This window comes from Python bivittatus, unplaced genomic scaffold, assembly GCF_059951505.1.
Source record: "Python bivittatus isolate LINGU-HERP-01145 unplaced genomic scaffold, Pbiv_v1 ctg000400_np1212, whole genome shotgun sequence".
Taxonomy (NCBI): Eukaryota; Metazoa; Chordata; class Lepidosauria; order Squamata; family Pythonidae; genus Python; species Python bivittatus.
This window is the reverse complement of record NW_028277073.1, coordinates 2,159,525-2,231,613: the sequence shown is the minus strand read 5'-3', so window position 1 is coordinate 2,231,613 and position 72,089 is coordinate 2,159,525. Positions and strand designations below refer to the sequence as shown.

General features: G+C 40.4%; 1 long non-coding RNA gene across 1 annotated transcript; it reads right to left on the bottom strand.

Moving 5' to 3' along the window:
• Positions 1 to 38,056: 38,056 nt before the first annotated feature.
• On the bottom strand, positions 38,057 to 71,469 carry LOC148215171 (uncharacterized). Its single transcript, XR_015796705.1, has 3 exons — positions 71,273 to 71,469; positions 40,117 to 40,262; positions 38,057 to 39,661 (listed from the first exon to the last, which is right to left on the bottom strand). It is a non-coding gene; the product is annotated as an uncharacterized LOC148215171 (long non-coding RNA).
• Positions 71,470 to 72,089: the final 620 nt, after the last annotated feature.

Below are 72,089 nucleotides of genomic sequence, written 5' to 3'. Positions count from 1 at the left end.
AATGCCAAGTGCTTAAAGCAGCTACTGAGGCATACACAGCTGCAAGAAACTTGGATGCACAGGCTGGCCACCCACTGGGTTTCTGACTAGCCGCCCAGTTATGAGGCTAACCCCAACACCCCAGATAGAGCACTAGTTTTGGAAAGGGTTAGAACTGCTTTCCTTCAGGGACTGCGATTGGGTGTGCTAAAGACAGTGAATTTTCATTGTGTCCATCAAATTGTTCAGGAATCTAAAGAATCCCCTATGGAATTCCTGACATGCCTTAAAGATGGCCACCACCGCTTCACTGATCTTGACCCAGAGGCCCCTGCCAATGAAGTTATGATCAAAGCTGCTTTTGTTGGCCAAAGTGCTCCAGATATTAGGAAAAAGCTCCAGAAGTTACCTGCCCCATCAACCCAAAATTTTGAAACTCCTATCTAGATGGCTTTCACTGTTTATTCTCAGAGAGAGCTCGAAGAAAAAGAAAAAAGATGAAAATAAAAGATAAGAGAATGCATAAACAAGCATCTCTTCTTGCACTGGCCATTTGCCCACAAAGCAAAGGGAGGCAGGAATCCTCCCCCTCAGAGACTCATATAGAAAGATCAATGTGTGCAAAATGTGGACAAATTGGCCACTGAAAAATGAATGTTTGTGGAATGCCAAGCCTGATGCCCAACTTTTAAGGGCCGATAGAGGGCGAAGAGGACCAACACTGCAAGGCCAAGAGCCACAAAGAGGCCGACCTCAAAACTCCCAGCAGAGGTCTGAACCCCTCTTGCCTCTTTTAAGTGCTCAAGCCTCTGAATTTTACCCTGAGGACAATTCATATTGAAGGGGCCCCAGAGGACTTTTGTTTTCCCCTGATCCTCTGGCTGAGTTAAATGCCAACCCTATCATTTTCTCATTGATATGGGTGCAACTTATAGTGTTTTAAATGACAAAAATATTCCTTGCCTGACCATTTCCTCTGCTCCTGTAATTGGTGCAACAGGAGTTATGGAAATGGCACCAATCAGCTAACTTTTTTCAGTTGTTGCTCCTAGGGACCTCTACTGGATCATTCTTTTTTGTTTATGCCACATTGTCCCATCAATCTTCTTGGTTGGGACCTTTTAGGAAAATTAAGAGCTACCATTTAATTTAATGATCAAGGCTTGAGTCTTCACATTCCCCCAGAACAGGCTTATCTTTGTTTTTATCCAAGCCAACTGAAGCCAGCCCACTTGATAACACCCAGATTGACCCACAGGTGTGGTATCAAGGGAAACTAGGGCTTGCTCGGTTTGTCAACCCCCACATGGCTCAGTTGTTCCCTGAAGCACAACCCATCTCAATTAAGCAATGTCCTATCGGATGGGAAGCATGCCTGGGAATTAAAATATTAATTGATCACCTTGTCTAGTGACTAAGTATGATATACAGTTATTGAAAAACAAGGATGCATATTAAGAGTCCTTACCCAGAAATTAAGACCTGAAAAGGATTCCTATTGCTTACCTATCCAAAGTCATGGATGCTGTGGTAAAAGGCTGCCTTCGTTCAATTGCAGCTACCGTTCTTTTAATTCAAAAGATGTCTGCACCCCCCACTCTGTTCAAACATTGCTAGAACAAAAACTTCCTGCATGGGCTACTTCAGCCCGATTGACTTAATATGCCAGCTTAATTTTGGAAAACGATTTAGTTAAACTGTTTCACTGTGAACAGCTCAACCCAGCCACCCTCCTGCTTCGACCATCAGAGAAGGCTAGCTCATCAGAAGGCCCCCATGACTGCCATCAGGTTTTAGAGACTATTGGCTGGTGTGGGTCTTCCGGGCTGTGTGGCCGTGGTCTTGAAGTCTTGTTTCCTAACGCTTCGCCAGCACCTGTGACCGGCATCTTCAGAGTGCAGGAGCACAGACAGAACTGCTCCTGTCTGTGCTCCTGCACTCTGAAGATGCCGGTCACAGGTGCTGGCGAAACGTTAGGAAACAAGACTTCAAGACCACGGCCACACAGCCCGGAAGACCCACACCAGCCATCGTATGCCGGCCGTGAAAGCCTTCGACAATACATTTTAGAGACTATTGTTGGAATTCGCCCTGACCTCCAAGTTGAACCCTTTAACTTGGCAGAATGTCAGTTTTGGACTGATGGTTCTTCTTTTGTTGAAAATGGGGTCCGCCTGACAGGTTTGGCTGTGGTCACCACTGATGGACCTATTTTACTACGTAAGTTGCCCTCTCACTGGTCAGCCCAAGCAGCTGGACTGTTAGCCCTCATAGAAGCCTGTCATCTTGCCAAAGGGCAGACAGCCAACATTTTTACTGACAGCCGCTCACACACGTGCTGCTTTTTGGAAGGCCCGAGGATATGTGGAATGGAAAAGCCGTGAAAATGAAATCTCTTTTTGAATCCAAAGAGTGATAAACTTACCCCTCCAGGCCACCTCCGTACTGCTCAATACCCAGGAGAAGCCTGGCAAGTGGACTTTACTGAACTTCCCAAAAAGGGACCCAAAAATCATCTTTTAATCTTTGTGGATTTGTTCTCCGGATGGCCTGAAGCCTTCCCTGCTTCATTTCAGCTTGCGGGGAAAAATGGTTAGGGCCTAGTGGAGCACATCATTCCAAGATTTTCGGTCTCTAAAAGGTTAAATCAGATAACAGCCAGCACTTCACCTTTGAAGTCATTCAGCAAGTCAGTAAATTCCTGGACATTCCTTGGTATTCACATTCTAATTACAAGCCTCAGGTTTCAGCCAGGTCTGAAGACATGAAAGGGGGCTGAAGATCGTACTTTAAAAGCTCAGCTTGCAAAGTCACTCAGTTGCCGTGGCCCAAAAATACTGCCCCTTGCTTTAACACATATCAGGGCTATGCCCAGAGGGCCACTATTGCTTTCCCCCTTCAAAATGCTTTAGGGGAGACCGGTTGTATCTCATGAAGTGCAAATTGTATGGACAGGAAGTTGGCACACGTTCCATATTTCCCTGCAGGTCCGAGATGCCTTGCCAGTCGCTCCTGACGTACCACCCATCGCCCAGCCAGGCTAGTGGGTCAGAGTGAAGGAGCTGTTCCCATCTTGCACTGATCCAAAGTGATCCGAGCCGAAACAAGTACTCCTGAACATGCCAACTGCTGTAAAGATCGAGGGCATCAAAGCTCGGGTGCACGGATCCAGGATTGAGCAGGTGAAGGAACCCCCAGACATTTGGCAAGTTTCCTCGGTCGATAGACTCAAATTAAAATTGCAGTGCTCTCTAGCTTCTCCAACAGATCTTTTCAAAGACTGATTAGGTCCACCGGTAGCGACCTAATTCAAGAACAACCAGAAGATTTGGCATCATAGATTCTACCAGCCACATGACCCCTAGACGTGCTGGCTTTGTCACAAACTAAGTTGTGAAACTGATATTGTTTTTATTGTGTTGATTGTTTGTTCTGAAATACTTTTCCTTTGTTGTTGGTTTCCCCATGTTTTGGGGAAGAGAATTACTATTTTCTGGAGGGAAGATGTCTTAATGCCCTGGATGCCCACCCAGGGACAGATCAAAAAGTGTGTGTCTGAAAATTTGATCATAAGCCTATTGATAATTGAAGTGTTCCTTTTGGTTGACAATACTGATGCTTATATCCAAAGGTATGGAGTTTGGAAACCACCCCGCCTGCACTGACTTATAAGGTAATACGTAGAAAAGATAAAGAGGAGTTTGTGTCCCGTTTATGGCTTAATAAGACATATAATGCATACTGTGATTTTGTCCCAAACTCTGCTGCAGGATTGCAACCCCAAAATAGTAAAGGATTGTTGGATATGTTTACCTATAGCCCCAGGGGTTCACTAAGCCCTTCCTGTCCCAGCAGAATGATGGTACAAAATCAGGACTAAGTTGGTTTTCACTGGGAAAAAGATCCCAGAGTGGAATTGCTCAAGCTTATTTTGATACATGTAAGAGGATGATATTGGGAATGGGACTGAAACAGCCCCCCCCCCCCCCCCCCCGTAGATGGGCCTGTTGTTCTTGGAGTAGAAATGTTGGATAAAACCACCAATATGTGTTCAGCGACATGATCCTCATGAACTTAAGAAAGGAGTAGAAGTGGGAAGAATTTATGTGAATGCTTGTTCTATGGTGATTTCAATGGTTTGTAATCACACCCTCACGATGATGAAAGCTATGTAGGCACCTACAAAACAGATCAAAAATGTGTATTTAACCAAAGGATCCAGAATAACTATTCTGCAAGGAAAAGTGAGAGAGAACTGGTGCCTGGATAAACCTCCCTGCGCCCAGTTTGATCTCCCCCCTTGGCTCTTAAAGAGCAAGAAGGGACAATGGGAAGACTCCTCATATTCTGTGGACCCTTCCCTGCCAGGGGTGGTAGTAAACAAATCAATGGAAGCCCCTGTAAAACCACAAGAAGGGGTGCAACCATTGGTTGGAATGTATGTGACTGAGACTTTCACTGTGAGGCTCGGTGACAGTTCACAGGAAAAAGATTTTGAATTCACTTTGAGACCATGCCTGGAAGAGGGAGAAGTTTTCTTTCTCTGTGGAGACAAGACATTCCGATGCCTGTCCCTTGACTGGGAAGGAATATGTACTTTAGCCTTCCTGTCTCCTGATATTGGGGTTATTGTAAATAAGCAAGATCCGCCAATCCCTTTGATAGGACGTATTCGGAGGAAGAGAGTCCCACTTCTTCTTCCCTTGTTAATAGCCACAGGAACTGGGATTGCCTGAATAACACACTCTGCTATCACATTTCAACAACTGTCAAAAGATTTCCAAAGTAGCCTGGATCAAATTGCGCAAGGAGTACTTGGACTCCAGAACCAACTGGATTCATTAGCAGCTGTGGTTCTCCAAAACAGACGAGGTCTGGATCTTCTCACAGCTGAGAAAGGAGGCCTCTGTCTCTTTTTGGAAGAAGAGTGCTGTTTTATACTAACAAATCAGGAGTAGTTCGACAGGTCGTTAAAGACCTGCAAGAAAAAGCTTCTGAAATAAGACAAAGACTTACAAATGGAGATCAATGGTTATCCTGGCTACCTGGAGTGCCTGGATAAGACAAGTATTATTTTTGCTTTTATGTTCATTTGCTGGATTAATATTCATTCCATGTATAGTTCCTTTAGTAAGAAAATTAGCACTAGAAAAGCACAGTAGAAAGTACACTGTGTGAATGCAACCACACAAGTGGTTCACCTGAAAGCAAAAAGATGACTGGCTGAATGAAGGGCAATCTCTTCATTCCTTTCAAAGGAAAGGAAAGGAAAGGAAGGGAAAGGGAAAGGGAAAGGGAAAGGGAAAGGGAAAGGGAAAGGGAAAGGGAAAGGAAAGGAAAGGAAAGGAAAGGAAAGGAAAGGAAAGGAAAGGAAAGGAAAGGAAAGGAAAGGAAAGGAAAGGAAAGAAAAGGATGTTGTTTCCACAATTGATGGTTTAACTGTAATTGCAGCCCCCAGAAATCAAGCCCAAACATTTGCCAAACTTATGATCCTTCGCTTCCTTCCAAAAACATATAAGTGGAATCACATACATAAGAAGCATCTTATGTTCAAAAGCAAAGGGAGGAAATGAAGGGCATTATTTTAGTACACAATTTTATATTCTATATATATTTTATAGAGATATAGATATGTTTCACATAATGTATAACTATACCTGTAAGAGTCCACTCTATTCTAAAGGGTTAACTTACTTTATAAAGAGCACACCATTCTCCTACCCCATCTCCCTTAAAAGCAATTAACCAGAGGCCTGTAGCCATAAATTAATTACGTACCAGGCTGGTGTTAGGCCGATGTCCAGAGAGAAAGGTTTGGGATTCCAAAGGATAGATAAGAAGGAAAAAAAGTTAAACTTAGATTCAACTTTCAGGGACCACCTCAACCCCTCCTTAGACCATCCCCAAAACCCCATGTATGGATATAGGGGAATGTATCACCTGCATACATTAATGGATGTCTATAAAACTCTGATGTTTGCTTTGTGAGGTGTGATTCCTTCAACATTCCTTTCTAATGGGTGTTGATTGGATTCACCCAGCTGTGTCTTGATCAATATACATCTGTTATCTTAAAGAAGCCTCGTCTCAAGTCTCTATTTGGCTTTATTGGAACTCGGGAAATAAAAGGTGCCATACAGTTCTTTCTAAGCTATCATTATTTCTTAACAAGTCTGTTTTGCAATTTGTTTAACAATTTTATTCAGTAGATTTGAACCTTCAAGTTTCTGATCCAAATGTTTTCATCATTCTGCCTTTCATCCTGACTGTGTTTAGTGAATCACAAACAAGCCAACATACATTTCAAGCTTATCTATTATTGTATGAGTCAATGCAATAAGTAGTGTCAGAAAACGACAGACACAGGTTCGGTTGTCCAGTAGACAGAAGTTTTTTATTGGGCATGTTTGCAAAGGTGGGTCCCTCCTGCAGCAATGGAGGAACCCCGAAACAAGGTCTGACAGGTTTTTTATACCCCCTATCTGTCCTCCCCCTCCTAAGAGGGCTTGGCTCACAATCTCACCTTTTTTTACCGCCCTGGAGCGCCGCTAATTAACCACAAAACCGCAGACATTCCACTTTCCTAATCCAGTCAGCGCAATACACATTGCAATACCCACTTGACCCAACAGCCGCCCCCTGCCGTTTCTCTTCACTCTGGTGCGAACGTGCCTTTTGCCTGCAGTCTTTCCTCCCTCCTGCCGTCCCCCCCAAGGCTGCCCCATGGTGCACAGCGCTCTCCCCTAGCAAACATGGTTCGTTTGAGGCCCTCACTTCTCCCTGCCTTCTCACAGTAGTCAGCTTAAGGTTCAATATCTCATGAAAATAATATTTGGAATTTGGGTCCAGTGGATACTTTATGTGAGACATTTGAAGAGACAAGGATATTATCACAAGTGAAAAAAGCTAAGTTAGTTGTACACCCACAACTTGCAAAAAGAATGGCAACATTTCTAACAACTGACCCCAGAGTTCATCCCAGAATTTTTAAAGAACCATCAGAGAATATGCTTGCTGCATGGAACCTTCTCAACAAAAACACATAGAAATTGTGTTACCTATTTTCTAATTCTCCTATTTCTAATTTGTGAAATTGATTTTTTGAATAAATGCCTATTCTATCAATTTTAAATGTATTTTGTATTTTATGGAAATATTTGTTCTTAACTTACAACATTTTGCAAGGTACAGTCCCTTGTTAACATATTGCAGCACACCCTTATGGAGTCCAAGATCTAATATTATGATAGTAAGACAAACAGATACTGGGCTGGTAGAGAACATGATTTTCATGGAAGTTAACCTTCTATTCTTTGCTTTTCATGTTATACACCCACAAGCAAGTTCTGCTTTCCTCTAATTCTTCCACTTGATATCCTCTTTCTTCTGTTTTTGCCAGAACCTGCATCACCCCACTGTTGTTGTTTTCCATTCCACTGTTGTTGCATTCACTGCGAGTTGGATTGATTTGTTTCTGCCACTTGTAAATAAGGAGGGGGGGTGGCTGTTAGTGGTTGTAAGGGGAGTTGGGAAGCAGCTTAACCATATATGGGCAATTTAGACTGGCTTGATGGCCGGCTAGGCAGCTGGGGCCCAAAGAACCAGGAAGAAGCTCTGGGAGGAAGGAGAGAGGTCAACAACAGGAGAAAAGGAGTCAGGACGCCAGGCAATAAGGGGAGGGGGGATAAATAGAGGGAGGTTTACCCAAGGCGTTAGTTTTAGCAATGTTCTGTTTACAAGCTACATGTACCTCTTAATAAAGAAGTATTTATCTGACCCAAGCCTGGTTGTGTGAGAATGCTTCAGAACTGAGAGTTGGACATCGTGGACTTGACAGTTTTGTTCAGCAGTTTCAGCAGCAAATTACTTTGAAATTTGCCTTTGCAAGTATCTTTATTCTGATCAAGTCCTATTTATGTTTTTCTTTTCTTTTCATGCAGCAACTCAGTTAAAACTTTGAAAACAGAAATGTACACAGCAGGTAGCACCAGATACTGAAAACCATTTATTCGAGAAAAATAGCTTCAAAAATTAACATATTATATGAAAATGAACGAGTATGCACAAGTATACACAGCTAGATGTAGATACAGAATGGAATGAATTTTGTTTGAAAAATTTTCACAGATTATAGAAAACAGCATGGGTGGCTACCATGATAAACTACTACTCATTTCTCTATGTCTCTAAAGGCTCTTTCTAACATACTTCAATAATCTGTGTTGGTAAACAACTTATGACAAGCCTCTCCATTCTGATGTAGTTCAACTATACCTCCATGAGCAACTATGGGGCCCTGTACTTATTCTGTAATTCAGAATAGATTAGATCTTATTTTTTTCTTCATCAAAGCTGGAGCATAATACACAATGCCTTGCTCAGGCAGAACTGGCCAGGTTGTTTTTTAGCACTGAGCTGTAGGATCATTCAGAAGTTGGACTCAGCTGATTTACAATTGTTCTGGTAATAATAATCATGATGGTAGATAATAAAGTTTATAAAGAAAGAAAGAATAAGTAATTTTCATTAGCCCCTTAACTCTGAACTAGAAGATACTGTATTACTGGATGAAGCAAAACAATCTGCTCTGAAAGGGTACGATTTACTACTCTCATATTCCTCTAAAATGTGATACCTGTGCTCTCAAATTTTAACATATCAATAGATTGGTAAGATCTTCTCTGCAGTGAAGTATGCCTATTGTTCTAAAACGTAAAAAGCCCATTCAAACAAGTAACACACAATTAGTTCAGCTAGGATGATGTTATTAATTTTATTTGCAATTCCATTTTATGATTCCTTCCATTCATTGGTAGGATTTTCATAAGGGTTTGGTGTTTCTAGGTTTTGAGTTAGAAAATCCCTTACAAACAGACTGAAAGTTTGGACCCTGAGTAGAAGAGCTTCAAACCTTTCAACTGGGCAGACTAGGTATGTCACAGCGGTTTTTATTTGATTGGTTATAAATCTCTGGAGGAAAACCATTGAAAAAAAGTCCCAAACCTTTCTCAGCTTGATAACATCACCAAGCTAAGAATTAGGCTGGACCTCTATTAAAATGAAGTGACTAGTTTTGCAGCTGTTGTTGTCGTTATTATCATTATCATTATTGCTCAGTTCCATTTATTCACACACACACATACGGATTCTTTATGTAGTCCATAAAACATGTTGTATACATAAAAGTAATACTGATTGATTAGTTAATTAAGTAAGCATATCAATCAAACTGCTGCACATCTTACACGACAAAAGCAGGCCACCCTTAAAGAAATAGAATTATCTGAGTCTGAAAGCAAGAGTTGTAAATAAAGCTGATTAGAATGACCAGGGAATTTGGTTAAATGTGGGGTTAGCAATTCATGATGAGTGCCCACATAAAATTAACAGTAGAATAAAGCATGTGTCTTATTTCAGTGGTTCCTTCACTGCATGGACATAGTCTGGATTTGAATGGAATGCCCCCATATCTCTGCTTTAAAACGACTGATGGAGTGCACTGAACCATGCCAAAGTTAAGGCCCTCCTTAGTTTGGGGTTTGTAATCTGACTTTCAATATCTATGGGTTTGAAGTGGGTATGAGAGCTAGTTAAAAATACATCTTTAGGAAGGGAGATCAGGTCTGATTGGGTATCGGTGTCCTTAAGGTACCACTTGAGTGCCTCTATGGCAGTGTTGTCCAAACTTGGCCACTTTAAGATGAGTGGACTTCAACTCCCAGAATTCCCCAGCCAGCATGGGGAAGTTTGGACAACACTGCTCTATGGCATGCTTATGCCCCAGCACGTGCACCTGAATGTTTTTCAGACACAAACTGGTTGGGTGCTGGGCATCCCAGGCCACACATAATCCCCAAATCTCTTCTTTTTGGGCCCAGAGCCCTCCTGACTGCAACTCCAGAAAATCAGCAGCATGAGTTCCTGCTATTGTGAGAAGGGGAAACATGCAAACTGTTAGGAGGACTGCAAAAAGTAGAATTAGCACTCTTTGATTTTGGTTTGTTTAATAAAAATCCTGCTCCCATAGACCCGTGTAATGTAGACTCTCAGTTGTGACCTTGCCCAGCTCCATGTAGTATTACCTGCTACCAAAGAAAAGATTAAATACAGCACTTTATTATTAAAAGGATGCCATTTCAGTGACAAGAGCCAGCTTTGATGGGGGGTGGGGGGAGCATCATCTCTGACTATGTTAAATACATACTTGTGATTATAGACATCAGGTCTTCAAAGGGGCTGATAAATGATACTATTTTTTTCACATCAGCTGGGTCAAGTCAGGTAACAAATGATTTCCATTAGCCTAAGCAAAATTGAAACAAAAGAGATCAATGAAAAAGATCTGCAGTGAGTTGAGATCATCCATTTCACTTGCCTACTGTTATCACTAGAAAATGGAAACATTTTCCCAATTATGTGTAGGAAAAGATTCATTATTTATCTGATCATTCCTAAATAGCATCTAACATTTCAGTCAAAGCAGTTTCAGAAGGGTTTTTTTTGTCCCCTTTAATGTCAGGTAACAATATTATTCTGGAAAGATAGCAACTGCCAGCAGAGCAAAGATCCTAACCCTGTAGAAAGTATGTTTATTTTGAAAATAGATACATTTTCTGTTATTTTATATTCCACATTAAATAATATCTGCTTTGCTAGATCAGACCATAAGTAAACATACTTTTAACAAAAGTGCCTAGAAGGGTCTGTTGCTCTCCCATTACGGAAATGAAGGCAGTTTTGCTTCCCTCTTTAGAGACAGCAAGGCAGACGGGGTTTCAGCAGAGCATCCTGTTATATTTGCTGCTCTTAAGGAAGATCTGAAGACAGACATGCCTTTGAAGCACACACAGATTTATCTTGGTGGCTTGACTGCTGGTTAAATCTGTGGCGGGGGGCGGAAGACCCCACAGCTATTGCTTTCCTGAGTCTGGCCACGGAACATACACAACAGAGAGAGAGAGAGAGAGAGAGAGAGAATGGCTCCCTATATATGAGGAGCAGAATGAATCACCACTCCCACTTTCTTTTTCTGGAACAGAAAGCAATTAGCAAGTTATTTGGAAAAGGAGCAGGTTGGAATTTGGGGTACATCTCCTGCTTGGCTATGGAGATTGTGTTTTCATCTGCTTCTTATGGTTCAGAACTGCCGAGGGGTCATTCACGCAAAATTGGGTCTCAATTGACAAATAGCGCATGTGTCCAAGGTGATAATTTAGCACGGCCTGCTGGCACCTGGAAACTAATGGGTAGCTGGCCTGTCAGCAAGCTCAAAGGGTCTTGAGGAGGAGATAATCCCTTGATCATAGAAGCTTCAGCTCATCAAATACTGACAACAATGACTAATGGAGCATCATTTCTTTTATGTTGGTAGGATGACAGTGAAAGGCACAGATCTGCCAGTTTTTGAGTTGTAACTTACTGGTGGATTCTGAAGTCTTTCCTGACACTCACACTGGGGTTTTGGAACCTGCACAAGATGTACGTTGTTATCCTGATATCTATAAAGCCATGATTTTTAACTGAAAAACCTCTCTCATGTCTTCCTTCTGGTGGGGGAACTCATAAACCAAGCCTCAAGACAAGTGCTGACATGTTTTCTCTCTCCTGTGGCCATGATACTATGATAGCAGATCCACGTTGTAGATGTGGAACCCCCCCCCTTACTAATATTTCACTCATATCCCATGAGAAGGGGGATAGGGAGGGGCTTTAACTCAGTGGTGAAGCATATATTTTCCAAGCAAAAGGTCCCAGTTTCAGTTTCTGAATCTCCAGGTCAGGCCTGGAAATATTCCTGATCAAAACCTGGAGAATCAATGTAGACACTACTAGATACCATAAGTGAGAAAATCACAAAACCCTTAGGTGCTATAATAGAAAGAAATAGGGTCCATATAAAGATACTTTATAAGGTGCCTCTTTCTTGTGCTTATTATGATAATTTCTAATGGACTGAAACAAATCCTTCAGTTAGCAACTATTGTAGACACTTTGTAGAATATGCCAATCAGAAGACTCACAAATTAATTCTAATACATTTCTTGCCAGTTCCCCAATCTAGGATTTTTCCCATCAGTTTCCAGGTTTTGGCCCTTTAACAGTGAGGTTGGGGCATCTGTTTCATTTTTGCTTCCTATTGTGAAAAAGATGCATAGTGCATACTGTCCCTGCAACAGAATATATGTCTCTTCCCAAGCAGTTTTGTGCAGTCTTTCTTTCCCAGTTTTCATCAGCAGCTTAGTAAACTAAGATTCATGAGCACATGACTTATGGATATATTAATACAAGAAAACTGACTAACATGATCTTAAATATTGTGTATAGGCCATAGGATCCTACTGAGTCAACCCACTCAAACTATCCTAACATTTCAGATGTGCTAAAGAGGATAATGTAGGAGGCTGCTTGCTCCATAGTTAACATTCCAAAAAATTCTTGCTGGCACTTCCAGTGAAGTTTTGCTGATCTATGAATCCTAAAACATGTTCACATTGTGTATCAAATTGACCTGCACCTAGAGGTATTACAGAAAAACCTTAGGCCACACTATCTTACAGACCATGCTGGCTTTACAGGAAATCTAGTAATACGATCTGCTACTAAGGAAGAAAAAAGAGGATAATAAATATAAATATCAAATCCTTTAAGACTAATGAAACTAATCCTAATTTACACTTGACCAGCAACATAAAGGATGTAGAAGATTCTCTGTAGCCTGAGAGAGGGTTTGGTCCAGAAAGTTCTGCTTTCTGGAAATCTTTGGCACCCAGGATCCCTCCCCATGTATATAAAATATAAAGGTAAATCAAGCCTTGGTGACTATGAGAACATGTCTATGAAAAGTTCTATGAAAAAGTATTTGATCAGTTCTGGATTTTTAAAAAAGTTTTGCACATCCTTCCCACTGAATATCAGAGCTTCCTGTAGGTCCTAGTGATATAAAAAAGGACTCTAACTGAATAAATAATACCAAATGTTTTTTGTGAAACAAATAAATTACAGAAATCATCTGTCATGTGATGTGCCAGTGGAAAAAAGTAACTGGCTGTGGTACCTTTAAAACGTTCAGTATCTGGTTGCACCACTGTTAACTACAATAATTGCAACCAAACTTTTTCTGTATTTGAAGATCAGTCTTTCAGATCCCTATATAGGAATTTTGGCCCATTCTTCTGTGGCAAACTGCTTCAGCTCAATAACATTTAAGGGTTTTCTAGCATCAACTGCTCATTCCAGATTCTGCCACAAATGTCTATGGAGTTTAGACTTGGCCATTCCAAAGATGGAATTGTTCTTCCTCATCAGTTCTCTTGTAGACTTGGGATCACTGCCTTGGTGTATCAATTTCAGCTGTCAGACAGATGACCTGATCTTTTCCTATAGAATTCTCTGTTATAAAGCTGAATTCATTCTTCAGTGATAGCAAGAAGAACAGGTCCTGAAGCAATAAAGTATCTCCCAACAATGACATTGTCACTGCCATCTTTGAAATTGGTATGATGTTCCTGTTGCTGAAGTCATTGATTTCCACCACACATAACAACATCTATATAGCCTCAAAATTCCACTTTTGACTCAACTGTCCAAGAAACATTCATCTAGATGTTTGAAGAGCTTTTTTTCCAGACTTAGGCATCAGGGCCTTTTTTACAGTCTTCATTTGAGTGCAGCATGCTGTGTCTCCAGAATCTATGTACTGGAGTGATGAGGGGAACCAACGTTTGTGAGATTTATGAAGGACAGAGCAGGCCCAAATCAACTCTGTTTAATGAAGGAATTTTTTTTTTTAATCTGTTCAATAGTGTCCAATTCTCAGAGACTGCCTGGACAAATCTCTGCAGTTTTCATGGCAAGGTTTTTCAGAAGTGTTTGCCCTTGCCTGCTTCTTCCTACGGCTGAGAGAGAGGGACTGGCCAAGGTCACCCAGCTGGCTTTGTGCTCATGGCAGGACTAGAACTCACTGTCTCCCAGTTTCTAGCCTGATGCCTTAACCACCACACCAAACTGGCTCTCAGTGAAGGACTAGAGAAACTTATTTTCATGAATGGCACTAGAGATCCCTTGAACTGCAAGAGCTAGGGGAGGGATTATTTTTTTTTACAATGGCTTACCACAAGTTAAATAAAATAAATGGAACAAGCACCAAACTTTGCTGTAACAATGTCATTCAACCCCCCCACTTTATATAAGAGTAGGACTCATACGAATGCAAAAGCTGAGGGAGAAAAACAAACAAATTTGGGGGGGGGACAAATACTTTTTTTAGCGAGTACTTTATTGACCTCAGTGGAAAAGTGCCCTCTTTTGTGGAGATTTTTTCAACTCCCCGGGCTTCTATCATGCTGGGATTTCCAGTTGGCCTCCCATCCAAATACTAACCAGATCCAGTCCTGTTTATCGTTTGGGGAAACAGCCGAGGTCTTTTAAGTCTATGTATCTGAACTTCGCTAAACCCAGTCTTTCCTTTCAAACAATCAAGAAGCTTACCGTAAAGATACATTGTAAGTATATATTTATAGTTGCATTTTTATGCACCTGTGTTTTATGTGTAAGTCTCCACATGGTTTAATAAAATCATTTGTGTTATTTTAGTTTGTGATTCCACCTCTCTATGCAAAGGATAATGTGACACATGGACTAAAATTCAATATATTATAACCAGTGGGATTTACGTTGTAGAATGCTCTCTTAAATAGGTAAAACTAGGGCATTTCTTTCTCTAAATTCTTCTTCTATACTGGTCAGAAAGATGGGTATTTGAGATTTTTGGATACCTTCTCCATTTCCAGACAAGGCTCTTGTTCCTTTTTTGCCTCCCACTCATGTCCAAAAAGTTTTTACTGACAGCAGATAAATTCACACCAGCAGGTTCTGCGAACTTTTATTGATCAGCAACTCAGGTACATGAATACTGCACAGATATATCATGTAGAATGCATCTAAAGATATCCCCATAAACAGCCAAACTCAGTGGCAGACAAAAAAAGCTTTTTTTTAAATTAAAAAACGGTGGGCAAAAAAGGAACAAAAGCCCTAAACCAGTGTTACTCAACCTTGGCAACTTTAAGATGGGTGGACTTCAACTGCCAGAATTCCCCAGCCAGCCATGCTGGCTGGGGAATTCTGGGAGTTGAAGTCCACCCATCTTAAAGTTGTCAAGGATGAGAAACACTGCCCTAAACAGTTAATGCCTGGGCCACACAAGTGTTGATGATGGTCATAACCTTCTCTCTGGTATTATGTGATTTGTCTCCATCGAGGCACAGCTCAGGCAGAGGTGTTGTCAACATGCTGCTTTGTGACTAGTAGGTGTTGGTAGTGTTGCCATGGAAATTAATCCCACTTTGTTCAAAAGGCTGGCCACCTAATAAGCATATGCAGGATTCACCACAGTCATTGTATTCACTCAGGTAGACAGAGAATCCAGCAGCCCCACCTTTAGCGGTTCAAGTCTGTAATAGAGTGCCTTCTTAGTGGGATGGCTTAAGAGGCTTTCTTATTTTCACAGAGCAAAAAAACGTAATCAGGCTTGTTTTGAAAAATCACAATAATTCACTAGAAGAGCAAACTGCTCTACATCTACTGCTTCTTCTACTTGCCTTTACCTAGAATAAGAGAAATACACAATAGCTACAAACTCCATTCAGCCAAATTATTTACAGCCAGAGAATCAGCCCACTACATGCAAGTTTTAGTACTACAAATATTCAAATACATATTTTTATATTTATTTTTTCATATTTCAAATTTGTCAAATTTGTATTTAAAGGAACACCCTACAATAATGGTGAGCACACATAATCCCATAATTAATATAAAACAAATGCTAACTTGAAAACTACACCTTTTAAAGACCACTGAACTTGTACCAAAGTGAAGGGAAGGAAGGAGCTGATTCCAGATTGCAAGGTGAAGTCCCTGAAAGCCTGCAGCCCTCAACCCTGGTGGTGGGAAAGAAGACCAGGCTCAGTGGAACGTAAGGAAGAGCAGGGTTGTAGGAAAAACTAAAAGCAGAGTAATACTGGGGTGGCGGGTGACCAGAGGGCTCTCAACATAAGCACCAATACAATATTTCTTCCTGGTTCTGCCTTGAATGGAGGATGCAGCCCAGGGCCCCAGTCTCTTTTCACAGAGGTGCTCTATTTTGAGCTGTATTACTGAGGAATAGCTGAAAGCAATTAGCTCTTTTCCATGCTTAAAAAAAATGTGGTTGCAGGAGGCCTTGCAAGTGTGTGACTGTTGTGGATAGAAATGTTTCTCTTCTCTCTTCTCACAGTGGAGTGAAGAAACTCAGGGAAGCTGATGCACTGCAGGTGTGAGACAAAAGTCCACCTGCCATGTGTCTTCCCTAACTTGGAATAAGGAGACCAATGGATGGCAGAGAGACCTGTCCATGGAACAAGTCCGGAACCTGTCTGATATTGCAAGGTTCTACCTCAGCTCTACTCCTCTGTCCTCCTTGGGATCCAAGATCTCTGTGTCCCTGTGTTTCCTAGAGCCCTAGATTCAGGGGTCTCCCTTTCCAAGTGACTGTAATCTCTGTCTAATCCTCACAACAGGAGGACCCCAAAAGAAGGCTGCAAAGCAAGCAGGACCCCATCAACTTCCTTGCACAAATGTCAGGTAAGATTTGACTCCAGGGATCCAACTGAAGACCTCTGCACAGAAGGTCTTTTTCCTGTCGCCTCCAATTCAGCCCTCCACCAGATAAATCATCCTTTCACTGTACTCACTCTTTACCTCTTTTTTCTCTCTCTTTTATCTGCAGAGACTGCTGGAAAAAAATTGCCACCTGGCCTCTATTCACTCCCTTGGAGTGAGCCAGGTTGTCCTGTCTCTGCAAGCCATGGCCGGGAACAACCTGGAACTGGTCCCGGACCATCTCTTAGAGCTCCTGTGGAGGTAAAGGCAGGTGCAGGTTTTGAGTTCCAGGGAGGTCAGCCTCAGTCCCACCCTTCCATCTTTCTCCCTGTGGACCTGCCATGGCCAGAAAGGTCCAGCTTAGTCTCCTCCCTGTTTTCTTTCCAGTACCTGTGGTGACTTGCTCTGGGCTGTCATCACTTCTCCATACTGCAGTGGGGATGCAGTGCTGTCCCTGCTCCTGTCCAAGGTGAAGGACTCCTTGGCTACCTCAAGGAGGAGAGGAACAGCCCAGATACCCTCTTGCTGCAGATAGGGTAAGGGCAGAGCAATAAAGGGAGTTGTCCTTTTGCACATCTAAGCTTGCCTCTCTCCTTTTGCCCATGTTGCCTGAGTCTCTGAACTTTTCCTGAATCCTGTGGACCCGGGCTTGGGGAAGAGGGATGTTTGGCTGACAAGGGTTGGCAGAGAAAGGGATGCCACCAAGAAGTGGGTGAGCAGCCCCAGGAGCTGACTTTCCTTCAGAGTCCTGCTGCTTAGATGGGCTCTCCTTGTCTCCTCAAGCTAAATTGAAGAGGCTCATCAAGAGGATGGTCCAGTCTGAGGAGTGCTCCATGGTGCTGGAGGCGTGCTTCCTGGAAGTTCTGTTCATCCACAAAGCCATCAGGCTTCAGATTAGAACAATACCTGCAGGGGACCAGGAGTGCAGCAATCTGCCTGGAGTATGGTTTGTTCACCAGATCGGTCCCTAAGCTTTAAGGAAAAGAACAGCAAAGAATCTGTAGGGTTCCTGAGGTTTCTGGGATGCTGAAGGGCAGGGCAGTGAGAGGGAGAACCCAAACTCACCAAGACACAAGAAATCCCATTCAGTGGAGGACGGTTGCATGAAAGAAGATAGGTCTCTCCATATGCTCTTCTCCTGGTGTTCCAGGAAAAGGAGGGATAGAACATGCAAATGGAAGCTTCCCAGGGGGGCAAAGTGCTAAGGCTTTTCTTTTGCTCCCTAGGGCACAGTATCCTATCTTAGTAATTCTGGTCTTGTTTCCTCTACAGAGAGCACATCCTCCAGGTGCTGCTGGTGAGGGTGGCCCACCTCCCCCTTGAGGACACCTGCAGGGAGCTGTTTTGCCTTCCCAGCTGCTGCCTCCAGGGAGTGGCCACGTTGGTGACGTATGTCAGAGGGCAAAGGGCAGTTTTTCTCCCCCAATATTTAAGCCCAGCCTGGCCTTTCTATCACTTGCCTTTTTCTCACCAGCTCTTGGTGTATCGCAGGGCCCTTTTCCAGACCTCCTCCATGGCCACGTGCAACCTCTAGAGACATCTGAGCTCCATCCTGGAGAAGGAAGAGGCAAAGGAGCATTTGGATGCAGCAGTAGCCATTTTTATCGAGATGGGGAAATCCCCATCTTAGTCTGTGGGCTTCCAGACTAGGGAGGCTGGGATCAGGCTGGCAATAGTGCTGGGCAGGAACCAATGGAGTCCACCACTGCTCCTTGATGTCCCATTCAGAGGGATCAACTGGCAAAGGCATTCTCCCTTGCTTTCCACACTCCCCATTCAAACCAACACTGAAGGCTGTGCACCAGAGGCCTTTGGGACACCTTTGCACCATTTTCCCTATGGAACCTCACTCCTTGTCTTTCCTCCTCCAGCCACTGAGGTGCTGTCCCTTCATTCCTTCATCCCTTCTCTTTCAGCTGCTGGTTGAAGAGCCAGGCCAGCCTGGAGAAGACCTGGAAGTTCCTCATGGATTGGCTGGAACATCCCAGCCAGACCATTTGCCAGCTGAGTAGGAAGGGCCTCCTCCATCTCTGTGGAAACTACAAGGTGATAACTGGTCCTTGCTGCTCTCCTATTCCATCTTCACTTGATTCTTGTTCAGAGTTTGGAGGAGGTCCCTGGATGCTGGTCAGATTAACCAACCTTGCATGATCAGAAAATGGCAGTGTGTCTTCTTCTGGGTTTCATAAGAGGAGGATTTTTGAGATCTACCTTGGATCCCCAGATCATGAGACCCGAGGAGTTATGCCATGCAATCCTCAGTGGGCTATGCAGTTCCAGCTATTCTATCACCTTGGAGTCCCTGGGCTTGGCACAGCAGCACCAGAGGAAGCTTGAACACCACTGAATGCCTCCTTGGCTGCCCAGTACCACTCTCTCTTCCACCACTTGAGTCCCTACGGTCTTTCTCCCCGGAAGAGGAGGAGAAGGTCAATGAAAGCCTTGACTGCCAGGCTACCTTTTTCATTCATCCTTGCTTTCTCTCCTCTTCTTTTGAAAGCACCAAAAGATACCCTGTGGCACCTGGCAGAGGCTGTGCACTGGCATCTGGGGGACACCCTCCTGGCAAGAGGGCACACATCCTGAAGGAGCTACTTGATCAGATCACCAAGCGCTTGGTAAGAGCCCTTCTTTGGCTTCCATTCACCTCTGGATGGGAGAGGACCACGAGGAGCAAGGGGATTGGTTCATGGAGCACCACTCTTACCCTTTCTCCCTTCCACACCAGTCCTCTGGGGAGCCAGGAAAGGAATGAAAGGGAAATCCTCACCCCATCCTGGCTCTGGCCAAACATAGAAAGGAAACTAAATAAAACTTTGGGAGTTGTTGCTCAGCCAAGCTGAGGTGGGTGCTAGGATGTTCAGCATTGAAACAAAAAATAAAGTTTATTGAAGGTTCCAACAGAAAATAAGTTTCCACACCCACAACACACAGTTTAAACACAAAAAACACTAATAGAATTTCTTCTATTCTAAGTATATACTAGAATAGAATATACTTCTAAGAACAGCTAAATAACTTTCAACCTTGCCTGAGATAACTCACCTCACAGGGTTGTTATGAGGAAAATAGGAGTATTAGATATTGTTATATGCTCCCCTGGACACTTTCCTTCGTGCCAGGGCGGAAACTTCTCCTGAGACAAACTTTCTGGACGTAAGGTGAGGGTTTTTTTATTGTTTACTGCAATAAATGGGGAGAATCTGCACAATCAGATGTGATCTCCAAAGACCCAGGTCCCACCCCCTCACTTTTATATCCAGCTAACATGCCCACCATTCTGTCCTTGTTTCCCCATTGGCTGAGGTACCCAGGGGTTACATTCTTCACGACCACCTCCGTGACGTTTCCTGGCTCCTCCTATTACATACATCGCAAGTTCATTATAATTAGCTCATTATTTAAATGGGGTGTGTTAGTTACTATTCATTAGTCTATTATTCATGCGCATTTTGGTCTTTAAGTTCATGGATTCATCTATTTGCGGTTACACTGTTAAAATAAAATTTAAAAAATGCTCCAGGCTTGTCCTTGCCTCCAGTTAGTTTGGATACATCATCCCACTCACTTCTCTCAGGTATGTTTGCTGCCTTGAGTTCACCAAAATATATAAAAGGGGCATAAAAATATAATAACCACCTCCACAACAATAATAGTAATAATAATGTATTTGTGGTTAGGCTTCAAGACGAAGCTGGTCAGAGCAGCTATAGCTAGGTGAAGCAGTGGTGTGACATTTAGCAGGTTCGATATAGCAACTCAGCTCTATTTTAAACTTTGTTAATTTGATTCCTTTCCTTGGGGGTCTTTTCCATGGGAAGTTACTGAACAGGCCCATCTGTGCTTGACCTGCAAACCCATAATACATGTGAGAGACTAAAGTCCTCTGGTGTCCTGCTTGAGCAGACAAAACAAACCTCATCTGGAGAAGGGAGAGAAAATTTGTAAGTCCAGAAGTTCAAAAGTTGGCAGTTGGGCATCTGCATTCCGGGCTGGGGTGTTTCCCTGGTTGCCGAGGGAACAGGGTTCTGAGCCCACCTATAAAGCTGGCAGCCAGCACCAGACTGCTCACTCCCTTTCTGGAGCCATCCATTGGCAGATGCTTCTCCAGGCCTCTCCCAGCAGGGGCTTCTCTTGGTGACCCCACCATCCATCTCTCTACCAGGGACTCCAAGGTGATAGAATAGCTGGAACTGCATAGCCCACTGAGGATTGCATGGCATAACTCCTCAGGTCTCATGATCTGGGGATCCAAGGTAGGAAGTCTGTTGAGCGTGAGTGTGGCCAGGGCTGCCTCTGGGTGTGCCGCCTGGTCTCCAGCTCTCCCTGTGGCTCTCTTGCCCACCCCTCTGACCCAGGTCTCTTCCTCTGCTCCCCTCTCTCACAGAAGGCCTTGAACAGGTTTGAACAGAATTCTGGGAGCTGAAGTCCACACGTCTTAAAGTTGCCAAATCTGAAAAACACTGTTCTACATAGCACAGTGCAATCAGGAGTCTTTACCTTTGACTTTAGTAGCTGTGTTGATGGTAAGCAGTGCCAGAAATGGACCAGGCCAATGAGGTACAAAAGAGTTTTTATATTGCAACTGATTGAAAAAAACCAAATTATCAACCTGAACGCTGTGAACTGACTTATCTAGAGGTCCTAAGTATGCATCTCTATGTCTGGGAAAAATCAAAGATTCTTGCAAGATCTTGCAAGATCTAAGATCTTAATAGTTTGTAAAATGGTTGTTGTAATTCTGTTCCTGGAAAGGTTCTCTCAAAAATGTTTCAAAAATAAGTCCAGTTACATTGCAATCCCCTCTTTGCCAAAATGTCCATGTGACCCATCTCACCCAAGGTGACTAATTATTATTACTATCATTATTATCATTGTTGGTTGCACAGTCAGCCAAATGTTTAGACTGGATTTGGCATTTTTATCCACCTATTGAGTCCTTCCCAAGGACCTGGCACAGGCAGATGTTGTTGTTTGATGGTATTGGAGGTATTGTCACAGGATATAAGCTGTTCCAAGTAAAGCTGCCTTTTGCAATTGACTGATGGTGATTTTGTCAGTGCCGATCTTCAAGTGGTGCTCCAGGTGTTTTGGCACTGCACCCAAGGCACCTATCACTATTGGTACTACCTTTGCTTTCTTTTGCCATAGTCATTCTACTTCTATTTGCAGATCTTTGTATTTTGTGATTTTAATAACTATATATAATAATATAAATATATTTATAACTATATATAATATATAATATAATATAAATACTGTATCATAGAATCATAGGGTTGGAAGGGACCTTGGAGGTCTTCTAGTCCAACCCCCTGCCCAAGGCAGGAGTCCTCATGCCCTCTCAGACAAATGGTTGTCTAAACTTTTCTTGAAAACCTCCAGCAATGGCACACCCACAGCTCCGGGAGGCAAGCTGTTCCACTGTTTAATAGTTCTCACTGTCAGGAAATTCCTCCTTATTTCCAGGTTGGATCTCCCTCTGATGAGCTTCCACCCATGGCTTCTTGTCCTACCCACAAGTGCTATGGAGAATAAATCGACACCCTCTTCCCTGTGATCTTGATACTATCCCTCTGTTGTTGCAGCCCAGGACTGTGTTGGCTTTTTTGGCAGCTGCAGCACACTGCTGACTCATACTTAAGTGGTGGTTCACTAGGACACCTAGATCCCTCTCGTAGGCACTACTGTTGAGCCAGGTACTGCCTGTCCTGTACCTGTGCATCTGGTTTTTCCTGCCTAAGTGCAGGACCTTACTTTTCTCTCCACTGAACTGCATCTTGTTGGACAGGGCCCAATTTTTAAGTCTATCAAAATCCTTCTGAATCTTGAATCTATCTTCTGAAGTGTTAGCAATTCCCCCCAGCTTTGTGTCATCTGCATATTTGATGAGCACCCCTTCAATCCCCTCATCTAGGTCATTTATGAAAATGTTGAACAGCACTGGGCCCAAGACAGAACCTTGAGGTACCCCACTGCATACTTCCCTTCATGTAGATGTAGTTCCGTTAAGAACCACAAGTTGAGTGTGGTTGGTCAGCCAACTGCAAATTCATCTGGTAGTAGTATGAAATAGAACATTGTTCTATCTCGTCAAGAAGTAAGCTGTGGTCTACTTTATCAAATGTCTTACTAAAATCTAAGTATACTACAGTGGTACCTCTACTTACGAACACCCCTACTTATGAAATTTTCGAGATACGATCAGCTCCGGCCCCAAAAATTTACCTCTACTTACGAACTCGCCTCGACTTATGAGCCATTTTCCGCCCGTTCCATGTGGTCCGTGGCCATTTTTCCGCCCGTTCCACGTGGTCCGCAGCCATTTTCCGCCCGTTCCACGTGGTGCGTGGCCATTTTCCACCCGTTCCATGTGGTCCGCGGCCATTTTTCCGCCCTGCCGCATGGTCGGCGGCCGTTTTTCCGCCGCTGATGTGTGGTCCACGGACGCTGGAACGGATTAATGGTAATTATATTGAACCTTATGGGAAAATTTACTTTGACTTGCGACCAACTCGACTTGTGATCAGAGTCACAGAACGGATTAAGTTCGTAAGTAGAGGTACCACTGTATATCCACAGCATTTCCTTGGTCCACTAATTTAGTCACTTTATCAAAGAAGGCAATAAGATTTGTCTGGCATGACCTGTTCTTAACAAACCCATGCTGGCTTCTAATAATCATCTTGTTCATTTCTAAATGCTCACAAACCCACTGCTTGATTACCATTTCCAGGATTTTCCCAGATATTGATGTCAAGCTGATTGGTCTGTACTTTCCTGGATCCACTAGTGGGGGGAAAGGAAGATACACTAACTGTTTAACTTTCTCGGCATCTGCAACAAAAATTACAGTACTTAGGCCTACATGCATACAAAATGTCTTTTTCCAGCATCAGAAAGACTGGTTTTTCAATCACAATATTTTTCTAACAAATCTTTGTTGTCAAGAACATATGCTAGTGATAATATAGAATTGATGACGACGCACTTTTCCAAATTCACCATAGAAATGTACAATGAGTCATGTGATCATCAGACTCCAGTGATCATAGATTTGAAGGGGCTGGATTGAAGCCGATTGCTGGAATCAGGAAATCAATTATATAATGTAAATCTTGGCTGTCAAGTCTCTTGATGCACGAGGGAAAGAAAGAAGCAGAAAATTTACAAGACCACAATTCACAAAAGTTTGAATGACTACTGTTGTGAAAACAGTACAAAATTAAACAAAAAACAAGATACTCAAAAAGCCAGATGATATTTGATTTTAAGGCTATTCCTGACAGATGGAGGACAAAAAAGAGAACATGTCCTCCTTTTGCCAGATGTCTAGTAACCCTATGCAAGGAGGAACCTCATCCTCCCCCCCAAAAAAATTAAAGACCTAAAGAACTAAAGACGTGTCTCTGCCAACTTGTGTGGGGCAAGAAGAGTTTTAACCAACCCTGGGGGTGGCTGGCACCCTGAAGACACTCCCCAAGCCTCTTTAGTTACCATCAGTCCTTGGAATATACTTATAATTTACTTAGGACTACTGTTATATTGTATTTTTAATTAATATTTATCTTTTCTGTAAACTGCCCAGTGCTGCTTTTTAATGAGCTGGGTGGTGACAAATTTAATATTTATTTAAATAAATAAATAAGTAAGTAAGTAAGTAAATAAGGTATAAAGCAAGATAATATCACCAAGCAGAGAAACTAATATGTTGATCAGCATGAAAGGATTCCTGGGTTGCAAAATTCCTGTGGGTAATTTCCAGTATGAGAACCAGTTTGACGTTGGGATTAAAGGCACCAGGCTAGAAACCTAGAGGCTGTGAGTTCTAGTCCCTCCTTAGGCCCAAAGCCAGCTGGGTGACCTTGGGCCAGTCTGAGTTTTCTTGGCAAGAAAACTTGCAAAGAAAACTGCATGGTGGCAGCAAATCTCTGCTGCCCCCAGTGGCTATCCTGATCTTTGCAGGCCATATAGGGTAGTCTTAATTATATGAAACTAGGTCTGTCAGTATGCTATCAAAAGCTTTTTCCTTTTTATTTAATACACAATTATGCTTTACAGCAAATGAAATGCCCTTTTGTTAGGGGTTTATTAAAATACATGTTCTCTTATGGGATTAATTAATTTAAAAGATCTAAGTGGAAATGTGGGCCTCTGATAGATTAAAATTAGACCATGTGGATTTATACAAGGGAACTTTTGGCTCAGTAGTCTGCAGGAGTTCTTTGAAAGTTTTATTGCCATAACAGATAAAGGGGAATTCAGCTGAGGGGAGATAGTAAAGATCAATTTTCAAAATAGAATTTGGCAAGGATTCACATCAGAGATTAATGGCAGAAAGAAAGAAGCTACAGAAATTGAAATAAGTTATTATATTGTAGTGGAAAGAGACCTTTAACAAAGTCTGTGCGAGCTAACCTTATTCTAAGAATGGAGAATTTATGCCTTCCAAATGTTGCTGAACCACAGCTTCCCGCAGCCCCAACTGTCAACATCTGGAGAACCATAACCCCCGCCCCCCCTTGTCCTATTTCAGACAAGGCAGAAGATATCCAGGGAGTAGTTTGGATGGCTGATACTACAGAAAAAGGGCTATGAGATTTGGGGTGCAAAAATCTGGATAACAATTAGATGGTATATGGTAGGAAAGAGATGTTGTATTTATTTACTACCATCTAGTGGTCATCCAGATTTTTGCAGCCAGATCTGCTAGTTCTAACAGAGAAATGATCCAGAAAACATTAAATCTTTTGGAGTTAACAGGAGCATTCAGAAATTCGAGAGCATATCTATCTATCTATCTATCTATCTATCTATCTATCTATCTATCTATCTATCTATCTATTATATATATATATATATATATATATATATATATATCCGCCCATCTCACGTAAAAGTAACCCTGGGTGGCGTACAACAATTAAAAACAAGACATAAAAAATGGTCACAATTAAAAAATAACTATACAAGCACACAAAACAGGAGGGGGTGATATTAGTAAGGGAGCCATTGCAAAATCTCCCCGGTGCCCTGGGACCCCCAGGCCTGATCACATATCCAGATCTTGAGGGATATCTCGAGCATATGATGGATATTCCCACAGAAAGCAGCTGTATCAGGTGACCATGGTTCAACCTGAAAAAAAGCTAAGCAGGGTTAGTATTTGGATGGGAGATCACCAGGAATTTCCAAGATTGTTGTCTTGATCAGGAATTTAGGGGGAAAAAAAAAACAGGAAAAGGCAATGGCAGCTCCCTAACACTGCTGAGAAATTGGATGGATACAGTCACTTGGAGCTGAGCATAAGGTTTCTCTTGTTGACTTCCATTGTCTCAGAGGAAACCCTGCATGGGTGGAGCAGAATACCTCTCCCAGCATGTTCCCTAACAGCCCTACTTATCTTTGCTTCTAGGCAGGCAGGGGCTACTATGAAATAAAACACTAGGCTTTAAGCACCCATTGTTTCTATTTCCCATGAAAGCTTTTGGGGAAGAGTTGAGACCAAGAGCATTCTGGGAAATAAACATGACCCTGGATCCTTCATTTTGCAGCATTCCAGCTTCCTGTTTAAGAAAAAACTAAAAGAATTTACTTCAAAATTAAAAAGTCAACTAGAACCAGGACCCTAGTGGGCATCAAAGGGGTCTTCAAGAACACAAACAGCCCCTGGTATCACAGTGTTATGGGAACCCCAACCTTAAATCAAATCATCTTGGGAATTAAAAGGTGGTTGTTGTTTTTTTACAATGCATATGAAAACACTGCAAAAATATTAATAGAATGTTGTTTGGCTGGTGTGGGTCTTCCGGGCTGTGTGGCCGTGTTCTGGAAGTTTTGTTTCCTAACGTTTCACCAGCATCTGTAACCGGCATCTTCAGAGGGCAGGAGCACAGAAAGGAGCAGTTCTCTCTGTGCCCAGGATGATGTGACCCTTTTGTGGTTATTTATAGAGATTCACAAACACCAGCACAGCTTCAATAAAAAAGAGGAGAGTCTAAAAATCAACAAAACCTGGCTACCAAGCCTGAAAAATACAGCCTGCAAAAGGTCAACAAACTCAGCTCAACCACCAGGACATGTGAACAATTCACACAATGAATATGCTAATCACCCTCAGCAGCCCCTCGTTAACAACTCAATAGAAGAAAAAACCCTGCCTAACCCCCAGGAAGATACACACATTCTGACACCAAAACAAGCAGCCACTCAGTAACTCAACCCCCCCACACACACCCAATCCCCCTTCCCCCCCCCAGATCTCTATAAATACCCACAAAAGGGTCACTTCACCCTGGGCACAGAGAGAGCTGCTCCTGTCTGTGCTCCTGCCCTCTGAAGATGCCGGTCACAGGTGCTGGCGAAACGTTAGGAAACAAGACTTCAAGACCACGGCCACACAGCCCGGAAGGACCACACCAGCCATCGTATGCCGGCCGTGAAAGCCTTCGACAATACATAGAATGTTGTTTATTTCAAGGGATCAGTAAATTTCATGGGATTAGTAAACTGTAGACATACTGTACAGTTATAGACTGTACAATCCATAGACATACAAGCTACTTCTGAACAGTGTGCTGAATCTCTTAATTTGAGGGGATTGACATGTGTTTTGAGTTATGAATTCAATTCAATTCCCATGAATTATGTTAGCTATGTCTACCATTCTGTGCCTGCACAACTGGGAATCCTCTTGCACCAAATCTCCCCTTGGGTAGAGGGGTAATTATATAACAACATATAAGCAGTAACGATATCCCAAGAGCATTTAAATGTTAAAAAGTAAGAGAGCTGGATGGACACCAAAGCAGGTGTCTGGGCACACGGATAACTTCCAGCACCTGGATTTTGGATTCCTGGATGTACTTTATGCTGCAGCTGCCAGCAGGCCCAGCATTTATCACTTAGGGCAAAGCCGCACTTCCTTTACCTTTAAGCACATGTTGTTTTTAACTTAAAAATAATTTAAAAAAGAGGCTAACATGTCCATGATCCTAGAGGTATATCCCACATTGCAAAGTGTGCACAAATGCATTTTCATCTTTTTAAATAATATCCCATTGTCTCAGTTTGACCAAAAACAAAAAAACAAAATAGGTCAGATGGGGCAGGGAAGAGAAGGCCAGCGCCTATGCTGAAAGCTTGGTGGGACTAGGCTCAGTAGTTTAATGACAAGTTTTAAGCAATCTTAAACTAGCTATAACACCCTGCTACTTAGTAGGCACTCTTTCAGAATGGAAAGTAATTGAAACATAATACATAGGAATAACAGTCTCCATTTCAGTGTCCTCTTCTCAAGATGAGAAATTTATTGATATGGCAATTGAACATTTTTTGCCTTATCAAAACCCCTGCACCGTATTTTTGAAATACTGCAGTTGAAAGCTTTTAAACAAAACTGATTTTCTTAATGTATCACAAAACACATATATAAATCCCTCCACACAATTATTTTCTGAAGATCCTCTATGTGAGAGTATACAATGCCCCAAGTGTTCATTTTTCCTTGGAGATTGAATAGCTTTTTGACTACACTTGCAGTACTAAATCAGGCTGTGGATTATTAAGAGTTTGATTATTTTTCAAGAGTTCTCTGAGTTCAACAAAAAGTAAAAAAAGCAAAACATGACACATCTTGGACATCTATTGTTTTAAAAGCATGAAATCTTTATTACAGTTCTAGACCAGCATAATTTTAAAATCTGCACTTAACCATATATAGATTGAGGTATTTCTAATATTTCACTGAAGTTTGGGATAAATAATAAAAAGTAAGAAATTAATCAGAGGAGCCAAATGGGTGTTTACATTTCAGTATTAACTGATAACTGAACACATTCAGAATCGAAGTTTACCTTTGCAATGATTACAGGTAGTCCTTACTTAATGAGCACAATAGGGACTGGAAAACTGGTTGTTAAATGGGGCGTTTGTTAAGAGTGACACCACATGACCGGACCCAATTTTATGACCATTTTTACAATAGTCATTAAGTGAATCATGTGGTCATTAAGCAAATCCGTGGTCGTTAAAAAAATCCAGCTTGGACTTTTTTGCTGGAATTCACTTAACAACCATGATGATTTACTTAATGACCATTGTAAAAAAGGTTGCAAATCACGATCACATGACAGTGGGGGTTGGTGCAACAGTTTACAAGTACAGGTCGTAAAGCACTTTTTCTGAGGCCATTGTAATTTTGAACCATTGTTAAATGAATGGTCGTTAAGCAAGGACCACCTGTATAGCAATCAGATCTGGTCTGCAAAAATCTAGTTAAAGATAGGGAACAGCAAAGGGAAATCTCTGTACAGAATATTTTGTATTCTGTATTATTATGTTCATTTCATTTTCAAGCTTTGCTACACAAGTAGGGGGGGAAAAGGATTTTTCTCACCTCTAATAACATCTTCAACAGGAGATTACCAAGAAAAGTCCTTGCAGCTTTCTGCCTTTCTGTATTGTTATGAAAACAGCAGGTATTTTGAGTTAATGTGAGAAATGTCTATATTTCACCAGTTCTCTCACAAGTATTTTGTGAGATGTAATGTGAAGCTTTCAATTTATTGGAGAACTGTTGGGGAAGTGCACCCATGTTTCCACCTGAGCTTCTGAAATAATATTAGAAAGAGCTTCAAATCCAACAAACTTTGGTTAATCATTGAGAAGAAAGGATCATTCCAAAGCATCTGAACAAGTTTTGGAATATGCTATTCTGAAAACGAAACCCTACCTAAATCAGATTGGATTGAAATCTGGAATGTTCTAGTTTTTATTGCCTAATGTGAAACCACCTGTGATTTTATGTGTAATGATTGCAGGCATGCAAAATGCAGGAGTTGGCTTACCTACTTAGTGTGCAATCCACTTTTAACCTCTGCTCCCTTCTGACACACTCCAGACAGGGTAGTCAGATGGCTAGAATTATGTTGGACAGTCTGGGTTTTTAACAACTGTCTTCTGTCTACCTCTGGTCTCTGGAGGATTCACCTTCTGTCTGCCTCCCCCCCCCCCCCCCCCCCCCGCTCTGCTTCTGTCTCTTCTCCCATAGAACTCCTGTTAACTGGGCTGCAAAGCCATAGAAGACCACTAGTTGACAGCAAATTGAATGTTCTGCATCTATTTGCTGCCATCTAGTGGTTTTCCAGCTCAAATATGGTAGCCGTATTCTCCCGCTGTCTTGTGGGATGAGTTTGGAGACAGTAAGAATCCATGCTGGCAGGAGGCTGACTTGGCTGGCCACCAGCAAGACAGCACGGTAGTGAAACACAAGAATCTAGGACAGAAAAATTAGGGCATCAAGGCAATTTCTGAGTCTGAGGCAAGCTTCCCAACCTTTCTCATATCCCCTGGCAGCTGCTAGTGCAAATTTTAAAAGTTTGGTCCTTGCACAGCTGATGTTGCCATGACCTGCTCCTGAAAAGCCTCAAAACCCCACTTAATGTGTGTCCAAATGAGAGCAAGAGTGAGGAGTGAGAAAACAGGGAAAGTTGTGTTTGTGTGTGAGAGAAAAATGTGCATGTGTGTGAGAGAGGGGAGAGTCTCTATAGGTTTGCTGACTACACATCTAACATTACTTCTTATCATTTTATTTTTAGTTGGCAGTGCATTTAATTGTTTAAAAAATCATTTTTCATCACCATCCTCCTTACTTTTACCCTCTCCTGCTTCCTTAGACTATTTTAATGGCCACTCTAACTCCCAGCCCAGAGTTAGAGTGGCCATTAAAACACCTAAGAAAGCAGGTAGAGAATCCTGAAGAATGTTTTTTAAACAATGAAATGCACTATCAACTAAAAATAAAATTTTAGTTTTAATTTATAAAAATTTATTTATTTAAAAATAAAACAATAATCTAGCCTCTGAGTACTATACTCTGGTACATCAATTCTCCCTCCCAGGAAGAAAGGGAGGGAGCCTTAGAAGGGATAAGGAAACAGAGAGAAAGAGAGAGACCCAGCAAGGAAAGGGGACCAAGACCAAAGACATTCTCCTGCACTTATGTAGATCTGCACATAAATCACAGGATTGAAGATGACTGGGATAAAAGACTCAGACAGCTTCTTCACAGAGAAATGAACATGACCATTGATCATCATCAGTTTCAGGAATACCATGCCCAGGTATTTGGGCCAAATAGCATGATGTTGATATAGCTGCCTTTTCACAGGAGACAGTTTCTCTCCAGTCTGGACATTCTAGATCCAACCATATTTTGGTGATCCAGTTTCTGTTGTGAACTATCAGGGTTCAGTTGCCCTTTGTTCCCCAAGCCTGAGATGGAATACAATTGTGACATTGTGTCCATATCATTCCAAAGTTATGTCCCTAAGAGTTAAGCAGTCAGTGAAAGCAGCACATTGATTTTGACTCATTTTTCAAGATGCTAGGAGAAATGATGATATTTCTCGTTCAGTGAAAGAAAAACAATATCAGTAAATTCTACTTTGCCAGAAATAATATCTAATAAATTGCTTTTTCCTCCGAGTGTTAGATATTCACTCAATAAGTATGTTACCAATTTGGAATAGTTACACTTTGGAAACAATCAAGGCAATTTGAGAAGTGAATACTCCCTTTGTAATAAATTAGGGTGCCTCCCCTACACACACACACACATACACATCTACTGTCAACATCTACTGTTTTATGAAAAGTATATATATGTCTTGGTTGCTGGAAAATTACTGTGGGTAATTTCCAATTTGGTTTGTACCCAGCACACTCCCAATCAGTCCTTATATCCAAATCAGCACAAGAATATACACCATTCAGTTCAGCTAGCAAAAATATACCTGGATGTTTATTTATTACATGTCAGCAGACATCAAAAAAGTTAACTGGCAAAGGGGACAAACAGCAGATGAAAACAAGAGACATGAACAAGAAGCAAGAATTTACATTGTCTGTCTGTCTGTCTGTCTGTCTGTCTGTCTGTCTGTCTGTCTATCTATCTATCTATCTATCTATCTATCTATCTATCTATCTATCTATCTATCTATATCAAAAAATGCAGACAATGTCCAGATATGCCATGGGATCCAGTATAATCTATATGCTGATGATGCCCAGCTACAGTATACATCTCAGCTGCAGCTCAAACAGGCAATACAGAAGACATGCAGACCCAGTGCTGACCCTCCCCTGGATGTGGAGAAACCAACTCAGATTGAATCCCTCCACAACAGAGCAGCTCTGGGTTTGTGGGCCAAATGATTCCATCTTTGAGTGTGAATGAAGTTATGGTCCCCTCTTAAGAGACAGTCTGCAATTTAGAGATCCTTCTGGACCCATACCTCCTGCTCCATCAGTAGGTGCCAGCAGTGGCTGAGAAGGCTTTTGTACAGTCACATCTTGTACCCTAATGTTGGCCTTTCCTAGACCAGGAAGCCCTGCTGTCATTCATGCCTCCGTCACCCACCACTTGGATTACTCTAGTGTTCTCTACATGGAGCTGCCCTTGGAAAGCACTCAGAAGCTACAGCTAGTATAAAATGGTGGTTTCTCCTGTGATGGCTGTAATGTTGAAAGTAATTTGTGCCTTTGTGACCCAAGCCCCACCCCTTTTGTGTGTGGGTTGACATCTCACACACATATAAAAGAAGTGAAGCTTACTGCACAAAACGATTTCTCATTTTGACAAAAGCCTTCAGTCCCAAGGATGTTGCTGGCTCAGTGTGACCTGTGAACCTACAAACAATCCCCATTTTCTGGTTGCTCAGGCCTTGCTTTTTATCAGCCGCCTGTTGTATGAATATTTCAAACAGGTCACATTTAGCACCCAAAATTTCACTAATTTTTCTTTGCTTCTCTGTCTAGAGTTTACTTCCTCAGAGCCCAGGCAGTAAATACACAATATGGCTGTTTTGCAGCAGGAATTGCATCTGGATGAAACTCTTGGGTCCAGAGTTTCCTCAGAAGTTTGCAGACCTTCCTATTTGTATCTCATACTCCACTTAGAAGTCTGCTATACTAATGAAGTACATTCAATCAGTTTGAAGTTTGCTCATTTTTCTGGGTGAACATTTTAGATCCTCATCTGTTTTTCTGATGTTTCAAGGCATGTTTTTCTAGATCTGTACAAGTAGGCTGAGGTCTTGGAGACCAGCTATCTCATATTTCTCACTTGAATGCATGAAGATTTTTATGGATCTGAAAAGCAATCTGTTGAACTTTCTCAGTGCTTTCCTTTATCAAAAGAGTTGTAAACTTACTTTTCCTTCACATTACATCATGACCCTATGGAGGTACAGTAATAAATGAACCAGAGCTAATATATTAAGTGACTTTTTTTCAAGAAGAGATGTACTGCATACATAGCAAGAGACAGATCTCAAATGCAAAAAAAAAAAAGAGAGAGAGAACTTGCTCTGAATAAAAATACATTTGTATGTAAGCCCCTTTAATTGGTTTGAAGTATCAGAAAATCATAATGTGATGAAGTATTCTTTCCATACAGATTATAGCAAAGCATTTGTTCAGAAACTTCAACCCATCTCTAAAAAGCAAGCTGTTATATTCCCCAGACTAAATTTAACTAAATGTATAAATTTAACTAAATGTGTGTCTCAGATAAATATAATTTTCTCCCCTCCTTGACATTTTTAATTAACAGCAGGAATATTGGGGAGGGAAGTACTTCAGTTTTCAGGATCAAAGTTTAAGGGGAAGGGAATTAGACCATGACCTTCCTCATGAACTGTGATCCCAGTGAAGATCACTCACCCACACCCCTTTTTTTTCTCCATCAGGCATTGATAATTTAATAAAGATCACATTCAGGTCAGTTCTTTAGTCTCCAGAGTCAATCATGGATACTAAAAAGGGCTGTTTACATGAGCCGAACTTGAGTGAACAATACAATGGAGCCTCAAATTCAGGCAGACCATTTTATCTAATAACTGTTGGAAACCTTAGTCAGCCGAGATTCCCAGCTTGTGTTCGTTCTTTTTCTTTCTTTCTTTCTTTCTTTCTTTCTTTCTTTCTTTCTTTCTTTCTTTCTTTCTTTCTTTCTTTCTTTCTTTCTTTCTGTCTCTAGATCTTGTAAAATCTGAGATGCAATTCATAATTTGCAGGCTGTTTTGTGAAAAATAGCCCTGATCTCATCTTCCAGCAATTTTAAATAATGAATAGAATCAGTTATTACTGCTATCAGGAGGGATCAAGGGCAGGGTGATGAGATGGTCCACCCTGGGGTGCAGGCAATCAAGAAGTGCAGACTAAAAGTACCCTTTGACAGGTCTTTAGGTGACTTAGGGAAAAGAGAACCTGGAGAGAGCCTACACCTGCCAAAGCTGAGGAGGAGGCAGCTATCTGGAGGGTTGGCAACAGTTGTGGAGTTGGGTTCTTGCTGCAAGCACACTGATCAGCTGTTTGGCCTTTGGCAACATAATGCAGTAATGGAGCTGAAGCTGGCAAGGCTTAAGGGGCCTTGTGGTGTGATAAGGTGCGTAAGGCAGCTGCAGGAGAGCAGATTGCAATTGTAGAGGATTGGACAGCAGCGGTTTTCTTCTTTGGAGAGAGCAGTGTTTCTGTGGGGGTCACTTGGCAGCAGTGGGAGCAGGGCAGGCTGAGGGTGGTGTGGTTGGGCCCGCCTGGATCCTATGGCTGCTGCTCAGCCTCCTGTGCTGGGCTGGTAGTCATTTTGCCTCCCTCACACCACATAGCACCAAGTCTTAGAAAGGACAGCGTGGTGACCATTGGTGCTGGAGGTGTTTGGAGACATATATAGTTGGACCCTAACATGCACAGACTCAGCTATGCTCATAGAATTTGTAATGGGTTGGAATTGTTCCAGCTCACTTCAGGCAACTTTTGTGTCTCGAACCCTTGCAGGAACTTACAGATGTTTGCAATATTGTTGCAAATGGTTCAAAATTATTCTGAATTTTATAAAGAAATTTAAAATGGAGTACCTATACTAACATGCAACAGTGTCGACCCAGTGGAGCTCAACAAAGAAAAAATTAAAAGTAAACAAAAAGGTGATTGAAACAATGTCTGGATGGATTGTTGCATATAATAACACAAATTCTGAAGAAGAAATGCAAGCTGGAGCATCCAAAGCAAGATTCAGATGACACAAGGCTGAAAGAAACAATGAATCATCTCCATAACAATGGACAATTGTTAAAGGGGAGGAGAAAGGAAATGTTAGCAAATGTCAACGCCAACAGGATAAAAAAAAATGGAGAAGAAAGAGATGCTAGTAAAAACCAAAACGAAGACTTCGATGAAGAAGAAACAATGAATTATATTTTGATTTAATTAATTTAAACTTAATTTAATTATCGCTGCTTGGCCAACACTGATTCCAGATGACTTGAGAATTAATCTAGTTAAAGAGGGAAAGTGAACCTCTTCAGAGTAAAAATGGACCTTTCTCTGCAGGTCAATGAGAAGAAAAAGAAAAAGAGCAGTCTACACTTGACAGCATCATGGTTTTACAGTATAAATCTTTACCAAATGGCAAGAAGTGTTGAGAACTTGGATGGTTTATTTGAAACCAAGAAATTGTTTGTTTTATTTTTGCTGCAGAGAGTTTCCAGATAATGAGACAAAAGCTGGATTATCCAGCTTTATAAATGTTTTAAAAACCTGGTGGAAATTAAATCCCAAAGTCCCTGAACATGAGATATCTGAACAATATCCTCTCCTGCTTAAAAAAATGGAAGTCTTTGGCAACTCTGAAAAAACTATTAATAAAATCCCTCAAGTGGAAATGGATAAAGAGAGAAAAAATGGAGACATTTTATATCATCTTTTTCAGATAATTTTTTTGGTCAAACAAAACCTTATTTTCCGTGGTCACAGAAAGGATATGTCATCATCAAGGTAATTATTTGGAATTGGTAGAATTACCTTCAAATCACAATCTAATTTTGAAGGAAAATTTTATGAAAATTAAATATGCTAGAGACTGGCTAGGAGGCTGATTTCATACTTACCTTCAAAATTCAAAATGAATTCCTTCTTCTTCTGGGAAATTACATCAAAGGAAAAATAGTGGTGGATATTTTTCAATAAGGAAAATACTTTGGAATTCTCTTTGATAGCATTCCTGATGTTTGACACACTGATCAACCATATGAAATGATCAAATATGTCCATACCAAAGATGGTAAATTTGAAATAAAGAAATCATTTTGGGGTCCTTTCATGCTGGAACTCACAGAAGATATCTTGAAGTGACTGGGTAGTAATGGACTGGACATAGAGCTCTATCGTGGTCAAGGATATGACAACGCTGCAACTATGGCTGGTATTCATGGTGCTGTTCAGACAAAAATAAAAAAAAAATTATCCCAAGTCCTTATTTGCACTTTTGGATGCAGTTTTGGGAACTTTGGGGGGAAAAAATCTATTCAGTCTTACCTCATTGGTAGAAAATGCTGCAGAATATGGGTGTAACAGTAAAAAGATTTTCCCAGACAAAATGGAGTGCTCATTATGAAACTGTGTGCACAGTAAAGACACATTGTGAAAAGTTAATCTCAACCTCTGAAGTCCTGTGCAACCCCCCCAAAAAAAATGTGGACACAAGAGGATCAGCTCAGATTTTGCTGTCCGCTGTAATATTTACATTATTTTTTTTTTACTGGCATGATTATGCCGTACATATAAAGTTCACTGTCTGTGTTTCTTTTCTAGCTATTATCATTATTCAGTTCATTTCAGGATTATTACTGAAAATAATTTTGCTGTATAGAGGAATGGGGTGCTAAAAAATAGTCTCCAGGTGCTAAATACACTAGGTACACCACTGCTTTTGGATCAGACAGAATTCATCTTCAGTTTAAAACAAAAACCTAGTTGAAGCTTCAGTTACATACTTCTGCATCCACACCTTAGAAATAATCTGTGAGATTTGGCAAGCATTTTTTTCCTATGATACATGACCACTTGTTTCAATAAAGACTCCAGTAATAAAGCATTTTGAGGCGTTAGCAGTTAGCATACTATAATTCAGCTTTCCTTGCAACCACAATGTAATTGCAGTACAGAATACTGATGGGTGTAAGGACCAGGTTTTAGATGAAGAGAATGCTGCTGTTTTATAATTTGGCAAAATATGTAAGAGGTAGAAAACAATTTGGAAAGGAGTCCACTTGAGGCTGGGTTCAGAACAGCATCAGCATCAGTGTTCTATGAGCCTTCCCCTCCAGTTCTCTGTCCTTATTTTACCCACAGAAGATTAAGACAGAGGGATTTCTCCTGCTCTAGGGCCAGCCCTACTTTAGGCAAAGTAAGGTTGATATCGCAGATGGCAGATTCCGGGAGATGGCAGCTAAGTAAGGGTGCACAGGGCATACTATCTTCAGGAGAGGTGGAGACTATTCTAGCACTAGTATCAAAGAAAGACAGAATCTAGTTGGTTTTTATACATAGAATGGAAAGAAACACCATCTTGCTTTTCATGTCAACCAGTAACATGTCTTTGACCAGCCAGCATTCTCTCACACCATTTAACATTTCCATTAATTAACAAGATGCATATGAATTAGTTCTATGTAATGTATCAACAGAGGGATAGTATCAAGATCAAGGGTAGGGATAGCACTGCTCTACACCGCACTGGTGAGGCCACATTTGGAATACTGCGTCCAGTTCCATAGTATTGGAGGAAATAGTTAAGGAAATACTGAATTGGAAACTAGTGAGCTTTCAACATTTCACAAGTGATGTTGTTAAATGGATGTCAATCTGCATAAACTCTGCTCTGGGATTGCAGACAGTGCAAACATTTTGGAACAACACATAAAGCTTTTGATCCATCTTGATGCATGGCTCCTAATCCATTTCCCAAAGAGATACTAGTTGCTAAATCACTTAAGACAAAGTCCTTATCCAAGTGATCCTAAGGTTATCCTATTTTGCTTTGAAATGCAGAAGCTGGCTGAATTCTCTGCAACTTTGAGCTTATTTGCTGACTGATTCTATAATCTTGTTACTTATCATTGTCTCAGTGTAAGAGAGCCTTTACCCCTCAAGATTATACCGTGAATCACAGCAGGCCTAAGGCTAAACACACAGAATTAAAAGTCATGGTTGGGGAGAACTGTTAAAAATTGTCTAAGACATTACAATAGGATTTTATTTTGAAATACCTGTTCTATCAAAAAGAGGATATGCTATCACATAGAAATTGTTAAAAGATGAAAACAATGTTAAAAGATGAAAACAATATGAAAACAAACATGTAGGATTCAGAAGAAAGTTTTATAGGTTAGGGAGGACCAGACAGCCCTAGTATAATTGTTAAGGTTGTTTGTGTTAACTTCTAACCACTTCCAGCTTTCCAGGCTCCTGGAGGGAATAAGAGAATTAAAATGACTACAAATAAAGACGAAATTAATCACTCCCCCAAAAAAGATAATCATGTGATATTGTTGTTGTTGTTGTTTTATTGGGTATATAAATGTAACTAATTATGAAAAACATAATCGAGTCAGACCTGGTTAGTTTTTGGATAGAAGATGTCGTCCCAGTTTTCAGCTCCTCCACTATAGCTACCCTAGCAGATCCTCCAAAGGGAAAGGATGGCTTGATAGCTTTGCAGCTCTCTCTCAAAGCACTTTTGTTGTTTTTGTTGTTGTGGTTGTTGTTGTGGTTGCTGCTGTTATTTGGCATACAATCAAATGGTCATGCAACCAGTTCAAACACTCATTAACAATCATCAAAACAAAATAAATTCCTGACAAGGTATAAAATTTGTGGGTATTTAAATATTTGCTATTATGCACACAGTTCTGTGGTTTTTATCATTAATGGGGTGAGGCAAATGGGGAAAGAGACCAGCCCCCAAATTCCATAAAGCTACAACATCTCAAAGAGAATAGGCGCAGCTCTCAAAGATAGCCAGTACTATGGAATTGGAGAGGTCTCAGCTTGTTCTGAACTGGTGCAGAGCCCATATGTGAAAGGAAAGAAAGAAAGAAAGAAAGAAAGAAAGAAAGAAAGAAAGAAAGAAAGAAAGAAAGAAAGAAAGAAAGAAAGAAAGAAAGAAAGAAAGAAAGAAAGAAAGAAAGAAAGTTTTTCATAAGGCAGATAATTGATTTATCAATTTTTTTTTATTTATTTATTTACTCACCACTTATGCTGATACTGACTGGCAATAGTACTCCATAGTTTCAAACAGGATTTTTCCCAGAGATGCCAGATTAAATCTGCAACCCTCAAAACATGTGCTATACCACTTAGCTACACCACCAGCTTTTTTTTTGTTGCTCAGCTTTCTCTCCAAGCGTACACTGCTTGTTAGAAATGGAATAGAGAACTATAAAGCAATCCACTCTCACAAACATATTCTCTCTTATATACAATCAGAACAGTAAGTGAATTATCAGGACCATTCAAAAACACATTACATACATAAAATAGGCAATAGCCATTCTAGAAGAGAATTCAAAAGACCCACTGAGGATTAAATCTAATTCTTGTCAATAATTTGTCATGGGGCTGGTTGAAGAGAACACTCGCCCCAAACATGGGAGGTTTATTTAACCAGTTGCTATGGAAGATACTTAAGACACATATTCCTTTCTCCTGTTCTTTCAGCATTTTTTTAAGCCACACAGTGCCTTCTGGGTTGCTCCTATTCAGCATTCCTGCTAATTCATTTCCTGGGAATTAAGTTCAATTTATGTTTAAAAAGGGAGGGGCAAGATAGATTACCCATTCTCTCCCCACATGTCAAACAAAGACAACAAACAAACAGAAAAACTGCATTCATTCATTCATTCATTCCTTCCTTCATTCATTCATTCACATCCCCCTACTCCCCCTGCTCCATGTTTGGGTAGCCATGTATGAGTCAGAACAAGAAAATAAATTTGCACAAAAGTTGTTCCATGATCTAAGGTGGTGGTGGGATTACAAATACATGGGTAAAAGAAAGTTAAATCCCTAAAATCTCTGTCTGATTAGTTTCAAATCACAGAAGGCGGAAGACTGCTTGTTGGTTATATTTCCAGCCGGTCTCCAGGACTTTAAGTTGGAATCTTTCCCAATGCTGTAATAATCCTTCCTTCTTCGTTTTCCTCTATCATTTGATGGAATTTAAAGAAGGAAAAAAAACAGAACTACTATAAGCATTATACACACATACATACACACACACCTTTACTAAGTCACCATTCTTCAGTTAATGTTCATGGGAAGATTTATGAAGCAACTTGGGGGCTGGAAGAGAAAAATACTTATCTGCTTCACATATTTTACTTAAACACATTCCAAATGCAATCTGGACTGTAATTATGCACTAATATCCATATTTTGCCAAACATTGGAGTTGGCAACTAAAAATGCATACAAATAAGAAAAACTGCACATAAACATTTTTGTATTCAGAATGTTACATTGGGGGAAATTATTCTGAAAGAATGGATATATTAGAAGAAAAGTACAACAGAAGGCAAAGCAAATAATCATAGACTTATACAGAAATAGGGTAAAATGAGTCTGGTTGGGAAAAAATAGAAATTCAGTGAAATCTACCTAGATGTATTTGACGTCTCTGTGCTGGTATTCCCGGATGTGTAGCACTACAACTCCTGAAACCGTAATCTTGCCTGGTAATTCAGAGACGGGTATTCAAGTGAAGGGCACCTGCTTGGGGGAGGCTGGGCTAAATGAGATGGTGCCTGCATGAGAGAGAAGAAATTTTATTGATTTGTTTACCTACAATAATTAAATGCTGGTGTCAGCATGGAAAATATACATAATTAAAACAAGGGTAGGTTCACAGAAGAAAGAAGAATAGTTAAACCTGTTTGATAAGCTCTGATTCGAATTTAATTCTATAGAGTGACATGTGATACAATTCAGTAATAGACGATACGGTACAACAGCTGCTATCCTGCTTCATCAGTGGAATAGAACACACATTGTTTTCTATCACATTTTTTCAGTCTCTGCCTGGGCCCATAGCCTATACTTTATTTCTGAGTGCAATGCATTTCAATCGATAACTAAAAATCAACTGCTCAAAATTTCTTCATGAGACAGAGTCAGTCTACCACTCAGAAGGAAGATAATCTGTGTAATCACTCTTCATCAGCCTCATTTGTGCTGGCTTTTTCAAACTTTATTGCATCTTCCCCACCTCCAGAAAATAATCAAACATTGACTGAAAATATATACAAGTCCCATACTGCACGGCATCCAAACAGTAATCTGCACAGATTAACCTCCCATCAAATCTCTCTCACTCTCTCACCCCCCTCCATCCACAGTGTCCAGTAGAACTGCAACATGGTGGTCCCCATAGTTGTGTATCTCCACTACCCAATGTTGCACGAGGGGGTGGAAGAGGGAGAAACCTAATGCTCCATGATGCTAGAGCATTAATAAATCTTACATTGTTTATTTATTGTTTTAATTACTAAAATGTGATGCTATTGGATGCCAACATCTTACAGTAAGCCATGAAATTGATGTTAAAGGTATTTTTAAAATATTTTAAAAACACAATTAACTAGGTGTGTTTCAGGAACTTCTTAAAAGCCAGCGAAGAATGTAAGCTAGTCTACTCAGCAGGGAGGGGCAGCTTCAGAAAAGGCTCACTCCTGAGTGGTTGCAGGACAAGACTGTAGCATCTGTTAACCAATCTGAACATCATTAGGGATGCAGAGGGGGAAGGAAGAATTGGTTGACCTCCTGGTGTGTTTAGGAAGAGGCGCACGTTTGGTATTGTGTGTGGTTCCTCTTGTAATTCCAGAATGAGCCTTTCTAATACTTTCTAAGTATTATTGATCCTCCTCCCACAGTCACTGAGACATGACTGAGAGAATAAAAAGAAGTGAACACTTGGCCTTTATTTGGAGAAGCTCCAAAAGTGGTTGCCTAGGGCCCATGGGGCCACAGGTTGCACATGTATATTCCATTCTGAGTTGATGGTGGGAAAGAAAAGCAAGACCATGCTAATGTCATGATTGTGTGAAGGTCATCTGCCAGTTTTCAGATGGCCTACCTATATTCAGACATATGCTTTGTAGTATCTGGAAGGAAATTCTTGTGGGCCCAACATATCTGAAGAGTGCTAGAATGGGAAAGGGAATCTAAGCATGCTCTAAACCTTGCACAAATATTTAGTGCATAACAATAAGGTAACATATCCCCAAAGAGAAGAGATGATCTGCTAACTTTTCATTTTATGCAATGATTTAATCATCTGCTGTATTTGTAATTTCCTCCCCTGCTAAAAGTAGTGCTCAAAACAGTTAAGAATAACAGCATATAGCTGAAAATATAGTGATAATTAAAGCATGAAAATCAGCTCGCCAGAATCACATCCCTTATGTACCCAGACAGCAAGTCATTCAGCTCAGCCGTCAAATCCCCACCAGAATAAATAGGGAAAGTATTGGGCCACTCTTGGCAGATCATTCCAGAATCTGGGAGCAGCCACTAAAAAGGCCATTTAAACAACCAAGGGCTGTATCCAAAGTATTTCCTACCAATTACGCCCAACCGTATATTTTATTATATTCTGCATAGGCATTTGCCCACCAAACTCTAATTTTAGCCTAGTAGTTTTGTTCTTCCCCAAGTGAAATGATTTCCATGTTTTCTCTGTCTCAGCCTAGCAGATCCAGAGGAAATTCAATTTTTCCATGAACACTGGGTGGCCAAGAATTTTGGAAATGCTTAGCAACTTTGTCAGGCTCCACAAAATAGATAATGCTGGGCTTTTCCAGAGTCTTCTATTCTTCTACGGTTATTTACAGTATGCAGCAATTTTGTTTGCTTGTTGCCTAGGACCTGAACAATAGAAACCAAGCAAAATTTGTTGTGTGTAACAGATGCAAACAGAAGAGTACAGATATTTATTTTAACATCAAGGTTCATTTCATTTCATAGATTTTGTCATATAAGAGATGCAGATTGAGGGAATCTGACTTCTACAACACAGTGATGGAATTATTCTGCCTCACTTTCTGCTTTGATAAGATCAATGTGGGAAATGTCAGAGTATTGAAAGCATTTGGAATCAAAATGAGCACTGTGTGTATAAATTATTCTACATTACTAAAAACAAAATGGAAAAAAATATGTTGTCTATGAGAAATTTCACACAAGAGTTTCAGTCTTTTACTAATCAATCCTTTTCTTGTTTTTCTTAGGATTTTTAAATTCTGAAATTCTTTTGTCCTTTGGACACTGCAGAAGAATAAATGAAAATGAACTGCTCTATTTAAGTGCTTCACCACACCAAGTGAATGCAGTATATAATTAATTTGAAATATTTGATTTATACCCCAATGATATCTTCTTATTTATGACAAGGATTTTAGCAATGAAGAGAAGACACTGCAAGATTTGGCCTTGTAATGATGCACATGTACACACCCCTGTGCATTGTGGCATACTGAGCCACACTGGCTCCTATAAGAGACCCTCTAAACGGACGTTTCTCAACCTTGGCAACTTTAAGATGTGTGGACTTCAACTCCCAGAATTCCCCAGTCAGAATGTCTTAAAGTTCCCAAGGTTGAGAAACACTACTCTAAACCCTCCAGTGACAACCTATTGCATCTTTCCCACAACTTGATCCTGCTGCCATCAGTCTCTCTTTCTCTGCCCTGGGAAGAAGCACGTGGTTTCCCTCCTTCTTTCAGTAGCTTGACCTGATAGGAGGACATGTGCTACAGGCTAGTCCCTTTTCCCAGAATGGGCATCACTGATTCATTATCAGTTCAGGTCTTTAGTGTGTATATAAAGTTCAAAAAACTAAAAAGAAACTGAAAGGCACAGCACAAGAAAGGGAAAAAGAAAGAGAAGGAATAAACTATTACTTCTAAAGAAGCTGATTTCAATCAGCTACTCTCTTGCCCAGAATCTTCCACAAACCACTCCTGCGGCACAAAGTCACTCAGATCACAATCCTTAAGAGAATGCCAATTCTGTGCTGCATCTCACTTTCACCAGTCTTAGCTTGCTGTATAATCTTCTGTTCTCCAATTCAAATTTCGGTGGGCTGTAGCTTCTTTTCCTAGTAGGCATCCAGCCAGCCCCAGAGGAGGACTCCAAAGAGAAAAGCCAGAAGCAAAATTCAGCCAACCCCTTCTCATTTGAACATTCCTGATCCTGACTGGTTTTTCAAAGTTTGTTCTGCACAGATTCCAGAACTCTTTGCCAATTATTGGATTGACAGTTTAGGTTTTTCTTTAACTCTTTTAGTGTCTGAATCTCCTGGAATATAATTTCCCCCATCACTGCAGGCCCTTTAAGGATGTTTTAGATGAAGGGTGCTTTTGGACAGAGGCATTTAAGGAACTGTACTACAAGTGGGAAAAACCAGGATCAAAACTAAATTTGATTTAATTGAACTGAATTAAATGCATTCATTTAATTAAAATGCATGATTTCATACTTTTCTCTTTCTGGCAGAATGTTTGAAGGTTCTGGAGGTCCTATCCAAGGCTCTTAGGGTCACATGCAGTTCTGGGGTCATAAGTGTCCCTAATTTTCAACTTTTGCTCTTAAAAATATACTTTTTATTTATTATTGCATTTCTTCACCAAATATCTGTTCCAGTTCTTAAAGTATCTTTTCAAGCTTACATTTCTGATACATCAAGACCCACCAGATAAGAGCAGTGCAAGCTGGTCTAACAGCATGCAGGGGCCTCTGTGGGAGTGTTGAAAGAGCCAAGTTTGTAGCCAAGTTGCATGACCTAAGCCCTATGCCTTTTTATGCACATAAGAGGGTAGGGCTTTGATCATGGATTGTGGTCACTATCTTGGTTTTTTTTTTCTTGGTGGGGGATGCATTTCTCCCCATGGGTCCCTGCTTTGGCCTCCTTTTTCACACATATTAATAATACACTCCAATGCCAGGTGACTAAATCCAATCTATAACTATTCCCATCCCTAAAAATGGAAACAGTGCAACACTACTATTCAGTTAGCCTGTTAAGCCTGCCTAGCAAACAATAGGCCCGCTTCTTGTATTACAAGTTACTGAATGGGCTGGACCAAGAGAAACTCTTAGCTGATGAACAAGCAAGATTTAAGGAGGACAGATTTGCAATGGATCAGTATGCCATCTTACAATGCTTGATACAGAAATACAGAAGTGGGCAACACCACCCCTTATACGGTTCCTTCATTGACTTAAAATCAGCCTTCAATTCCATTCCAATGGACAGACTCTGCTGGAAGCTGTCCCTCACATCTATTGATTGGTAGCTACTCTTCCTAGTTAGGATGCTGCATCAAAACCTAAGTTAGCTCTCTCAACACCTAGGGTCACCTCACTGCAGGCATTCCAATCCCTCAAGGACTGGAGTATATTCTCACTCCCATTGTTCAATATCTATGTGAATTCAGGGGTAGCTGCCTTAACCCAAAAGGAATTCTACCCTCCAAAATGTAGCAATGGGTGTACTGCTGTATGCCAATGATGCAGCAAGTCTTCTGCTTACACAGAGGGGCCTCAGGAGAAGTCCAGGGGCCTTAACAAAACTGGGTAAAAGAAGAAGAGCTTTCAAACAATCAGTCTAAGATCAAGATTACAGTTTCCTTGGGAAGACTTCATTGTCCCAAACATCAGTGGCAAATTGGAAATAATAAAACTGAACAAGTTATGACTTTAAATACCTTGGTATAATTTTTCAAGTTCCAGATCTTGGGGAGAATAACTTAGAGCCATTTCTGCCAAAGCCAACAACAGCATCAAGGCAATTTGGGGCTTTTTCCTCTCCAAAGGGAGTAGATGCTTACCTGCTGTCATTAATCTTTTCAAAGCTAAAACCATATCCCAAATGCTCTATGGTACACAGGTACGTGCCAACACTGATTTCAAGCCCTCAGACATTGTTCAGTCTAGGTTATTACAGTGCTGTTCTGCATCCCATGCTGTTTCCACTCCATTAATCCACATGGAAGCTGGTCGGATTCCATTGCAAGCAAGAGTCTATGTTTGCCCACTCTCATATTGGCTCAAACTCCTATTGCCCAATGGCTCACTGACCCCCATTAATTCTCCTTGATGGGTTTTCATCAAGGTAGGAAAAAAAATCTTAGTTAAACTGTGTTATTGCAGCCTTTCTTTCAACTCTCAGCTACCTCTAGGGCTAGAGACAGCTGACACTGAAATCTGTCAGAGTCTTTCACACCACATGGCAGACAGATTTGGGAGCTATAGCCAACTTTCAGAGGTGGTTCCAATCTGGAAGCCTTTTAAATCTGCAAGCAACTTATTCAACCTTGTTTAGCCAACACACTGTAGATCAATGTTTCTCAACCTTGGCAACTTTAAGATGTGTAGACTTCAACAATGGCTGGCTAGGGAATTCTGGGAGTTGAAGTCCACACATTTTAAAGTTGCCAAGGTTGAGAAACACTGCTGTAGAGTATTTTCCCTGTAGAGTATTTTCTTCAGTAGTTTAAGATAGGAGGTATAGTAGGACCCCATTCACCAAGAGAGGCTGTCCTTGTGATCAGAAGGAACCTGAGATTCTCGCCGATGTATTTTTCCATTGCCCTTCCTATGCCTGTTTATGTATAGACATACTTTTACCATACCTTAACAAAAACCCACCCTTCTATGATGGAACAGAACAGATGGAACATTTCCAACTCACAGATCAGAACCCTACCATCACTAATAGGACTGCAAAGTTCCTATCTGCAGCAAATTGCATAAGACATAAGATGTCCTATTCTAGGAGTGATGACATTATGATGTCTCTTTGCTCTTCTATTTTATTGTAGTTCTATTTTATCCTATTTCTATGTTATCTTATGCTTTATATTGCTTTACTGTCATTTATTCAATTTCTCCCTTACTGTGATTTTAAGTCTAGATTTTTTTAGGTTTTATATGACTGTTACACTGTCTTTCCTATATTTGGACATTGCTTATGCTGTTTTCTTTTTTCCCTTGCTGGTCACTGACCACATCTGAACACCTGTCCTTCCATGAATGCTCCTGACACCATAAAGATTTACAGGGCCAAGGCCGAACCAGTCCAAAACAAAAGGGAAACTCCCTAGTTGTCCAGAAATATTGCTCAAGGCATTACCATATCCATTCCCTTCTTTGATTTTTCAAGCAAGATGCAAATTATTTGTCAGACACATGGGCATAATTATGGCAGAACCAAATATGTACTAGCAGTTGTTAGTTATTTTAGTGCTTGTTCCTCCTAGCTCTAAACTACAATCCTGTCTCTAGAGATAAGAGTATAAATAGATCTCTCCTTGCTCATTTCAGCTGTGAAGCCAGGGAAGGGAAAGAAAGGAATTGTAGAAGGCATGCATTTCAACTTACATAAAACTCTCTCTCTTGTTCTCTTTCACTGCATGACCTAACTATCTAGAAGTGAAAGATCAGTGCCACCCTCTGGTACTTAATAAGTCTTAAATCTGCAGCTTGTTCCCTTCAAAGGGAAAAGAAGAAGAAAGAGGAAAAGACATAAATTGCTTCCTAGAAGCAAAGCAGAAAGCTTCCTTGGCTCCATCCTGCAAACTCTCTCCATCTCTCTCTCTCTCACGTGCGCGCAGTCTTCAGTGCAGCCATGTTTAAATGAAACCAATATGTAGAAACATGATAACCCAGTGGGGATGTATGGAGCTGGGGAGATTAATGGAGTAAAAATCTCCAAGTGAGGGATGTCAAAGGGAAAAGTTAAAAGGTCTCTGCCAGAGACTTCAGAATAAAACATGTAAATGTTGTATTCCTAAATAATTATTATTTCTAAAAGTAATTTTCCAGAGGAAGCAATGTGCAGAAGAACCTGTTGCAATTTCTTTAAACAGAATATTCACTTTATAATTATGATAAGCTCTGCATCAAAACATTGTTACCAATGCTCCATACTTTTCCTTTAAGGAACATATTTTTAAGATTACCCAGGAGATAGAGTTTTTTTAATCTCTTCCAGCTATATTTGCTTCTCTGATTTTTCCAGGGGATAATTTGTGTTTACTAGCACTTTTATAACAGTGATTCAATCATGGGCATTTAGGGTTTAAAACTTTGCACAGTTGTTGCATTTTTTGTTGATATCTGGGTTTATTTCCAGATCAGTGTGCTGAGAAGTTTGCAATAGCACATAGGAAATCAGGATGAGACAATAGGGATACAAGCTCAGGGTGCGTTATAGTTTCAAGCACAAAGAGGATGTAAAAGATTTGGGTAAGAGGACCATCAGCCCAGTGATGAGGTCAAGGAGCTCAGGGAAGGCGGTAACTAGCAGGGCAGCAGGAGGGTGGTATACCAGCAAGATGTCCAGCTTGTCCCTGGCACCCATCTTCACATAAAATACTTCACATCCAGCCACCTGTCAAACAACACTACATTCCAGCTGTCTCCTCCATCACCAGGTCATGGAGGAGCAAGATCTTATAGAAAGACTTGGCATTCAACAAAACCAGCTTGAATTCAAGGCTCCAATGACCCTAGACCTATGGTTGAAGTCGTGGGATCCTGAAGATGGAATAGGAACCAGGTTTTCTATTGCCTTTCCTTGTATTGGCCCACCCCTGCATCCCAGTGTATTGCCTTCTATCCATCACTACCACAATGACCACTCTCTAGCCTCCCGACAGTCCTACTTGCCCCCACCCTGGCTACTTCCAGCCTCCATCCCAAATAGTCTTACAATGGTGATTCCCATACCACATTCTGTTTAGCTGGATAGGACTGGACCAACTTTCTCCATCTACCTGCCCAAGTCTTCTCTCTGCTCTTCCCCTCTTCCACATCTCTTACTTCTGAATACGGGGCAACTCAGACCAATCAGCTCCTGTGTCACTGACCCTATGTTCTATCACCCCATACCATCAAGGTTCCACACCTCTCCCTGTCTTTCACAGAGATAGAGGAATGTTTTCCTAAGCCATCAGCTTTTTCTTTACATCCCTCAATGGTGGACCTCCACTCAGATCACAGTCCTATTCAAACCCTTAAATGACAGCTTTCCCAGTGTTGTAACCACCAGCTATGAACAACCTCCCAGCCATTTTCTCCTTGTTCCCAACTACTTCTTCTTCTATCCAACACTTCTCCCTTCATTGACAACGGACTAGTCCAAAATTTCTCAACAGTCCATATTCTGTTCAGAGTTTCAGTTTTCATGGATTCCTACGCAATTGCCTTTCCTTGTCCTGCTCTGGCCCTTTTCCACCATATGAACTGGATGCTATTTTCCTATGTCTTATTCCCAAGGTATGGAGTGGGAGGTGGGAGGGTGAGTGAGGGAGGCAGTTAACTAAGCCAAACTGGAAGTTCAAAATTGAGGGGTCCCCCCCCCTTTTCTTCTCTTAATATTAACACAGTTAGAATAAGCATTTTTTGTTGTTTTAGACACTTTATTACTTTTTAAAAAAAAATTAGGTCCATATTTACCACTTAATCTTCATTCTTTTATGTACTTCTTGTTTAGTATGGTTATTACAATGCAAGATGTTTCTAACACTGGTTAACTGACCTTGAGAAATATTTTGTTTACAAGTAATGTAAAAAAAAAAAAGGAGGGGACAAATCTGTAACAAGTTGGAAAAATTACAACCCAATATTATTATGTTGGAAGAAACACATATTCTACCAAATGAACAGCTGTTTTTGAGGTCTAGAAGTTGGATTGGACAAACTTACATTAATATTCCAATAAAGCGTGCACAGTAAGTCCTGTATGTGTAATAGCAATTGCAAAATTGATGTGTAATATGAACATTGTGACAATGAAAAACATTTTTTATTTCTTAATTAGTTAAGATGGCTACTCACACTATTGTCCATATTAACTTTAATGGTTCTATTAAGAACACCTGAAATATTCCATAGCTGTTTTGCAAAGCTATTTTCTGCAAACTATCAATAAGTAATCTGTGCTGGAGATTTTAATCAAATTCAAGATTCTCAGTACAGAAGCATTTTTTTAAAAAAAAGCCTTTTTCTCCAATTTGGAAGGTATTGCAAGCATATATACTGGAATTCAAGTTAATAAATATTTGCCATTTTTAAAATTCAAAATTGTGTTGGAATGCCAAACAGAGCATGGGAACACAGAGAAACAGCACGACAATTAAAGGAGGAAACAGGGCTGTTAGGGAAGAGATTCTTGAGCCTGCTGGTGGGGAGTAACTCAGAGTAACTCCACCTTAATTACACTAGGCATAAGCAGTGTGGAAGAATTACTTTGGCAGGTTTTCAAGATTTTGTTATATTACCCTGTTAGCAGTGCAGATCTTTCCAGAAATCCAAGTGATTCTTGTTTCTTGAGCTTGCCAACCCTGTAGAAAAAATACTTTTTTTCACATGCACATCAGAGGTGTTTTAAATTAATTATTTTTAGATTTCCTCTGTTTTGGTGGATCAAATTAGGGACTTGGTAGGCCCTATTGCAATTTCAGATCATTCTGCTCAGAATTTAACTTTGAAAATTACTAATTATACAGTAGCTGATTCCAGCTTGTGCTTGAATATTTCTCTTCTTAGAGACTCTCTTTTTGTAAAACATATTAAGGGAAAATGTGCTTTTTTAATTAATTGGAGTTCAACTAATACTTTTAACTCTCTGGGAGGTATTTAAGACATTGATTAGGGATCTGTTATTCCTTTTGCCTCAGCAAGAAAGAGACTTAGAGACTCTTACACAATTGGAACAGATGTCAGGGTTGAAGAATTTGAATACTCTTTGAAATATATTAATCAGAAAGATTGGGAATCAGGATAGAAAATTAGGAAGTTATTGGTGTATTGTTTGAAATAAATAAAGTAAACTTTTATTACTGGAATTCAGACTAACGATGGATAGTTATGTAGTGGAACAATCTATTAATCAACATTTTTGTGATTGTTATTTTTTTTTTTTTTTATCTGTGCTCAGTCGTTACCGACTCTGCAGTGACTGCTTGGACGAGTCCTTGCAGTTTTCAAGGCAATTGTTTTTCGGAAGTGGTTTGCCAGAGCCTCCTTCCTAGGGCAGAGCCCAGCTGGCGTGCGCAGGAGGCGGGGTTTCCGTTGCTTCGCGCCCTTTTCAGGCGCGCGCGGTTTTTCGCGCTTACCGGCAACTGCTCCCGACTCCTTTTTTGTAAGGCGCCGCCAGCATTTTTCCTCCCACCGGAGTGAGAGTCCCCATTTATCTACTCATGTGAGTTTTCGAACTGTTGGGTTGACAGGAACTGGGGAGGAAACAGGAGCTCACCCTGTTAACGCGAAGGCTGGACTCGAACCGCTGAAGCGTCGACCATTTCTGGCCGGCAACTTTCAGCGTCATTAAGCCACTGCGCCACCGCATCCCCCTTGTGATTGTTATACTCAGTTATATAAATTAGAGACTTTTGTAACCAATCAGCAAATTATTAATTTCCTGAGACATATTGAAATGACTTCTTAAGAACATACAGTCGTGTGAAAAAGAAAGTACACCCTCTTTGAGTTCTATGGTTTTATGTATCAGAACATAATAAAAATCATCTGGTCCTTAGCAGTTCTTAAAAGTAGGTAATACAACCTCAGATGAACAACAACATACTGTATAACATATTACACCATGTCATCATTTTTTACAAAAAGAAAGCCAAAATGAAGAAGCCATGTGTGAAAAACTAAGTATAAACTTACTGCTTCCATAGGTATGAAGAGCCTAAGTAGCAGCCAGGTGCTGTTAATCAAATGCCCTTAATCAATTAATTATCAGCAAGTGTGACTACCTCTATAAAAGCCAAAGTTTTAGGAGTTTGCTGGTCTTGGGCATTGAGGTGTGTGTGTTAATACAATGCCAAAGAGTAAAGACATCAGCAATGATCTTAGAGAAGCAATTGTTGCTGCCCATCAATCTGGGAAGGGTTATAAGGCCATTTCCAAGCAATTTAAAGTCCATCATTCTACAGTGAGGAAGATAATTCACAAGTGGAAAATGTTCAAGACAGTCGCCAATCTTCCCAGGAGTGGACATCCCAGCAAATTCACCCCAAGGTCAGACTCTGCAATGCTCAGAGAAATTGCAAAAAATCCAAGAGTTACATCTCAGACTCTACAGGCCTCAGATAGCATGTTAAATGTTAAAGTTCATGACAGTACAATTAGAAAAAGACTGAACAAGTGTGGTTTGTTTGGAAGGGTTGCCAGGAGAAAGCCTCTTTTCTCTAAAAAGAACATGGCAGCATGGCTTCAGTTTGCAAAGTTGCATCTGAACAAATCACAAGACTTCTGCAACACTGTCCTTTGGACAGACGAGACCAAAGTGGAGATGTTTGGCCATAATGCAGAGTGTCATGTTTGGTGAAAACCAAGCACAGCATATCAGCACAAACATCTCATACCAACCATCAAGCACAGTGGTGGAGGGGTTATGATTTGGGCTTGTTTTGCAGCCACAGGACCTGGCACCTTGCAGTCATTGAGTCAACTCCTCTGTATACCAAAGTATTCTAGAGTCAAATGTGAGGCCATCTGTCTGACAGCTAAAGCTTGGCTGACATTGGGTCACGCAACAGGACAATGATCCCAAGCCCACCAGCAAATCTACAACAGAATGGCTGAAAAAGAAAAGAATCAAGGTTTTGCAATGGCCCCGTCAAAGTCCAGACCTCAACCCGATTGAAATGCTGTGGCAGGACCTCAAGAGAGCTGTGCATAAACAAATGCCCCCAAACCTCAATGAACTAAAGCAAGTTTAAGCAATGAACTAAAGAAGAGTGGGCCAAAATTCCTCCACAATGATGTGAGAGACTGATAAAGTCCTACAGAAAACGATGACTTCGAGTTATTGCTGCTAAAGGTGGTTCTGTAAGCTATTGAATCATAAGGTGTACTTAGTTTTTCACACATGGCTTCTCCAATTTGGCTTTCTTTTTGTAGAATAAATGATGACATGATGTAATATGTCATGTGTTGTTGTTCATCTGAGGTTGTATTTACCTACTTTTGAGAACTGCTAAGGACCAGATGATTTTTATTATGTCCTGATACGTAAAACCATAGAACTCAAAGAGGGTGTACTTTCTTTTTCACACAACTGTAAAACTATACTAGGCCACTACTGATATTGTAAGAGATCACAGAGACATTGCAATTTATGAAATTGGGAAAGTTCCCAGACTGGATAGATTCCCTCTTGAATGGTACAGACATTTTATAGATCTACTGGCACCTAAATTGCTGGAGGCCTATTAATCATGTGATCTTTATATTTTCTTCATCATTCTATGAGGTTTATATTAAAGTAATATTAAAGCCTGAGATTTGCTCATTGGAAGCCTTGCTCATTGGAAGGATCGATAATGAAGCTCAAGCTCAGATATTTTGGTCACCTAATGCGAAGAGAGATCTCTTTGGAGAAGACCCTGATGCTGGGAAAGATTGAAGGCAAAAGGAGAAGAGGACGGCAGAGGATGAGATGGTTAGATAGCATCACTGAAGCAATGAGCATGAAACTGAGCAAACTCAGGGAGGCAGTGAAGGACAGGAAGGCCTGGCGCAATATGGTTCATGGGGTCACGAAGAGTCGGACACGACTTAACGACTAAACAACAACAAAAGCCTGAGAAAGATCCTATAAGGTGTACAAGCTATAGACCGATATCTTAACTTAACCTGGATGCTAAAATATCAACAGCAACATCAGCTAGGAAGCTCTAGAGAATAATTCCATCTATAATACACCCATCACAATTTGGACCTATAAAACATAGACAAGCATTTGACATTTATCTGCAATATTCAATTATGGTGGTATCCTTTGGGATGTAGACATTTCTGAAAATTGTGATACCATTTTCAGTTCAAAGTGTGCACACAAAAATTCACTTTGTACCATAGGAGATGTCAGGCCCTATTCCTCTTTCAACATTTTGTTTGATCTTGCTGAAAATCTGAGCAATCTCACCAGATCTTGCTGAAACCTTGTAAGACTGGGATTTTTAGTGGGAGCTTAAATTATTGGTGACCCAGACCAGAAAAAGTTGCTAATCCTGTGTTAGTGAATACAATATGCATGTCACATTTTGAATGTGATTTTTTTTCTTTTAAAAATTACAGAATGATACAGAGATTGGACAGAAAAAAATATGGTATGAATTTAAGAAAAATTGGCACAGAAGAGATCCAAACTGAATCATATGTCTGTAATTTCCAGTCATAACACTAAAAGCATGCTCCTTTCAGTCCATTCAGTTAATATAGGTCTTGTTTTTTTCTAACCCAAAAAAAGCAAAGGGAAAAAATGTTTGTTCAGCATCTTGTTGCAGGCAGGTAGACTCAAAAGTACATCACAGTGAATCCAGAGATAGCAGATTATGCGTCCAAGATAATCAACTGTGCAAATTCTGAGCAGAGGTGTTCAGAAGGAAAAGAACAGGGCCAAAGAAAGGGAAGCAACTGAGTGAACTTCATTTGGACTAGGACCTCTTGCCACATACACAGAAAAATTGTCATTGTGCTTACATGAGCAACAAAAAATCTCATTTTCCTTTTGATTTTTAATATTTGTTTGGAACCTCTAGCTTGTGCTATTAGACAAGATTATAATACTCATGGTTTATATCATAATTCTTAATATAAATTACTATTAGATGCCAATGACATTTTATTATTTATCTCTTCACTTCATGACTCTGTTCCAGCTTTAAAGCATTTGATAAATATGTTTGGGAACATAGCAGGATATTCAATTAACTGGTCCAAGTCAAAATTGATGCCAGTAGGTAAAAATCCCTTCACTAATTTATTAAGCAACTTTCAATTTCATAATTATAACGATAAAAAATCAGGAGTCTGGTAGCACCTTTTCCGGCTAAGTTTATTAAAAGGCTCAAAAGCTTTTGTCAGTCAGAAAGATGCCCCCAGATGACTCCTGATTTTTTGCCAACTCAGGCTAACACAGCTCTCCTCCTATATAATGAATTTTTTTTTATAATAATATTTTATTGAAAATTTAAATTTACAAGGTTAAAAGTCAGAAATGAAAAAGAAAATGAAAAATACAAATTATAGGAAAAAGGAAAAGAAAATGTGAGATAAAGTAAAGGAAAAGAAGAAAGGCATGAAAAATAGATAGCTTCCAATCTATCTCAGGGTTCTTATCCTATGTGTGATTTCACATAAAATCACTTTAAATATGAATAAAGATATAAGGTTATATTTTTTTATATCAATAGATGATAGTCTTTAAACTGTAGTGGTAGACTCTTTGGGGCAAGGTTAATACTCTTTAAATGAATATATTTCTTAGAATATTACACATTCTGCATGGAATTCTTATGCACGTATCTGCAAAATATTTTCAAAATTTTAACGTGTCTATTAAAGAGTTTTCCAAATCTTGAATTATATCATTTTTATACTTATTGACTAATATCAAATTTTGGACAATTCCCTTTACTGGGAACTCTCCATCTTTGGCCTCTCTAATTCATACAGCATGTCAGATTCAGCCAGCACAGCCCGGTACGGCGAAGGCACTGCTCAGCTTCGCCTAAGTCAAATTCGCTGCCCAGGCGTGAGCAGAGAAAAAGGGGAAGTGAAACCGCAAGCGGATGCTCTGCTGATTGGCAACAGGTGGCGGCGCTTAACTCAAAGCCGCAAGTGGATACTTTGGATCAGTGCGGTTTCCCCTCGGGCGCTGCAAACAAAGGAAAGCGCAGAGGCTCGGAAGCAAAGCAATCAATGAATGATGGAGAACTCCTGGCTTTGCGCGCAAACAGGCAAACCCAACAAAGGCAACAACAGCACGACCCATAGACTGCAATCAGAAAGACAAAAGCACCGGACTGAATCTGCCATTTGGGCGAGGGGGGATTACTGTGGGTCATCTGTAACTAAGCAATGGGTAAAGCGCGGGAAAGGGGAAGCTATAAAATGCCATGTAAGCTATGCCAAGTGACCCTGGCTTTGTCTGTACTTACTTACGTTATGCCTGAGTAAACCTCTTTGCTGAACACACGTGTCCCGAGAGTTTCTCTGGGACGAATGGGGTAAACCTTACACATTATACCTTTAATTAGTAGGTTCAAAAGATAACAGATTTTCTCTTACTCTTATTTCATTTCAAAGATTGTGGTACATTACTTCTGGAAAATGGCATTTTGATTATTTTTCTCATGCTAAATTGATTCCAGATCTCAAAATTAACTTAAAAAGCTATCATAAACAAAATTTGGATGGAAGCTGGTATTTATAGTGTGGCTCGGTTAGTAGATTTTTTTTCTTCTTCTCCACTCTAAAGGACAAATCCTGCTTCCCTAGTAAAGTTCTTTTGTAATACCTACGATTAAAACATTTATTTAACATTCCAATTTGGATTTGTAGCATTTTCAGCTTTGGAACACAAGCAATTATTAAATTCTATGATACAAAATCCCTACAATTAGTCTTTATAAAATTCTATTGATGATGAAGCAATTTGATATGCGAATGTTAATGGCTGAATGGAATAAAGAATTAGGATTCTCTTTTGCCTAAACAATGGGTAGTTAGCATCAATACCAAAAACTTCAATAGATCTTAGATTATGTTTTCTTCAATTAAAAAAAATAATATTTTGGATTTATTGCTGGCTGGGGAATTCTGGGAGTTGAAGTCCACCCATCTTAAAGTTGGCCAGGTTGAAAAACATTGCCTTAAGCCTTGCAGGGAGAGCCAGTCTGGTGTAGTGGTTAAGGCACCAGGCTAGAAACCAGGAGATGGTGAGTTCTACTCCCGTCTTAAACACAAAGCCATCTGGATAAGCTTGGGCCAGTCTCTCTCTCTCAGCCCTAGGAAGCAGGAGGCAATGGCAAGCCATTTCTGAAATCTTGCCAAGAAAACTGCAGGGCCTTGTCCAGGCAGTCGCCAGGAGTCCACTGACTCAAAGACAAAGAAAAGAGGAGAGGAGAGGAGAGGAGAGAGGAGAGGAGAGGAGAGAGGAGAGGAGAGGAGAGAAGCTTTGCAGAGAAAGGCATCTGTGTGTGGAGGTTCAGAAATGCAAGACAGTGGCCCCATGTCATGCATGTTAAAAAGGGGAAGGGTTTTGAACGCACATTTGTGGCTACCATCTTGACTTTTTTTATCCTCACTATAGATGCCCCTGTTTGCAGAAGTGCAAAGAGTCAAACGCGCCCTCTGAAAAGGCCTCTACTTCACACCTCAACCTTTCTCAGATGCAGAAATGATTTAAACCCTGCCAAAGTCCCTGAAATCACAGAGTTACCAGCTGTATTCCTGCAGCTCTCGGGTAGGGCAGAGGAACATAACACTGGAAAAAGTTGCTCAGCCTGGCTTTGCTCTACGCACAACCACCCAATGCTCCTTTCTCTGCCAGAAACTCTGGATCAATATTGCTAGCCTTTCGCCATCTTCAACCCAAAGTAAGTTCCCTGAGGGCAGCAGAATGCGAACAGAACCATACCTTTTACAGAATAGATAATTGATGCGTCGGCAATCCTCATTCAGTGCCAGCTTCATTTGTTTTGTCTTGGGAGGGGGAAGAGGGAAAAAAATCCATCAGCTGAGGGCAGATGGAAGCAGATCAGAATGGATTTGATCCCATTTGTCAGACTTCTGAACTGGTAAAGTGAGTATTCTCCTTGCAACTCATATATGGGTATCACTGTTATTTCTTCAGTTTTTTTCGGTGAAAGGCAACATGTACAGCAGGGTTCCTCAACCTTGGTGACTTGAAGATGTGTGGACTACAACTCCCAGAATTCCCCAGCCAACATGGCTGGCTGGGGAATTCTGGGAGTTGAAGTCCACATGCCTTCAAGTTGCCAAGATTGAGGAACCCTGCTGTACAGTACTTTTCACACTATAGCTCTGAATACTGATATGATAACTGAACTATACTTTAGGAGAGTACACTGCATGTGTTCAGCAGCACATCACTACATTCAAGTGAGGAGGAGACCTGTGTGCATGCATAAGCTCTTCTTCTTTGCACACCCAGCTACTTTTCAGATTTTTTGCACATTTATTGTCTGCCTAAAAGCACTAACGGAACAGCTGAGGCTGGGCAACCTGATAGGAATTTGAAGTAGCCTAAAAAGTTTGGAAAGGCCTGTTTTAAAGATAGCACACCCACCTTTACCCCAACTGGCTTTTAGGTGAGAAAGGATCCTGATCATGAGCAAGTGATCTTCAGCAGATGTCCTGATCACAAAAGCTTGATAATAGATTTTGATCAAATGCACTGCTTTGGGTCTTTTCTTTTCTTTTCTTTTCTTTTCTTTTCTTTTCTTTTCTTTTCTTTTCTTTTCTTTTCTTTTCCTTTCTTTCTCTCTCTCTTTCTTCCATCTATCTATCTATCTATCTATCTATCTATCTATCTATCTATCTATCTATCAATATATTCTCTTCTTCTGACAAAAGGTTCATGATACTGTGAACTAAAAATATTGAGTATTTTTATCCAGCATTGCAGATGTACAATCTTCCTCTTTTCCAGCCCAAAATGTGTTACATTCTTATGTGTGTATGTGTGTCTTTGTTGAGGCTAACCACAAAACTGGCCTTGAAAACCAAGTTCAAAAACAGACTTTCTTAACTGGTCTTCTGAATCCACAGAAGACTTTAAAGACTTTAACCCTTATGTTACCCTACCACACAGGTGCTTTTCAAAGAAAAGTGAGTCTATTCTTCACCCAAATATCACGATTTATGTGTGCTATTTTGCCACTTTTGTGCAGATTCATCACTATCCCAAGTCTTCTCCATTTCAAGACTATGAATAATAATTCCAGTAATTAAATAAACAAGAAACTAGATGATACAGAACAGATACATTGGTTTGTGTGAACTGAAACAATTAATTTGTTCTGACAGGAAGCATAATGTTTTCAATTACACAAGAAACCAGCTTGTTTCTGCAGCAGTGAGACAGAAAAAGAAATCAAGATGAAATGTTAAACAGAATTCAGCTGGCTAAGAGCATTCCTCCACATACACGCATACACATTTTTGTTGTAGGCTGCTCTAACTTTCTTGCTAGATTCTGTCTTCATTGACCTCATATTTCAGAGTGATGAGACAATTTCTATCCTCTTCTTCACTTTTAATTTAATTATATTGATGGATCTCCCTGGGGGGCGGGGACAATAGGCATCAATCACATTTACCTGGCTTGCATTCCATACTTCCACAATCAATCAAACCCCTCTTATATGCAAAATTACAGACGGAACATGTTATTTGTGCCTTTTCATTCATTCAGCTAGAGCACTTTAGTGAGCACAGAAGAGATATATTTTGTAACATTTATATCAATGGTTTTAAAGGCAAGGTATATGGATGATCATGATCTTACAATGCTATTTAATAAATTGAAATAAAACCTAGAATGATTAAAAAAAACAACTGAATTGTTGAGCAGAAAAGGTACATAGAAACACTGCCATTTTTATAAGTGTTATGCAGATATACTGTAATGTCTGCTTTATTTATTTCATAAACCAAGCATCCTACCTCCAAAATTCTGGTATGAAAGATTAATCACACACACACACACACACACACACACACCCAGTTTAATCAATTCAGTCCTAGGGCCAGTTGTACAATTACTTCATTACAATATCAGGTTAATGGGGAACAGTCCTGCCCTACATAAATCTCACAAACTCTGGTTCATAGTGTCGCAGTGAAGTTTTCACCAAATAAATTTCTGAAGACCTCCATTTAAAAAGTCAGTGATACCAATCAGTTTGGAAAAAGTTCCCAAATAATTTCTAAGCCTCTGGGGCTCCACTGATCCACAGTCATAGTCTTGAAATGGAGAAGACTTGGGATAGTGATGAATCTTCCCTAGAATAAAAAAGAGCACAGCATAAACTCATCCAGGAAATCACAAAGAATTCCACAACACCCAGGGTTCTGTATGTCAGATTCAGCCGGCGAGGCATGGTAAACTCCGCTGCGCAACTGCTCAGTTTCACCTAGTCAATTTCACTGCCCCAGGCGCTAGCAGCAGAAAAGGGGAAGTTCAGACTGCGAACTGATTGGCAACAGGTGGCGGCGCTTAACTCCAACCGCAAGCGGATATATTGTATCGCTGCCAGCTCCCCTTAAGCGCTGCAGACAAAGGGAAGCGCAGCGGCTTGGAAGCACAGCAATCAGCGCGCGATTGAGAATGCCCGGTTTCACACACAACAGGAAAACCCAACAAAGACAACAACAACACAACCAATAGACAGCAATCAAGAAGACAAAAGAACCGGAGTGAATCTGCCATTTGGGCGAGGGGGGATTACTGCGGGTAATCTGTAACTAAGCAACGGGGCAAAACACGGGAATGGGGAAACTATAAAATACCATGTAAGCTATGCCAAACCAACCCTGGCTTTGTCTGTACCTACCTATGTTACACTAGTAAACTTCTTTGCTGAACTTGCATGTCACGAGAGTTTCTGTGGAGCTGAACAGGGTAAACCTTACACTGTAGGCCTTGCTTGTGTTGGCTTAAGTCAGTATTCATGACTCCACCATCGGAAAAGCACTGGTCATGAATGAAATTGGGCAAGATTCTGAGCGCATCCAGGATAAAATCCAAATCCTAATACCAGGCATATCTGCAAGGCCAGGTTGGCCTGTTGTGACTTTGAGCCACCAACAGTTTCTGGAGGACAGAAACATATATATCTTCTGCTCACCTCCTGCTACTGCACAGAGGCAGGAACACTCCTCCACTGCATTTTCCCAGCTTTTCTAAAGGAAGTTCTGCTGCAGCTTCTGTTACAGGACTTTCTTAGCAGCATACTGGTTATAAAACATGTTTGACGTGGGGAACATCTCCAGTCTGAAACCTGGCAGAAACTTAAAAAAAAAATTAATTCTTATTTTTCTTTTCTACAGCTACCTACTTTTCCTCCAAGCCTTTTTATTTTAATAAGCCTATCAATGCTCTATTTAATCATCTTTCCAGTCACTTGAGACCTGGGGATGAAATCCTTCTAACTTGGTGACCAGAAAAATGATGAAACGGTACAGTAGACTTATTAAAAAAAAAAGCTCAGAGGGAAAGGAGGTAGCTCAGGGAAGGAAAAATAATGATGATTAAAAAACAAGTTTCTGCCAGGTTTCCCACCATCTAACTGATCTCTTTTGGATCTTATTCCTTAGAAGTCTGCATGTGATTGATTCTTTCCTGGGTTTTGGAAAATCCCCTCCTGGAGTGGGCTCTCTCTTCTCTTCCCACCATTCAGTCCTGCACCTTATAAAATTCAGACAGAAGCCCCAACAAAAACCTCTCTGGCCATTTAATCTCAAGAGGGGAAGAGAAGTTATGTTAACACAGAGATTTAGTGAAATACAGCTCCTCGGTCTCTTTTCTAGAGGCATAGTATGATTAAAAAAAAGTCAAGAAGGTGGATCCAATAGTGCAATCAAAGCTCTCCCCATTTTTATGTGCATTGCAAAGGGGTCTTTGGAACCAGTGGGAACTTACCTGGCTAGAGGTGTTGCTTACAGTAGTATTAGCTAGATAAATGGCACACAATATTTTGTGTAATATTATGATTTCAGGATGGCAAGTGGATTTGGATTATTTTTCTTTATTTCAAATAAGAATACTATTTTAAAACAGTCTTTTGAACACACTTAGTAGCTGGGTTCTCCAGCCTTTGGGAGATCAATACCAAGATATTGATCAATGTTTTTGCAGATGGTATTTTGTATTCTGATTTAGGGAAGAACAAAGAAGAAAAATCGGAACGTGTATCTAATAGGAGGTACTATAAACATGCAAAATCACAAAATTTTTAATGACACTTCTTAGTGCAATGCAACTGAAAAGCTTAAAAAAAATAATCATACTCCTAATTGAAACTTCATGGAAACTGCCTTAAGGAAACCAGAGCACCCTGAGTGTCTCAGCAATTTTAGATTTAAATTAAGTTAGAGTTTGATTTCCATTTCAAAAGGCCATTCCAAGCTGATAAGGTAAAGTAGAGCACAATTGTTTAAAATGCTCACTGGAAATGTTCAGCTGGAAAATTAGAAATCTGACGCATACCCACCAAAATCCATAATTTATATGTCAAACTGTTCAGTTCCACAGCTCATTTATGAGAAGAAGTTAGTATAAGTCAGTTCTTGGGTTGAAGTAGAACTGTTTTCCTTTACTGAATTATCCAGACTTGGATGTGTGGCATCATTGTGTTTAAATGAATTTAAATATTAATAGTACTTCTCATGACTGAAAGTTCTGAGGCAGCTTAAACTGAGACAGTTTAAATGAACATTGAATTCTGATTTTCTTTTGCTATTTTAAACAAACTGCTGTAAAAACCATTGGAACAAATCATTTACTATTTCAGGAAAAATACTAGGTGAAGAATTTAGCAGGGTGAACACAAAATCCCACTTCTTTCTTTTGCTTTTTCTTTCTTTCAGATTTAAATGGGAACATTTAACTGGGCAGAATAAACCCTGAAAGAGAAGGAACAAAGGCTTCTTCTTTTACAGAGAATATAAAATCATCATGATAAAACTGGAAAGTAGCTAATTTAATATTAAAGAAGGCCTAGAACATAAATTTTTACAATCAATCTTTTCAATCAAATTTTTGAATAATATGCAAACCGTCTCACTGCCAACTTACATATAAGAATGCAAGATATCAGGGAAAAATAACAGATACGGTATGCGCCCGCTATGAACTTTTGTTCCCACTGTCTGTTTTGCTTTTCTCCCTTAATTCCATGCTCTCTTCTCATAAAATACAGCAAAACATGAAGCTCTTTATTATAGTACATCCAAACATCCAATTCTATCACGCGAGGCTTCAATCTGGATAACATTTTCTTTCAGACAACATACTGCATGTATGAATTAGCTAACTTGCCCCATTTCTGTTTTACCACAAAGAACAGCTACATGAATTGCCTCTGTTAATCACATGACCGTCAAACTTGGGACCCTGCTGGTCTACCAGCCACCCTGCTGCCTGGTGGGATCTCCCTCTGAACTTTTGGATTTAGCCTCCCCACCAGCACTTCCATGAAGATGACAAAATGCTAATTCATAATAAAGAAATGGCAGTGCTACTTGGGTGTTTCACCATCATTGGACATGTTCTAGTGATGGGGACGCATCAGTTTGGATTCTTACACAAAACTGGGAATTATATCCTCTGGAACAACCCCCCCACCCCACCCCATGGCTCCATATGGCTCTCACCCTGATGGCCTTTATTGAACATGTGGCGGTTCTCCTAGGCCTTGGAGCAGAGGTGGCTGAGCCCCCGTGGGAAGTTTTATTGTTATAGACAATTTGCCTTCTTGGACACTTATGATCTGTTCCTTTTTTTTTTATTGTTCTTTTTTTTTATTTATTTTTTTATGAAAACTGCCCAGAGTCTTCTGGAGTCAGTCAGCCTCTAAATTGGATTAAATCAATCAATAAATAGAATCAATATCCAGAACTGCCCTTTCAACTCTATTATTTCATTCTAAAACATGTAAGTACTTGCCAAATGCTCTATGGGTTTTTTTTAACCTTTATAATCTATAAAATCAACCATTTACAATTTTTGAGAAAAGTCATATTATTTAAATGTCTGTGAACTACTGGGTCACTTCAAATCTGCCATTGCTCTGGCAGGTTTTTAGGTAGTTTAAGAGGACACAGTTATCCCCCCGCAAAAAAACTGTGTGTGTAACAACCCTACCAAATTCAGCAAATGTCATATCTAAAATTTTCATTGGCATTACATGATCAGCAACACAAATAGAAATTAATGCACTTTAGACAATCAGTGTAACAATTACATTAGGCTATTGACCTCAAAGATCCATTTATAGACTACTCGAAGAACAACGGCATTATAATTTATTCTGATATCAGTAAAAGTTGAAGTTTCATTTGCAAAAAATATCAAGATATTTCCATCTTTTGCTGACAAAAACAGAATAGATTAGTTGAAAGACAATTTTTCACTCAGCATTAACATAAAAACACAGAGAGAATAAATAACAGCAGAAGTTTAACAAGATTAGCATTCAATGAACAGAAAGCAAAGAAAAGAAGAGGAAGAGAGCAAGTAAATTATTAAAAGATGTTAAAGTTCAGAAACCAAGGAAAAAGAGAGCCACCAGTATTGACGTGGGTCATGTCTTCACTGCACTGTGCCGATTGCTGTTCCTGACCTGTGCTCTTGACTCAGGCGCTTTAGCAAATCTTGTCCAAATTGAGACATTTTGACAACAGCTTGCAAGCTATTCAATCCAGACTGAAGGCTACCATGTCCTTCTACTGGACTATTTACCCACTGCTGTCCCCTCCCAACTTTCTGCTCCGGAAAGCAGTGGCCAGTCGCCTTTCTTCCTGTGGATGGGTCTTCCTGGAAATATATACAGGTAGTCCTCATTTAGTGACCACAATTGGAACCGGCAACTTGGTTGTTAAGAAAGGCAGTCGCTAAGTGAAACTGCAACTGTGTTTATGGTCTTACTTCAGCTTTCCTTTGCTATCAACAAGCATATACATGCAGGCACAGCTAACAGTTTTTTAATAGTCCCTTCTTACAGCCTTATTGCTTTCTAATGTCACTTAGAGCTGTCTTTACCACGGACTCTCTAATAGTACAATCGGTATAAGTCTTGCTTTGTCACTACAAGTTACTAATTCAAAAGCTAGCGGGTGTGATTTTTCCTTTTTAAATTACTATTTTCTTTTCTCTGGGCCAGCTAATTTTTTAAAAAAATTAAGTCCAGGGTCGCCCTGGCTATTTAGGTAGTAAGTATAAAAACTTCTTACCTCAATTGACTGGGGAAATTATTTATTTACTAAATTTTTATGGCAGCTCATCTCATACACATGACTCTGGGCAGCTAACAATTAAAACAGAATACAAACAGAATACAAACAACCAAAATTGAAAACAACATAAATAACATAAAATAGCAGCCAAGAACACGCATAACATCCCACACTCAATGCAACCACATAACAGGCCCACCCATACTAACAGGCCCAGGCATGAAACAGTTAATTCCTCAACCTAGCATGTCGAAACAAACGTCAGACCTGGAAAGCTGTCACTAGCTTCTTGTTCATTTTACCTTTCTTTAGGCCTAGCATAGAGAACAGAGGCCCTCTGCCAGAAGATCATACATCACCAAAGGTCTCAGTGATTGACATAATTCTCTCTTCAGTCTCCATATCGAGAGTCAGAGCCCGGGGTTATCATGAGTGATGTCCATAGCTGCCATGTTTCTTTTTCCATCACCTCATCACCTAGGTGACTAAGAAGGGAGGAGAGTGCTGAGAAAACTCAGAAATTTTTGTCTCACATAACAGACAGAATGGATGGATGGATGGATGGATGGATGGATGGATGGATGGATGGATGGATGGATGGATGGATGAATGAATGAATGAATGAATGAATGAATGAATGAATGAATGAACGAACGAATGAATGAATATACACACATATACACATACACATGCACATACGTACATACACACATATATACGTATTTATGTATTTCTCTGTGTGTGTGTGTGTGTGTGTGTGTGTATGCAAAACTTGCAACACATGCATACATACTGTATATCCGTACAAAACCATAGATAAAACCCTAGGACTGGGCGGGGCATGGGGAGTATGTCTGGAAATTCAAGACTTTCTTGCATGATGAGCTGCAGGAACCATTTCAGCATTCAAGAATCCTGAAAAAGACATTTTTAAAAGATAATATTGTTTATGGATTTGAACTGCAATTATTATTAAAAGCAAGCATTCTCCAGATTTGCTGTATCACCATAGAGTTCCTAAACAACCCACAGTGTTTCTTAAATAACAATTGGCTTGAAAAGCCAACATACATACAAATTCTTAACTTTCAAAGCCAGCCACATTCAAATTGGATACATTTGAATCCTATATAGCCATGTTCTGAACTGAGAAAAGAGGGAAATCACTGAAGATTCACAATGCTTAGTTAGCAAAACTTACCATTTCTTACATCTTCAAATGGCAGTGTGAACAGGGAAAGGCAAAAAGCACAATATCACTGAGAATTTACAGTGTGAGCATTTCTCTAGGAACCGAACTTTGCCAGGATGAAGATGACTCAGTGGGACAAGCTTACATAATGCTGAAGGACGTTGCTGGATATTTCTTGCTATTCATGACTTAAAATAAAACAGATACATGGCACTGGGACATATATTAGCTTATATGCTCTCTCTGTAACCTGTCTTCCTCCAAAGGCTTCATATATTGCACTGTGTAGGATTCTTCAAAAAAATTTGGTCAGGCTGATCAAATTTTTAGAAAGTGACTGAGTGTCATGGCTAAGTGGGGATTTGAACCCAGCTCTCCCTAGTCTGAACCCAACAGTCATATAACTGAGTTGCACAGCTATAATCCAGGACATTTACAGTAACAAGGTCAACCAAGATATTGCATGATCATTGAAGAGCTAAATCTCCAGCTCAGCACTGAAAAAAAAAGTGGGATAAAAATATAATAATGATAATGATAATTAATAGTATGGAAAACAGTAGAAATTCAGTAGAATGCTAGAGAGAGATTACTGCTAAGCTAAAATCATAATCTAGCCTGTGAGATACAGGACAAAGTTCCTAACAACAAGCATTAGATCTTATGAAATACGTTGCTCCATACAGCCTTATTTTCAAATCTCGTAATTATTGCTTTACACAATTACTGTCTTGTTCCATAATTTCTATTCTTCTCTTTGGGGTGTACATGTACGCTATTATATAATTACCACACTGTCATCCTGAAAATATTATCATTTCACTGATAACAGCTAGAAATAGGGATGCAAAAAAAAAATAATAATGGTGGGCGGGGTCCATAGTGGATTTCTTGGGAGCAAAATTATGTGATCTACCACATATATGTAGTACTAAACCAAATCCTTCAGCTCCTGTCCTCCACTCAAAGGTTTTCATATCCATATCACTTAAGTGTCACTAAGTTTTCTGAAACAATTGAAAAAACCTTTCTTACTTTTACACCTGGAATCATGTTATTTAAATGAGGACATGGCCTGTAGGATGCTTTTCTAGACTTTATTTATTTATTTATATTTACTGATCAAATTTATATGGCCGCCCATCTCACAAAAAGCCACTCTGGGCAGCATATGATCTACTCAGAAGCTTACTACAACAGTGACCAGGCTAACAGGCACAAGACAAGCTTTTTCAGCGCCAGTCCATCATTTTGGACAAGTATGTTTGGCTGTTTGGGTTTTAACAGTTTCTGGGCATGCTTTCTTCACCCGTGCACCTGCATACACTTGCCTACAAAGGTGCATCCTCATTCACCCAAAAATCTTCTCATTAAGACACAGCATGCACAGATTTGATTTATGGAAAGCTGGCTTACTGTTTTAGGAGAAATGTATATTTCTATCTAGGTCTTTCTCAACCTGGGAACCCTTCAGGTTTATGAATCTAAGTTCCCCAAATGCTCAGCACTGTCATTCTGGTTGGGTAATGCTGGGAGTTGATATCCCCATATCTGGAGGGCTGTTAGGGGAGACCAGTGTTTCTCAACCTTAGCAACTTTAAGGTGGGTGGACTTCAACTCCCAGAATTCCTTAGAATTCTTCCAATGTCGGGCTTAATCCATTCCAAAATTTATACATACTCACAATATCGAGTGAGATATAAACTTTAGGGCAGTGTTGTCCAAACTTGGCCACTTTAAGATGAGTGGACTTCAACTCCCAGAAGTTCCCAGCCAGCCATGGCTGGCTGGGGAATTCTAGGAGTTGAAGTCCACTCATCTTAAAGTGGCCAAGTTTGGACAACACTGCTTTAGGGCAAGGGGTGAAAGCCACCAGATATCCCATTCAAGTATTCAAAAAGCAGTGCATAACATCAAGTCCCTCCTTCTCCAAGGGTGGTAGATGGACTTTAATAGAGGTGCTCCTAATGACACTACTAACTTCTCTCACTGAGAACCCAGGATCCGCCTACCTTTCCCAAGATCCCTACTAAAAATGGAGCTCCATGCATCATTTCCCACTCCAAAGGACTGGACTGTGCAGACTGTGAGACTCTGAACTGAGAGCACAGAAACCTATGAGGCCAGTCCCCTTGGTTCCCAGGCTAGGAGCATCATTATGACAACATAGGCCAAAGCCATCAAGGGGATGCCCAAGTCTCCTCTGACTCAGAAAGGCAGGAAGAAAAAGCCAAGGTGCAATCCTGGTCACATATACCTATATAAAGGTTTGGACTTCCATATACTGCAGTGGGCAAATCTTCAATCTTGTCTGCAATAAAGAGATTGCTGTAGCTGAGCTGAGTGTGAAAGTCGACTGCCGAGTGCGCAGATTCCTGAAGAAGGAGTTAAGCATCTGAAGAGCAATATTCATAGCTAAGCCTGGCATGCAGCCTGAAAGAAATCAAGTCTCATAATCCTCATAATGCTAGATGTTAATGGGAATGTACCCCCTTCCTCAGCCTTCTCCCTAAGGGTGGTGATCTATTTTTTTGTTCTGTTTCCCCGTGAGAAAGAAGAGGATTTCCAAGTAGAGTCATCCCATATATAGTGGGGGTGCGCTTGCAGGAGGCTGTGGGCCCCGATGGCTTCTAGTCATTCAAACAAGTATCATATCACAAACTGCTTCTGAATTGGCTCTTCATTTCCAAAAAAACCTTTGCCTTAAAAGCCGGGCTATACTTCGAAGAACACAGAGCTAAACACTCTGTGGGTCAAGGAAATTGTTGTATATGCATGCACAGATATACATTATCATAATCTTATCATGGACAGGCTTTGCTCCAAAAAGTGACAAAGCAATACTCTTTCCCTGAGGAACTTCCCTGGTATTTTTCAGCTTGGCTGTCAGAAAGAAAAGTGATTATTCAAGTGAGGTTTTTTATGCCTGTTTTGTTCCTGTATTCTGTAAGACTTTTATTAAAACATTTCATGTGATGTTTTAACAATGTCTTAAAATTATATTTCCTTTAAATTTTACTGTTATTAACCAACTTTCATAAGTTAAAAGATGGAGTATCAATTAAATTCATAAATAACAAGATGTTCTTAGGTCCTGAGGGATTAAAGACATTTTTAAATTTTCTCAAAAAGAGAAAAAATGTGTCTTCTGCTACAGTTATCTTATCACGATGGGACTCATTTGAGATAGGAGAAGGAGAAAGAAATGGCAAGGAATGATACTCACCTATAGAAAGAACAACAGACATATCTAAGGCATTCATTTAAAGATGATGTCAGAACAGCACCATACCAGAGAAACCAGGTACAGGCACTCAAGAAAAGAAAGAAAAAGGAGAGAGGAATACTTTTCATAATATGAATCTTCTGGTTATGCTACTGTCATACATGCACTTACAATGCAAGTGCCCTCTAAATGTTGCGGTACAGAGCATTTTTTAAAAAAAAGAAGCTTGAAATTGCTCTGAAAAAGAAGATCTTTTTTATAATTATACCTATTCTAAGCACTGACCAAGGTACTAAGGCCAAATAACAAATCTGGGGAGAAAACTCTTCAATTCAGACCTGTTTGATACCTGAGGGCCAGACAACAGCGCAAAATACCAGATGTGATGTCTGATATATTGTGGTTAGTGACTTAATGAAGCATTTATGTTCATACAGAATGGCCTTTTCATTTATCACATAGACCAAAGATGCTTCACAACATGTTGACAGTTAATGATTTGAGCAGGGTTTTAGATTTTTGGATAGTGGGAGGGGTGCCAGCAGAAGGATTGATCCAGTACACCACACATCTAAAAAATATTTTGTTGTGATTAGTCCATCATACCTACACACAGGCTGTATTGCTAGATTTTTAGAACCAAATAAATGTTTGCTTCACTTACACAGGTCCAGCTAATTATATACAGCACAACTGGAGAGATGCAAAGCATGATCCTGCTAATCAGCTATTGTGCAGGGTTAAAAAAAAAATAGAATAGGGACTCAGTCCAGCCTTGGCTCTATGTTCCAAATACCTGCTTTGAGTATTCCAAAAATCAACCTGGAGCTACATTGGTGAGGGTCAAAAATCTGGACAACCAGTAGATGTTGCTGCCACTTAGTGGTCTCATAGAGTTTTGCAGCCCAGATACAATTTCCCCTTATACAATATACTTTGGCTCCATTGGTAGATCATTTTCTGATTAGCTATAAAGCTCAGAATCCAGTTCCATTTCTCCACTGTGAAAATGAAAAGCTTCAAATGGAGAAAGCATTTAAAGGAACATGTTTTCCTTTTCTTAGTTTGCCTCCAGATACTACTGTGAATCAACCACAATATATTATTATCAAAGCTTTATTACTGAAAATAAATATCCCTACTATCATTTCTTTGGCTGTACTGGGCAGATGAGCTTCCTTCAGGTTGCTGTGACAGGTTTGTGAGACGTTCTGCTGATAAAATCGTAATTGTTCAAATCTCAACTCCACATCCACATCTTCAGGCAACTAGGGATGGGATGAACTTTGCTTTTGTTAAAAGGAATGGCGCTTTCACTTTCACCTTTCAAGGAACCACCAGCACTTCTCCACCTGAAGAAGACATCTCGTGATCCAGAAGTGTTAAACAACTTCCACCCAGTATCCAACTTACTTTTCTTAGGGAAGATGTTCAAGAAGGTGAGGCTTGATTACCTGGAAAGAGTTGGATCCTGTGGCTCCTGAAGAAGTGGACAGGATGCTCAGGACTATTAACTCATCCACCTGTTTATTAGATCTATGTCCCTCCTGGCTTTTGAAGGCTGCTGCTGAGGTGATATGCATTTGAGTCCATGTGGTGGTGCTGGCCTCTTTGAGAGAGACAGGGGTGTCACTAGCCTTCAGTGAGGTGATGGTGTACTCCCTCCTCAAGAAGCTATCACTGGACCCAGTATTTAATCCAGCCTCCAATCTTCCCACATCAAGGAGGTTTACTGAGAAGGTGGTCAGTTTGCAATTACAGAGGATCCTGGGGGAAATGGATTACCTAGATCCATTCTAGTTGGGTTTCCACTCTGGACATAGTATGGAGACAGCATTGATCATCCTTGTTGATGACCTAGGGCAGAGCCAGCAAGGGGCTGGTGCTGTTATCCTGGCTTTCCTGAATATTTCAGCAGCTAATACTATTGATCATGGTGTCCTTCTGGACCAGCTGTGGAGAAGAGGAGAGGAGCGTGGTGCCATGGTGGTTTTACTTTCTCCATGGCCAGTTCCAATCAGTGTTGGAGGAGAGACCAAGCCCAAAGCCCCTGGTTTGTGGGAAGCCTTGGGGCTCAATGTTTGTCAGTGCTTCAAGGTAGACCGGACTAGAAAAACAATGCCATGTAGGTCAGTACTGCTTTTATTATAAAGCTATAGTACAAAATAGTACTATAAATAGTATAAAATCTCACAAGTGAGAATGTTCTTCCCCCTTCCCTCCCTTTATCTTTGCATGAACTGAGGAGGGGCTTGTCTGAATAACTCACGTTATTTTCTTGGCCCAATATCAGGGTCTTTTTTTCTGACCATTGCCTTAGTTGTTGTAATGGTATGTGGGAAAGGCCTTGGGAGGCAGAGTGAAGGGATGCTGCCCAGAGAATGGTCAGACAAGAGACAGCATAGCCTGTGACTGGATACTGGGTGGGGCAAGAGGCTCAGAAGGGACTCTCCCTAGTTTCTCGGGCTGTAAAAGAAATGACAGGAGAACTGTACTTTCAGACTTGCAAGATTCTGTTAATGTAGCTTTAGAATAAAGTAGAATTAGCTCACCTGGTTGTTTCCTGTCTGGTCTACCTGGTAAGGCTGACAGTAGTCGCTCTTCCTCCTGTTCTTCAAAGTCATTCCCTCTGCCCTCTACAATGTTCTTTCCCCTCCCACTGCATGAAACAGCTGGGGGAAGTCATCAGTCTATTCAGGGTCAGGTATCATCAGTATACTGATGATGCCCAGTCATACATCCTGACCTCTTGTTTTAAGACAGTGCTCATTTCCCCTTGATTTAAGACAGTGTTGCTTTTCCTTATGCAGCAAAAGGGTTAAGCAGTATGCTATTCTTAGGCAAGGATATAAGATAATCACTTTGGCCTTGGAGAGAGAAAGTACAAATTGTTCAAGCCAATGCCAGCTCTCCTGGTCATAAAGAAAAACTGTTCTTTTGGAAATTAGGCCAGACAGACTAACCACACAGTGCAAAGATTTGTCTCTTTTAAAGCAAATGGATTAACGGGTGGGATTTGGAAAAGGTACAACAGATAACTGTACTGAAACACCTACTTAAATATATACATATCTGCAATATTTCCCAAACTCCCCTCTGTTTGTTGCATTTTTGTATTTTAAAGCAGCTTTTGATTTAATCTCCAGAGCCCATTTATGGGAAAAACTGAAGCATTTGATCACTGATAGATGCTTTTTGGTGCTAATATACAAATTGTATGACAATATAAATCCAAAGTCCCCACTCACAATTGACCAGATCTGAATGATCTTCAAAAGCAGCCCCATGGTGACCAAAAAGACATAGTAACTATGAGAGGGCACTCCCAGTTCAGAAAGGGGCACAATTGCCAACACTCTTTGAACAGCA